This window comes from Periplaneta americana, chromosome 13 (assembly GCF_040183065.1).
Source record: "Periplaneta americana isolate PAMFEO1 chromosome 13, P.americana_PAMFEO1_priV1, whole genome shotgun sequence".
Taxonomy (NCBI): Eukaryota; Metazoa; Arthropoda; class Insecta; order Blattodea; family Blattidae; genus Periplaneta; species Periplaneta americana.
The window spans coordinates 8655911-8727259 of NC_091129.1; the positions used below are offsets into that span (position 1 = coordinate 8655911).

At 35.3% G+C, this 71349-nt stretch overlaps 1 protein-coding gene across 2 annotated transcripts; it reads right to left on the minus strand.

Annotated features, from left to right (window-relative positions):
• Positions 1-15728: 15728 nt before the first annotated feature.
• Positions 15729-46029, minus strand: LOC138711728 (glucose dehydrogenase [FAD, quinone]-like). 2 transcript variants are annotated; one of them, XM_069842885.1, is made up of 2 exons: positions 45904-46029; positions 15729-21938 (listed from the first exon to the last, which is right to left on the minus strand). In XM_069842885.1, the coding sequence occupies exon 2, from the start codon at positions 21930-21932 to the stop codon at positions 20058-20060; it is 1875 nt and encodes a 624-aa protein (XP_069698986.1). In that variant the 5' UTR covers positions 21933-21938; positions 45904-46029; the 3' UTR covers positions 15729-20057. The 2 variants fall into 2 exon arrangements, with proteins under 2 accessions (XP_069698986.1, XP_069698987.1); XM_069842886.1 differs by lacking the exon at positions 45904-46029 and adding an exon at positions 30276-30598.
• Positions 46030-71349: the final 25320 nt, after the last annotated feature.

The window sequence follows — 71349 nt, forward strand, 5'->3', positions numbered from 1 at the left end:
ATGCTGTACGTTCTCGGTATGATCGCAATATTTGGACAATAAAATGATCATATTTTGAGTTACCTGAAACTTGTTTAAACGAACATTTTCAGTTATGTGTGTGTGTATGTATGTATGTATGTATGTATGTATGTATGTATGTATGTATGTATGTATTTTTAGTAGTTATTTTACGACGCTGTATCAACATCTCAAGTTATTTAGCATGTGAATGAGATGAAGGTGATAATGCCGGTGAAATTAATCCGGGGTCCAGTACCGATAGTTACTCAGCATTTGCTCATATTGGGTTGAGGGAAAACCCCGTAAAAACCTCAACCAGGTAACTTGCCCCGACCTGGGATCGAACCCGAGCCACCTAGTTTCGCGGCCAGACGCGCTAACCTTTACTCCAATGTATGTATGTATGTATGTATGTATGTATGTATGTATGTATGTATGTATGTATGTATTTTAGTAGTTATTTTACGATGCTGTATCAACATATCTGGTTATTTAGCGTCTGAACGAGATGGTGATAATGCTGGTGAAATGAGTCCGTTGTCCAGCACCGTTAGTTATCCAGCATTTGCTCATATTGGGTTGAGGGAAAACACCGGGAAAAACCTCAACCAGTTAACTTGCCCCGACCGGGGATCGAACTCGAGCCACCTGGTTTCGCGGCCAGAAGCGCTAACCATTACTCCAATGTATGTATGTGCTGTACATACCAGTGGCGTACTCAGAATTTTGTCAAGGGAGATTATTATTAAAATTGTTTACAATTTATGTTATCAGTATTTTAAATGTTGTGTATTATTATTATTATTATTATTATTATTATTATTGTTATTATTATTATTAGTTAACTTTGCTCTAGAGTATGTCATTAGGAAAGTCCAGGATAACAGAGAGGGTTTGGAACTGAACGGGTTACATCAGCTGCTTGTCTATACGGATGACGTGAATATGTTAGGAGAAAATCCACAAAAGATTAGGGAAAACACGGGAATTTTACTGGAAGCAAGTAAAGAGATAGGTTTGGAAGTAAATCCCGAAAAGACAAAGTATATGATTATGTCTCGTGACGGGAATATTGTACGAAATGGAAATATAAAAATTGGAAATTTATCTTTTGAAGAGGTGGAGAAGTTCAAATATCTTGGAGCAACAGTAACAAATATAAATGATACTCGGGAGGAAATTAAACACAGAATAAATATGGGAATTGCCTGTTATTATTCGGTTGAGAAGCTTTTATCATCTAGTCTGCTGTCAAAAAATCTGAAAGTTAGAATTTATAAAACAGTTATATTACCGGTTGTTCTTTATGGTTGTGAAACTTGGACGTTGAGAGAGGAACATAGATTAAGGGTGTTTGAGAATAAGGTGCTTAGGAAAATATTTGGGTCTAAGAGGGATGAAGTTAGAGGAGAATGGAGAAAGTTACACAACGCAGAACTGCACGCATTGTATTCTTCACCTGACATAATTAGGAACATTAAATCCAGACGTTTGAGATGGGCAGGGCATGTAGCACGTATGGGGAATCCAGAAATGCATATAGAGTGTTATTTGGGAGGCCGGAGGGAAATAGACCTTTAGGGAGGCCGAGACGTAGATGGGAGAATAATATTAAAATGGATCTGAGGGAGGTGGGATATGATGATAGAGACTGGATTAATCTTGCTCAGGATAGGGACCAATGACGGGCTTATGTGAGGGCGACAATGAACCTCCGGGTTCCTTAAAAGCCAGTAAGTATTATTATTAGCTGAAATTTCAGAAGGAAATGTGATACTAGTTCCGGGAAGAACGTTCGCGACATCTTCACGCTGTAGCTGCGAAGACACATTTTCAATGTGAGAACCACTATACGACTTTTTGCTAAAAAATTGTAAAATTGAGCATTGCGGTCGCTTAGAACCCGGAAAGATATTGTGCCGTTTATATTAAAAATATGGACTGTCAAATGCACAAAACGTTAAACGAACGTTTCACAACGAAGTCAGAACTCAAACTGACGAACGGGTGAATACCGCTCTTATAATGAGTTTAAAATCGACAATGCACAATATTTAACATATGCTTGCAATAATGTCAAAACAATCTTTTCAATAAGTTTTTACAAGTTAAATTTCTTATTGTGTCAGCTTCATTTTATTACAAGGTCGGTACTGGGCGGTAGGTCTCTCTACAATAAAGGTAGCATTGTTATAATTTGAACGTACTGCAGCACCAAGCACAGGAATTATATTGAAAGATGAATAGGAGGACTTTGCTTTGTGTCGATGCAGATTTTGTTACTCTTATAGTGAACAATTAGAGAAGGGAAAACAATTATGGATAAAAAATACTCAAATCTGATTCATTCATTCATTCATTGTTCTGCCCAAGAGCAAGTCTTCCACTGCAAACCCAGCATTCTCCAGTCTTTCTTATTTTTTGTCTTCTTCTTTGTCTCCGCGTATCACCCATATATCTTAATGTCGTCTATCATCTGATTTCTTCTGCCCCGAACTCTTCTCCCGTTCACCATTCCTTCCAGTGCATCCTTCAGTTGGCAGTTTCTCCTCAGCCAATAACCCAACCAGTTCGTTTTTCTTTTCCTGATCAGTCAAATCTAAATACTGTATGCCATTTTTTTTTTTCAAAAAGTTCAGGGGGGGGGTTAAAGCCGGTAACCCCTCCCCCTTGCGTACACCCCTAGTACATACGTACGTATGTATGTACTGAATATTAAAGCGTTTCAACTAAGTTTGAAGAATTTTAATTGCTACATACCCCACCATGATCGTAATACAATTTAATTTGAGCAGAACGCATCGCATTACTGAAGTTTTACGTTCACCAACACTGTGACTTCAAAATATAAATACAAATGATACTGTCTTAAATTAAATTGACAAATCTGAAATACAATTGATGTTTTCTGAAATACAATTGATACTATCTAAAATTGAATTGACTAACCTGAAATACAAATGACAAATCTGAAATACAATTGATATTTTCTTAAACACAACTGGAAAAGGAAATATTGAACAAATATCTGAATTTAATTACCTCGACCATCTAATATATGATGTACACAAAAAATTATAGAAGTACCGTACAAACAAATAAACGGAATTATTAAGCAGAATTTTTCAAAACAGATGTCCATAAACAAAATTATGATTATATAACTTGACTGTAGATTACCAAACAAAACAAAAGATGTGAAACATATGAATGAGCTGTAGGGGAGAAGTGGGTACAGTGAGACAGGCAGAACAGTGAGACATTTCTTATTAGATGGTAAATTTTGATGTTGAAATGTTTGTAACAGTGGGGTTGTATGTTGCATGACTAAAGTAACAGTATTTTCATACTCGATTTGATTCTAGTTATAAAGGTGAGTGATGAAAAAATAATTCGTAATTTTTCATTCTAGAAGGTTATATTGGATATACAAATTAAATAGAAATATTAATGTTTTGTTACCTAATACTATGGTATTTGACGTTATGTTTTGCAAAGTTTCGTCTTTCTTGTTTTGATTTTGAAGTGATGGCGCCATTTTTAAACGAACTATGCGTAAAGGGTACAGTGAGACGTCTCACTGTTTCCATTTACCAATGATTTGCAAAAATAAACTGTAATTATATTACATTTACCAGTAACTAACATTAAAAATTAATATACTAGTAACCAATTTAGGAACCATAGCTTAAAATAATGGATACATTATATTTTAATGGTTTCTTAAATAAAAAATTATTCACAAAATTTAAGAAAATATTTAAAAAATAATAAAGAATTAAATTAAATTCTTATAATTATATGCTTTGTTGTCGCCAAAAATTCATTTTATTTTTTAGCAAAAGTTTGAAAAGTCATGGAAAATTCACTTTTCCAAATGTTCCAGATGTTTCAATGGTTTCGAAGTCAGACATCAAAATGATTCTAAATAAGTCTACAGAACATGGCAAGATAAAGAGACAGCAAGCTTTCTTTTCTTTTGAAATAAATGTAAATCATTTCAATGTTCGTTAAGAGACACTGTGGTGTCTCACTGTACCTTCCTGAATGGGAACAGTGAGACATTTGCATTTTTTTGACAAACACGCATTGTATATTATGTCCTTTATCTATTAACATTTCTGTTCATGTATTATTGTACTCCATGTTTTAATGTATATTTCTGTTGCACTTGATTTTAAAAATACTTGAAATTTCACTTGCATACATATGACTTAATATTTTGTGTCTCACTGTACCCACTACTCCCCTATAAACAATTGAATTCTCTTTTAAATTTCAGTATCACAATATAGGGGTGCTATTTGAAATTTCAAAGAGGTTGTGGTGAATGTGAGGAGGTGAAGCGTGAAATGTAATTGACACTTCCAAATTGGCGTGTTATTTTCTTTAAATTAAATTAAATTGAAATAAATATTTATTTAGACTGGGAAGTTTTGAAATGAAAGCCGCGCGTGATGTGTCTGTTTTTTTTTTTGTACTTCATTGTTGGTGCGTAGGATGAATGACCTACTTTTTTTTTAATACTCTTAGATTCCTTTCGAGTTTTTAACTGAAGTGTGCTGAGGTATTTTAGCATTTCCAGTTGGCTAGGTCTAGAACTGGTTCTACAAAAATCTTTCCAGTGACGCTTAGTGAAGGACCAAGGTATTCTACATTGTGTTTGTGTATCGTATTTTGTTAGACGTTTCCTTTAATCCTTATTTCGGTGGTTATCTTCATGGTGTATAATTTATTTTTTCTTTAGACGTGCAATAAAAGCAAATATTCATACACTGAAGCACGTATTTTGCCCCAGGATATTGCTTTTTTTTTTTTTACAAATGATGTTTTTGTAGCATGAATAACAGAATAATGTGCAATTAGGGATTACCCTGCTGCGTGTTCTCAGAAAACAAGCTAGTCTAAACTGTGTGGCGTCAGTGACTCCGGATCTTTCTTAAGCTGTGTTATTTCCGATTATTGTGGTGTATGCGTACTTGTGATTACGCCACATCTTCCATAAGACCCGGATTTATCTCCGTATCGCTATCATCTGTTTCTATCGCTGTATAAAAGCTTAGAAGGTAAAAACATTTACAATTAATGATCTGGTGATTAAGTGCGGAAATGTTCGCGCATCTAACGAAAAAGTTCTTTCGAGAAGGTGTAATAAACAAGCCCCGAATTTTTAAGTTTTAAAAAACTAAAATTACTTTTTCTAAACCCGTGTTTTATAATTCTTTATGCTCGACCATGCCGAAATGTAGTAATTATACACCCGGTAGCAGACCTTTAATGCATGTCATTAAAGTACACCTACTCATTAAAGGTCAGGTCTTTCAGCCAATGACGACTCAGGTTACAACTGTTCAGCCAATGACAGGTCAACTTTCTACCGTTATAAAACCGCAAGTATCGATTATTCTCGGATATGCAATCGAAACAGAATTACCGAAAAGTCACGGAGGCTGGAAATCCAATACTGTCGCAGAAGGTTATCTTCTGTTACTATAATAATTAGCGTTAATTGTAAATAATATTCAAATAAATTCAATTTGTCATCTCGTTCTTCAATGTCTAATTTTATTTCAATGTTATCTCTGTAGGTTCTTATGGCCTAGCAAGGTCAATGACATTATTGTTCCTCGAAAAAAATCTATACTCTCGCGTCTGCGCACATCTCACAACATACGGGACATTGCTTCAGGTCAGATACAATAAAATTAATAATATCAAGTTAGAAATATGGTCGAGCATAAAAAGTGGTATGAAACTCGCCTATAATGGTAATTAAGAAGCTCGTATGAAAATTATGAAACTCGCTTGCGCTCGTTTCATAAATATCCATACTCACTTCTTAATTACCTTCATTATAGGCTCGTTGCATAATGTACTATTAAGATTTAAAAATTTCTGTTTAGGAATTTATAGGTTTTTACGACAAAACAAAAAGTGACATACTATTAATAATGCTAGGGGATTCGATAAGTAATGGCAACTATGCTGTAAATCAGTGACCATTGAAATATTATAGTACGTAGTACAGCAGAAATTATTTCATAAATGTTCAGTGTTTCGAAGTAACCTAATTTTGTAAATACAGTGTTTCTGATTTGTAGCAGATGATACAGCCCTAACAGACGAGAAAAATGGAAAGAATGAAATTATTATTGCACAAATTCCACAATTTGGAACATCTGGCCGAAATCTACGGCTGACCACTAGTATCCAGAATACAAAGCAGAGGTTAATTAAAAATACAATATGATTGCGGAGAGAATACGGAACAATGATAAATTTGAAAATGAAGTACAATTTGATTTCGAAGAAACATGAGATGAAAATACATTGAAGAGTAATGAAATGAAGTAAAAAAAATACATACTATTATACAAGTGATTATGTAAAATGGGTAATGAATCTCTCAATACCATTAGACAAATTTTGTTAATGTCCTCGTTAGAAAATTTAAGAGAAAGGAGAATGGTTTTGGTTAACTTAAATGAAGTTCCCCTAGCGCCAAAAAGAAGTCCTTTCACGTCCCATGTATTAATATTCATTTTGTATCTCTCACTGAAGTGAGGAATACATGGGTTGTAAATAGACTTCTTTTCATCGTTAACGTTACTGGCTTGTTGATCATCCTTCTCAAAACGGACAGCGGGGTCAAGAATGAGGCTTCTTTGATTCCGGCGATCGTTGGCTATAATGTCTGCTCTTCTCGTTGACCCATTCTCAGCCAAGCAGCGCACTTCTTCGTAAACCTCCCACTTTGCCTTCCGAAGAGTGGTTGCGATGGAGCTTCTCACTTTATGGTGGCGATTGTTCCTCAGTAGTTCTCCTTTAGGGCAATAACCCAAAACATGCCCAAGGGTTTCTACTTCGCTGCATCCTGGATGACCACAGTTTTGATCTTGAAAGGAACGATCTGGCACCGATCGTACTGCTGCGATATTTGTGGACATCTTTATGGCACTGGTCCATTCTGAGGATGATATTATTATTATTATTATTATTATTATTATTATTATTATTATTATTATTATTATTTGTATCGGGGGAAGAGAAGGTAACAAGTACCTAATTTCATTTTTCTTAATTTCAAAGTAGGCTATGTCATACTACTGTTTAATCAGCATAGATGTTATTTATTTACTAGGAATATTTTAATTACATTTCAAAACTCACGATTAACTCGAAAATCTTAAGCATTGGAAATATTTTGAACACATATTTGGAATAAGAGCGATGATTTCTATGAGAATCCGCAGTTCTAACAGCTAAAATCTCTTGTGAAACTGTCTGCCTCTTTCCATAAAAAGAAACATTATTCAATCGCTAGTGATGCCCCATTTTGATTACTGCGATTCTCTCTTGACAAATTTAATTGTCAATTTAGTTGAAATACTACAACGTGTTCATAATGTGTGTGTCCGCTTCATCTCGTAACGCCATCTTTTGAAGTTCTTTCCTAAAGGAACGTAGAATAGCACATTCTTTATCTGTTCTGTTTAGAATATTATTCAGTTCTACTCTAAAATATCTCAGAACTCGCTTTGAATATCTTACAACGTTATCAGGCCTTATTATCCATTCTTCGTCGCCGTACCTCTTTCTATTCATCCTCTTTCACCGTGTCAGTTTGTTGCCTATGGAACTCCTTACCTCGTTATGTCAGGGATTGCCGAACAGTTAATCAATTTAAATTAAGAATTCCATACTTTTACATGAAATTGATTTGTGAGTGTTAGCCGATTTTTATAGGTTATTCTGTGTGTATATAATGTCATCTAGGCCTATCATAAAGTAGAATTAGGATATGAATTGTAAATAGCTTAATTATGTCTCATGTTTAGTTAATATCTCATTATAGCCCGTGTAAGCTTCTTAATGTGCATGAAAATGATTTTTATATTTAAGTATGACTTTACTATTTTTGTCATTGTTTCATTATGTATTTCACTTCTGGTAGTGTGGAAGAGAAGACCTCATGGCCTTAACTCTACCAGAATAAATAAATAGACAGACAGACAGAGAGAGATAGATAGATAGATGGATGGATGGATGGATGGATGGATGGATGGATGGATGGATTTATTCGTTCCATAATAGCTCATTTAAAAACTACAGTAGCGTACTTAATATATATACTTCCAAACATACAATTACTTAATAATAAATATAACTGTCAATTTAATTGAAAGACTACAACGTGTTCATAATTTGTGTGTCCGCTTCATCTTCAATACTCGTAAATTTGACCATATAACGCCATCTTTTCAAGTTCTTTCTTGGGTCCGCCTAAAGGAACGTAGAATAGCACATTCTTGATCTGTTCTGTTTAGAATATTGTTCACTTCTACTCCAAAATATCTGAGAACTCGCTTTGAATATCTTACAACGTTACGGAATCAGCATCAGGCCTTATTATCCATTCTTCGTCACCGCACCTCTTTCTATTCATCCTCTTACACCGTGTCAGTTTGTCGCTTATGGAACTCCTTACCTCGTCATGTCAGGGATTGCCGAACGGTTAATCAAATGAAATTGAGAATTAAGAATTACATACTTTTACATGAAATTGATTTCTGAGTGTTAGCCGATTTTTATAGGTTGTTCTGTGCATATAAATTGTCATTTAGGCCTATCTAGTACAGACCCTTGCAATGCCTCACTTTGACTATTGTGATGTATTATATAGTGACCTAAGTGCTGAACTTTGTCAAACACTTCAACGTGTACATAATGTCTGCGTCCGATTTATTTTCAATATCCGCCGACATGATCATATATCGGAATATTTTCTACGACTCTCCTGGCTCCGCTTGCAAGATCGACGATTAGTACATTCTCTTTGCCTGCTATATCGAATTATACATGATTCCACACCCAACTACCTTGCCTCTCGGTTTACTCTCCTAGCTTCACATCATAATCGTAATACACGTTCACAGCACAATCTGTTGCTATCAATACCACGTCATCAGACATCTCTGTACTCAAGTTCTTTCTCAATAGCTCATGGAATTCGCTGCCGCTGGAAATCAGGGGTAGTCTTAGTCCTCAGTTGTTTAAAATTAGGTTGTTTAGAAATATTTTAAATGCACAGAACTAGTTTTTAGGTATAATTTTTATTTATTATTATTATTATTATTATTATTATTATATTATTATTATTACTATTATTATTTTACACAGTCATTACTTTATTTTTCCATTAACACTAATATCTAGGTAATTGTCATTGTCTCAATGTAACACGTGCTGTGCTGATCATACTAATTGTACTATTCCTTTAGTGGTGAGATTATATTCATATGTAGTAATTCTTTTTTTTTTCTTTTAACTTAATACTTGTATACTAGAATGTATTTTTCTGTTTGTGATTATGTATTCAGTCTCTTTTTTTTATTACATATATATATATATATATATATATATATTTGTTATTATTGTTATTTCAAAGTTAATACTGATTGTGTATATGTATTCAATCTCTCTTTTCTACTTAATTATGTTTATTATTATTTTTAAGTTCAAATTTGTATACCGGTATGTATTTTTTCTGTATGTGATTTGATCCTGGTTGAAACTCTGCCAGGGAAAATAAAACTATTATTATTATTATTATTATTATTATTATTATTATTATTATTATTATTATTATCATAAAGTAGAATTAGGATATAAATTGTAAATAACTTAATAATGTATCATGTTGAGTTAATATTTCATTATAGCCCGTGTAAGCTTTTTAATGTGCATGAAAATTATTTTTATATTTATTTTAATTATGACTTTCCTATTTTTGTCATTGTTTCATTATGTATATTTTACTTCTGGTAGTGTGGAAGAGAAGGCCTCATAGCCTTAACTCTACCAGAATAAATAAATAAATAAATAAATAAATAAATAAATAAATAAATAAATAAATAAATAAATAAATAAATAAATAAGTAAATAAGTAACTAAGTAAGTAAATAAATAAATAAATAAGTAAATAAATAAATAAATAAGTAAATAAATAAATAAATAAATAAATAAGTAAATAAATAAATAAATAAGTAAATAAATAAATAAATAAGTAAATAAATAAATAAGTATATATTTAAATAAATAAATATTTAAATAAAAGTTGTCACTCTACATAAGGAAGTTCGCCACGCAAATTCCCGCATTAAACTCGCCGTAACTTGCAAACCGGTAGAGGTTTGGAGTATTAGCCACTTTCAAAAGTAACTTCCATTCTTTCTCTCGCTTTGACCTTCCATCTAACTTGAAAAATAAAAAAGTTATCTTTTATCAACTTTTGAGTGTGTCAATGTTTGTTTTGAAGTGACTGATACCTTTTGAGACTGTGTAGCTACTGTATCCATCCTGTACCTTGTGCGTGTATGGTTTGATTACAACTCCACCTCCCGACAATGTTCAGTTTTGTAAACAAAGAGCATAGGATCTCTTCTAGTACGCAAGAAGTTAACCATACCATGTTACAAACAATGACGTCAGTGGCAGCTTGTAACCATACTTTCGTAATTTTCTCCGTTTGGGGACCCATGTTTACTGGAACTTTTTTGCTTATATTATCGTGTAATTTCTACCGTGTAAGTTTGCACCATCCATTTCTATACATCCTATATACTAGGGCTAGGCACTAAGAGCGAATTCTACTCTCTCACGGGGAGCCATATGACTTCTCTTCATCCCCTTTCTTCCCCGCCGAACACCGCGCAGCGTTGATGCCGTGACGAATGAATATTAAGCGTCCCCGTTTATATATATATATATATATATATATATATATTAGGAAATTGAGAAATGTACGACAATTTTATGCTAAATTACGACAATTTTCATAAGTTGGTACGACGGTTGCGATTCCTTTATCTGACAACCCTGTGTACACCTGTAATTAATACAAAATTAGAAGAATCCGGAACGGATAATAACCATTTTTACGGGATGGAACGGAAGGTTCCTGAAATTCACGAAGCGTTTCTGTTCGCTCTGGTCGATTTCGAGCCCAGCTTCTTAGTAAATTGGGAAACTACAATTACATTGAAACTAATCTTAGTTTTAGGCTATATCTATAGGCTACTCTTACGATTAATAGAGATGAAAACACTGAAGATGGGTACAATTCATGCATGCAAGCTATAAAAAATCCTTACATACTTACTTACTGGCTTTTAAGGAACCCGGAGGTTCATTGTCGCCTTCACATAAGCCCGCCATTGGTCCCTATCCTGAGCAAGATTAATCCAGTCTCTACCATCATATCCCACCTCCCTCAAATCCATTTTAATATTATCTTCCCATCTACGTCTCGGCCTCCCTACAGGTCCTTTTCCCTCCGGCCTCCCAACTGAAACTCTATATGCATTTCTGGATTCGCCTATACGTGCTACATGCCCTCCCATCTCAAACGTCTGGATTTATTGTTCCTAATTATGTCAGGTGAAGAATACAATGCGTGCAGTTCTATGTTTTGTACCTTTCTCCATTCTCCTGTAACTTCATCCCTCTTAGCCTCAAATATTTTCCTAAGCACCTTATTCTCAAACACCCTTAATCTCTGTTCCTCTCTCAAAGTGAGAGTCCAAGTTTCATAACCATAAAGAACAACCGGTAATATAACTGTTTTATAAATTCTAACTTTCAGATTTTTCGACAGCAGACTGGATGATAAAAGCTTCTCAACCGAATAATAACAGGCATTTCCCATATTTATTCTGTGTTTAATTTCCTCCCGAGTATCATTTATATTTGTTACTGTTGCTTCAAGATACTTCTCCACCTCTTCAAAAGATAAATTTCCAATTTTTATATTTCAATTTCGTACAATATTCTCGTCACGAGACATAATCGTATACTTTGTATTTTGGGATTTACTTCCAAACCTATCTCTTTACTTGCTTTAAGTAAAATTCCCGTGTTTTCCCTAATCGTTTGTGGAGTTTCTCCTAACATATTCACGTCGTCCGCATAATAAAAAATCCTACTGTTGAGAAATATGTAATGTAAAGAACGTAAATTCATTTCACGTTGATTAGGAACAGAACAGAAAGGAAGGCCATTTTAAGGTTAAGTGAAGATGAATTATAATTTATGATCAGTTCCATGCGTCACGAATTATGGTTTATTACTACTGATTCTTTTTCTTCTTTTTTGAGGATTAATGACATATTCCAAGACTATTTAGTTTCCCTTTTCCTCCATTAATGTTTGATAAAATGGAGAAAAGAAGACATTTTGCATGAGAAATTGCCGTTTCATCTCTTTTAAGTATTATCATCATATCATGCATGGTAAAGAGCTAAAGCATTAAACAAGGATAAAAACTCTGGAATAATATGCAACTGTACTTACATAAGAGCGTACATGAAATCTCAGTCCCTGATTTTGAAATATAAGAGTGCTAAAGAAAACTTGGTTCGTTATATAATAATACTGATTTGAGTATTTCCTAAAGCCAGTGCAAAAGAATAAAATAAAAAAAGAACAGTGTTATTGCGATATGCTTCATGGGGTATTGGGAGTTACCATGTCATTATAGGTGGTAATTGTATGACAAACGTGAGAATGTTTATGACTCCGAAATACAAACACTTTCTAACAGGTGATGATTATTTCACTTGTTACGACAGAGGTAGTGAGACTTAAACAACACTAGTTGGACTGTATTAAGGGGAGAGGATGGTATTTTTTGGTGAAGAATGAGTAAAATTTCCAAAGGAAAAAAAATCTTTAAAATACTTGTGATATGTGTGGAATGCTTAGCATAACATTTTGTGGGTATTTTGTGCCCTTATCGGATGTTGAGTCGCCATTTTTAAACTTCCTGCGTTATGGATTTTTAAATCACTCGCCCACTTTTATTGTTGTTTCCGGTAAATTAAATTTTCAAAACAAAAATCTTTAAAATACTCTTTGATATGTGTGGAATGCATAGCATAACATTTTGTGGGTATTTTGTGCCCTTATCGGATGTTGAGTCGCCATTTTTAAACTTTCTGCGTTATGGATTTTTAAATCACTCGCCCACTTTTATTGTTGTTTCCGGTCAATTAAATTTTCAAAACAAAAATCTTTAAAATACTCTTTGATATGTGTGGAATGCATAGCATAACATTTTGTGGGTATTTTGTGCCCTTATCGGATGTTGAGTCGCCATTTTTAAACTTCCTGCGTTATGGATTTTTAAATCACTCGCCCACTTTTATTGTTGTTTCCGGTAAATTAAATTTTCAAAACAAAAATCTTTAAAATACTCTTTGATATGTGTGGAATGCATAGCATAACATTTTGTGGGTATTTGTGCCCTTATCGGATGTTGAGTCGCCATTTTTAAACTTCCTGCGTTATGGATTTTTAAATCACTCGCCCACTTTTATTGTTGTTTCCGATAAATTAAATTTTCAAAACAAAAATCTTTAAAATACTCTTTGATATGTGTGGAATGCATAGCATAACATTTTGTGGGTATTTTGTGCCCTTATCGGATGTTGAGTCGCCATTTTTAAACTTTCTGCGTTATGGATTTTTAAATCACTCGCCCACTTTTATTGTTGTTTCCGGTCAATTAAATTTTCAAAACAAAAATCTTTAAAATACTCTTTGATATGTGTGGAATGCATAGCATAACATTTTGTGGGTATTTTGTGCCCTTATCGGATATTGAGTCGCCATTTTTAAACTTCCTGCGTTATGGATTTTTAAATCACTCGCCCACTTTTATTGTTGTTTCCGGTAAATTAAATTTTCAAAACAAAAATCTTTAAAATACTCTTTGATATGTGTGGAATGCATAGCATAACATTTTGTGGGTATTTGTGCCCTTATCGGATGTTGAGTCGCCATTTTTAAACTTCCTGCGTTATGGATTTTTAAATCACTCGCCCACTTTTATTGTTGTTTCCGGTAAATTAAATTTTCAAAACAAAAATCTTTAAAATACTCTTTGATATGTGTGGAATGCATAGCATAACATTTTGTGGGTATTTTGTGCCCTTATCGGATGTTGAGTCGCCATTTTTAAACTTCCTGCGTTATGGATTTTTAAATCACTCGCCCACTTTTATTGTTGTTTCCGGTAAATTAAATTTTCAAAACAAAAATCTTTAAAATACTCTTTGATATGTGTGGAATGCATAGCATAACATTTTGTGGGTATTTTGTGCCCTTATCGGATGTTGAGTCGCCATTTTTAAACTTCCTGCGTTATGGATTTTTAAATCACTCGCCCACTTTTATTGTTGTTTCCGATAAATTAAATTTTCAAAACAAAAATCTTTAAAATACTCTTTGATATGTGTGGAATGCATAGCATAACATTTTGTGGGTATTTTGTGCCCTTATCGGATGTTGAGTCGCCATTTTTAAACTTCCTGCGTTATGGATTTTTAAATCACTCGCCCACTTTTATTGTTGTTTCCGATAAATTAAATTTTCAAAACAAAAATCTTTAAAATACTCTTTGATATGTGTGGAATATATTGCATAACGTTTTGTGGATATTTGTGCCCTTATCGGATGTTGAGACGTCATTTTTTTAAACTTCCTGCGTTATGGATTTTTAAATCACTCGCCCACTTTTATTGTTGTTTCCGGTAAATTAAATTTTCAAAAAAAAAAAAATCTTTAAAATGCACTTTGATATGTGTGGAATGCTTTGCATAACATTTTGTGGATATTTGTGCCCTTATCGGATGTTGAGTCGCCATTTTTAAACTTCCTGCGTTATGGATTTTTAAATCACTCGCCCACTTTTATTGTTGTTTCCGGTAAATTAAATTTTCAAAAAAAAAAAAATCTTTAAAATACACTTTGATATGTGTGGAATGCTTTGCATAACATTTTGTGGATATTTGTGCCCTTATCGGATGTTGAGTCGCCATTTTTAAACTTCCTGCGTTATGGATTTTTAAATCACTCGCCCACTTTTATTGTTGTTTCCGGTAAATTAAATTTTCAAAAAAAAAAAAATCTTTAAAATACACTTTGATGTGTGTGGAATGCATAGCATAACATTTTGTGGGTATTTTGTGCCCTTATCGGATGTTGAGTCGCCATTTTTAAACTTCCTGCGTTATGGATTTTTAAATCACTCGCCCACTTTTATTGTTGTTTCCGGTAAATTAAATTTTCAAAACAAAAATCTTTAAAATACTCTTTGATATGTTTGGAATATATTGCATAACATTTTGTGGATATTTGTGCCCTTATCGGATGTTGAGACGTCATTTTTTAATCTTCCTGCGCTATGGATTTTTAAACCACACGCCCGCTTTTATCGGTTTCCAGTAACTTCATTCTTTTTGCTACATTGCCAGACAAAAATGAATATAATTTCTGAACTATTAAAGATACATGCATGAAATTTAGAACACATTCTTTAGACTATTAAGAAACTTTTTTCTGTAACGGAATTTTGTTAATTAATTTCATTTTAAAAATACGCCCGTTTGTTTGCAAGAAAGGAAATCAGAAAACTGTTATTAAATTTTAATTGTTTATTTTACAAACGTAGGGACTAATATCAAAATTCTGTTACAGACAGTTTGTAGAACATGCTTTTGCAAATACATTGCAAAAAAGTGTTTGAATCTATCTTTAAAAACGGTTTAGATATATCGGTTTAGTACAATCCTGCATTGGGTATATATATATATTTTTTTTTTCAAATTTGGGCCCCCAATTAATTTTTTTTTCTAAAATATTTTTATTTGGTTGAGTTGCCACAGCTATGAGCTCTGTACATAGAAAAAATTAATATTTTATACCAAATAGGAAAAAAGTTTTAAAAAGTACCATCCTCTCCCCTTAAGGGACGTATCTTCTTACGGCGTTGGAAGGAACAAATGAAGAATAGTTATAAATTATAAAATGTCATTTTATTGTAATGAAAATCTTGGCGAAAGTTTCAGTTAACAAGTGTGCAAATGAATCGGTGAGAATTAAAAGACACTAGGTGACATTTTTTTGGTAAAGTGAGTTGTTTCTTATTTTTATATATTTTAAATATAGCCCTATCTATTGGTAATAAAAAGAACTACATACAATAACTGAGTAGGGGGGTACATTACAACCTATTCTTTGGAATATTGTAGATTTGTTAATTTGTCCTACAGAATAATATCTGTGATATTGACAATTAATATTTGAGGAGAAAAATTCGCTCCGGCGCCGTGGATCGTACCCGGTCCTTGGTTCTACGTACCAAGCGCTCTGACCACTAAGCTACGCCGAATTCAATCCACAGCACCGGACCGAACTCTCCTCCTTCAATGTTTCCCTTTGTGGCCTGACTCCAAGTTAGGCATATATGTTGATGTATATGTCCAATGTCAACTGCCATTATACTAGGAGCGCACTCAGCTGAGTGACTTGTTTGGCCGGGATTCCACAGTTACGTGCACAGGAATCTGTACAAATATATGCACTGCAGATAGTATAATGGCAGTTAACATTGGATTTTAATTTTAATTTAATTTGGTTATTTAACGACGCTGTAACAACTGCGAGGTTATTTAGCGTCGATGAGATTGATATCGAAATGGTATTGAGCGAGATGAGGCCGAGGATTCGCCATAGATTACCTGGCATTCACCTTACGTTTGGGGAAAACTTCGGAAAAAAACCCAACTAGGTAATCAGCCCAAGCGAGAATCGAACCCGCGCCCGAGCGCAACTTCAGACCGGTAGGCAAACGCCTTAACCGACTGAGGCACGCCGATGGCTTTGACATTGGACATGTACGTCAACATATATATATATGCGTAACTTGGAGTCAGGCCACAAAGGGAAACATTGAAGGAGGAGGGTTCGGTCCGGTGCTGTGGATTGAATTCGGCGTAGCTCAGTGGTCAGAGCGCTTGGTACGTAGAACCAAGGAGCCAGGTTTGATCCACGGCGCTGGAGCGAATTTTTCTCCTCAAATATTAACTATTCTTTGGCGTTGAAGAAAGAAACTGTTGCACTTAGCTCCGTTCAATTCCAAAAGTTGCGTCACGTGACTTGACGCTGGCTGCATTTATGTGACAAATAAATTAATGTGTATCTGCACGGAGTAGTCCTTTGTAAGTTTAATTTGTTAGTTTTTCATGATTTGTTTGGAATTATTTCGGAAAACAGTAGTTTGGAATTGATTCTGAAGAAGAACAAGATCGGTTAAGACTTTCTTGGTAAAGGTGAGACTCAAACCGCTTAAAATTTTATGTAAAAACTTTCATAAAACTTCTCTTTATACCATAGGAAAGCGTTTTCACTTTTGGTCTCAGGCTGTCTTCCTGGTAGAGGACATTCATTCTTTTATTGCGATAGGAATTTTGGCCTTAAAAAAGTACTGTAATTGTATATTTGCAAGAATAACAATAAAGTAATCTGATGTGCTAATTTATTGTCTGATGCTCAAGTAGGATTGAAAGGAACTAAGTACATTGAATTGGTTTTCTTCTCTGTCTACAGTAAAATACAAAATTAATATTTACATTCATGTTTTAACATCAGTGACCCATTCTGTACCACTCTGAAAAAACAAAATAAACGCAAACATTAAAAACCTAACTTTCCGACACTTTTTCAGTTAACTGAAAACCACAAGTGTAGTTGGTTCCAGTGTTGCCAAGTCAGCGGTTTTGTAGCTAAATCTGCTGTTTTCAGGACTATGGTCAGCTACAGAATTTTACCGAAAGCGGCTGGCTATTTATTTAGCGTTTTTTTTATGATTCCGGCAGAGGGAAATGTTTTTAATTTTTTTTTCTGTAAAGATGTTAAAATTGTTTTTATATGTACTTGCCGACAACAATGTTATTTATCATAAAGTAGGATTTGGTATGGTAGTATCACACTTTTTCATTGTATGAGTATAAAATATCAACGTTTTACGTTAACTCGATTTGGTGCAACCACGTCCCTTTCCTGCCTCATCCATTGCTGTTGTATACAAATAAGGTATAGTCCCGACGCTGTTATTTCCGGCGTGACTCCGCCTCTTTGCTTACGTCTTAGAAAGTGAAGGCTCTATAAAGTCTAGGTAGGTAGTATCATTCGCCATTTTTGTTCTTACGTTGCCGAGCTACCATACGAGGAATCTATTTGCCACACCGTTAAACATTATCATGTCGTAACTCCTATGATAATAAATCAAACGCAATGTAATTCAGCAAATAATTGAGCGGCAAATAACGTCTTCGTGTGCTTTCTGCGAACGCCAACTAAAGAACTAAAATGGCGGGCGATTATATTAAGTATTTATCGAGCCTTAAGAAATGAATCGGCGAATCATAAGCCGCACACGTTTAAATGTAGCCGACCTGCAACGCGATTGGCTGCCGGAAATTAACTCTTAATCTAATGTATGCATTGTTTCTGTAAATGAATTGATGTATTTAATCATAAAGAATCGTTAATGAACTGAATTATTATTATAATTTATGATATATGATATATTATTTAATGTATCATTCCGCATTATAGTTCATGTAACATATACTTAAAACTTAAAACCAGACTCATTGTTGGCAGGCACGTCTCCAGCTCAGTGTGAAATCAGATTTCGAACAGACTGGTGTGATTGTGAATGTGATTATTTCCGAAGTTCCAATATAAAATTCTTGATCTACTTCATTCAATTTTGAAGAAATATGCCGCGTAAAACTCTGCACGAAAATGAAGACGATTTTGCATAGAACATAGAGCCTACAAAGTGACACACACTTTCCATAATTGAATCTATATTTATATAAAATTATCCAGTTCCTAAAACTGTATAGTTTGTATACATTTGGAAGTGATGTGTTAAGAAAAATCTGGAGTTTTGTAACTACAGTTTAGCGGGTTTTTTTAAGCTTGTGCAGCGGTAAATGGAATTCTGAGTTGGCAACACTGGTTGGTTCCTTAAGCTACGGTTTGGCAACGGCAATCATCCCTGGCGATCTTCGCTGAGATTCTGTACCGTTGATTTGAATGTGCATGGTTTCTTTACGGCGATGAACGTCAACGAACGTCGCTGGGCTCGACGAACGTCGTCGGCGTTTGCCTTGGAGGCAAAAACCTGGCGATCATCGCCGAGAAACCAATTGTAAAATTACAGTAGGTGATAAATTAAATCATTTAATGACATGTGATTTATACATCGCACATACCATAATGGCGATAAAACAGAAATCTTTCTGCAATTTCTTCACCAATGAGGACGATATATTAATATGATTAATCACAAATCCCTGTTCGACATGAGCCAAAAAGAAGAACCAATGTAAACAATAACAAATCTATATTTTGCAACAACCAGAACTGTTAATACAATTGAGTAAAGTGATTCATAATTGAAGGACACACACGATGCGGCAGATTTAGCTACTGAAGCAAAAGTTTGAGTGTGAAATAGTAAGTGAAGTGGAATTCCAAGCAAAGGAGAGTAGAGCAACAACCTCCTTCTCGCATTATTTTTTTATTTGTAACGTTATTTCCTAAATAAATGCTCCTAAATGAAAAAAAAAATAACATCGTAAAAAGTAAAAATGAAGTTTTTATATAATTGGTTTTTACCTTAAAGTTATGCTTATCTTTCAGCTGGGCTTATTGGTTTGTGAACAAATTTTGTGGGTAATTTTACAATATCTTTTCAATTGAACTTAAAACAAAATGAAATTGTTCGGGAGAAAATCTGAAATATTCCTTAAAATTGGTGGGTCATTTTCAAGATGTCTTAATATCAATTAATTAAAAGACTCCTCTGTTTATCTATTTCTAAACATGACATTAACTACTTTAAAGATCCGTACTTGTTTTTCAAGGCAAAACTTATGTTATAATGTTATCATATTGTCATCCACTTATCAGCTGATCAGACATGATCAACTATATAAAACAATAAACTATCCACCTACGAAGTAAAGAAATCGCTCTCTGACGAAGACCGCTGGCGATTTCAATCGTCAGCGATGTTCGTTCGACGAAGATCGTCGTAGCGAAACCGTAGCTTTACACGATTCACCAATTCAAGTATTGAACCATTGTTACACATTATTACAAGTTATGGATGGTAGGTACGATTTGAAGTTACAATGTCATTTAACTTTTACTCCCCAGTCTTCTTTTATAAGATCTGCACCTTTTTCAGCTATCATGTACGTTGGTCCATTTGTATGACCCACTGGTATTTGTGGTATAATCGATACGTCTATTACTCTGAGCCTGTTTATCCCGTGTACTCTCAGTCGCGGATCGACTACCGCTGTAGGGTCACCGTTTGGACCCATTTTGCACGTGCCGCATATGTGATATATAGTCAATGTCAGTTGCCTCACCACACATCTCCAGTAATCGTCAGATGAAAATTTGTGCATTTTACAACCAGGCAAAGGGATGTCATGCAGTTTACTTCCCATCCTTTGGAAGGCCTTCGTTTTACCGAGTTCAATACTCTTCTTGATACCACCAACCATAGTCTCTACATCTTCCTCATGGGCATAATAATTGGGGTATATCAATGGTTTATGGAAGGGATTCCTGTCTTTCAACATGACTCTTCCTTTACTTTTCGGCCTCATCAACATTGGTAAGATCATCCACGATTCGGCACCCAGAATGGGTCGATAAACGGCATCGTAGAGTTCGTTGTCTATGCCAAAGTTTTCTTTCAGTGTCTGTTCGGACGCCAGCGAACCGGCTTCAAATAAGAGTTCCATATCGGGGTATCCGTTAGGATTATTGGGGTCTTTGAGGTCGTAGAAGGCGAGGGTTTCGCATCCTCCTGGTATCGATAACGGTCCTGTATGATATGCGAAATAGTTGGCCAAATTGCTGGTGTCACTGAGTATTTTGTCTGTGATCAAAGACATGTTCTTGTCTATAGTGAACACTACACCGCCTGACGCAATGTGGTCCATTAGGTTATACCCCACAGGCAGATCCTGGATTACGGGAATTCCTACACTTTCCAAGTGTTCACGAGGTCCTATACCCGACAGCATTAGCAGTTGTGGTGAATTGATAGCCCCTGCAGACACTATCACTTCCTTCCTCGCACGCACAGTGTAGTACCTTCTGTTATGAACAAACTGGACCCCCTCTGCGACTTTCGTTTGTGGATCTATTATTATTTTAATCACCATACTCATTTTCTTCACGTGTAAGTTCTTCCTCTTACGGATTGGATGTAAGAAAGCTCTCGACGAACTCCATCGCGTTCCGTTTTTCATTGTGTTTTGTAAATAACTGAAACCTGTCATGCTTTGCGCGTTATAATCCACTAGTTTCTGCCCTGTTTCAAGACCAGCCTGTAAGAATGCGTCGGCCAGTGGCGTGTGGTACGGAGCATAGCTGATCGTTAAGTATCCTCCCGTGGAGTGGTATTTAGTATCTCTTGCGAGTTCTGGTATACTCATGTCCTCAGACTTCATGAAATACGGCAGTACATCTTGGTAAGACCAGCCCTTATTCCCGAGAGCAGCCCAGTTGTCATAATCTTTCGGATGCCCACGGGTATATATCATATAATTGAGAACACTGCACCCTCCCATCACCTTCCCACGAGGAAAGTTACACTGTTTGTTTTGATGCCCCAGACACGATGTGTTCGATGGTACTGTTTTATACTTCCAGTTTGCGGTGGTAAATTGTAAGAAGTTCGCCACGATAGGTATATCCATAACGAAGTTCTCTTCTCCGCCGGCCTCTATGAGAAGAACTTTCCACTCGGGAACTTCCGTGAGGCGATTGGCAAGCGTGCTTCCTGCAGTCCCCGCGCCCACTATGATGAAGTCGTATTCGTTTTCTATATTCACTTTGCTCCTAGGCTCCTCTTCGCTTTGTTGTATGAGATCTCCTAGGATCTTGTCCAGGTTTTCGAGGATGCCGGGACCGAGCTGACCGAACTGTGCTCTTCCGTGGTGAAGAAGATACAGTAAAGTCACAGTTAGGAGGCATGTGGACTGGTGCATTTTCGTCTGAAAAAAAAAAACAATCATTCCAGTCAGTATCGCGGCTGAAGGTTAAATATCAATTTACAGCGCAAGAAAGAAAAAATAATTTCGTTCGCAATACATGAGAAAGGTAGGAGTTATGCCCTCGTTTCGCGAATTGATATCAGCCCGGACTTTAGTCGCTACAAAAATAATACTATACCAGTACTTAAGAGAACTTAGCGTAGGCTACATTATTCGTGAGTTGAATACTGAAAACTGTGTTGTATACTGTAGTATAAAATTAGAAGGTATTTTCCTTTCTTTTCATTCTACCTTGCTTACTTACTGGCTTTTAAGGAACCCGGAGGTTCATTGCCGCCCTCTCATAAGCCTGCCATCGGCCCCTATCCTGAGCAAGATTAATCCAGTCTCTATCATCATATCCCACCTCCCTCAAATCCATTTTAATATTATCTTCCTATCTACGTCTCGGCCTCCCTAAAGGTCTTTTTCCCTCCGGCCTCCCAAATAACGCTCTATGTGCATTTCTGGATTCGCCCATACGTGCTACATGCCCAGCCCATCTCAAACGTCTGGATTTAATGTTCCTAGTTATGTCAGGTGAAGAATACAATGCGTGCAGTTCTGTGTTGTGTAACTTTCTCCATTCTCCTGTAACTTCATCCCGCTTAGCCCCAAATATTTTTCTAAGCGCCTTATTCTCAAACACCCTTAATCTCTGTTCCTCTCTCAAAGTGAGAGTCCAAGTTTGACAACCATAAAGAATAACCGGTAATATAACTGTTTTATAAATTCTAACTTTCAGATTTTTCGACAGCAGACTGGATGATAAAAGTTTCTCAACCGAATAATAACAGGCATTTCCCATATTTATTCTGTGTTTAATTTCTTCCCGAGTATCATTTATATTTGTTACTGTTGCTCCCAGATATTTGAACTTCTCCACCTCTTCAAAAGATAAATTTCCAATTTTTATATTTCCATTTCGTACAATATTCTCGTCACGAGACATAATCATATACTTTGTCTTTTCGGGATTTACTTCCAAACCTATGTCTTTACTTGCTTCCAGTAAAATTCCTGTGTTTTCCCTAATCGTTTGTGGATTTTCTCCTAACATATTCACGTCATCCGCATAGACAAGCAGCTGATGTAACCCGTTCAATTCCAAACCCTCTCTGTTATCCTGGACTTTCCTAATGGCATATTCTAGAGCAAAGTTAAAAAGTGAAGGTGATAGTGCATCTCCTTGCTTGACTGAGACACGTTTTAATTAATCGTACTAGTTTCTCGGGAATACTAAATTCAATAAGAATATCATATAAAACTTCTCTCTTAACCGAGTCATATGACTTTTTGAAATCTATGAATAACTGATGCATTGTACCCTTATACTCCCATTTTTCTCCTTTATTTTTTCATCCTACCTAATTAAAATTTAATTTAAAGAGTGATGGTACACTTAATATGCTCGTTATAAAAAGAGCAACATAAATTGTGAAACCTCCTTCCCAATAAAGGACACTCCCAGATACTGGCAGATTGTTACGTTCCTTCGATATCCATAAATATGAGGTTTCACTGTAGCCTATAAACTATTGACTGCAGTATTCACATGTCTGCAGACTAAAGCAGTCCTGTTTCTAAGTATAAATTCAGCGGATTGAGAGCGATTCTCAGCAGGAAACTGCTGTGTAATTTTATCTCCATTGAGACTGGACGTGTTTGTTCGATTCCCTATCAGGTTTTGGTGGCATTTGTTGTGGACAAAACAGACGTTGCGGAGGATTTTTCTCGGGGTGCTCCCGTTTTCCGTCTCATTTCACCAACTCTGTCCACTTCTCCCTTATTTCATCTATCATATGTAATAGTAAAAATACCCTGGGGGGGTAATAGGGGTAAGTAGATTTTAAGTCCTTGAGGTTCTGGGCAATGGAATCTTGAGGCTGGTTCACAATAAACCGGAAACGAGAATCGGAACGAAAACTAAAACTGTAAAATTGTTAAAATGTGTACATTTAAATGTGAGCATTCACAATTAACGAAAAGCTTTCCGGAGCCCGGGATCGGGAACAGAGAGTTGGCCAAGTTTCAACTTTGGCGTTCACGTTTCCGATCACAGCCTACTAGATTCATTTTATTGCCATCTGAAAGCTATTTTGTCGTCGTATATTTTGTAGTAAGAAGACCGTGGCATAACTTATTCATTATTTTGTTCTGTGCTGTGCATCATGGAGCAAGTTTTATTTGATGAGATTCTAATATTGAGTGTTGAGGAAAATCCTCACGTTTACGATAAGCGGCGCGCCTCGTATAAAGATGAGAAAATGAAGGAGAATACGTGGCTTTTAATAGCTGCATCTTTGAACACCGATCGTAATTGAATCATATTTTATTACTATATTGGTTGTATTACACACTACATATTCACACTTCAATTCAATAACTACTGTTGTGTTCATTTTTGTTCTATTACAAATGTTTCTTCTCTAATTATTTTACGTTATGGTAGACTTAAAATAGGTTGTGATAATAAAGATGCATGGGTATATTTATAATACCGTACTTAATGAAATGTTTCAGTTAAAATTTCGAAGTTGGTTAACCTGTGTTTATGTTGGCTGCCTTGTACTCATGAGAGAACGCCATTGGTCAATTATACACAAATAACATCAGAATGCGTAATATCGACTTTACATATCTTATTGACATGCATATCGATATGCATAGTCGTCTACGTTCTCGGTTTATAGTGAATCAAAAATTTTCATATTCACGTCCTCCGCTTCTCGTTTTCATTTCTGGTTCTCGTTCCCGGTTTATTGTGAACCAGCCTTTACCTGCAGGGCCCAAGAAGGATGGCTTACGTGTTAGCTTCGGATTCACGAATGCTAGCAGGCCATATTCCGACGTGGACATTCATCGCACATACGGCACACGCACACGGCCTAAATGCATGGATACGTAGCGGATTCAGCTCTCATGAAATCAGTCAATCTAGTTTGCCTTCAGTGCAGTGGTTTTGTTCTGTGCTGCCTTTCACCGGGAAATTCACTGTCATTATCAAAAATGTTGCTTCATAATTAATAAAGAAAGAAAGAAATAAAGAAAGAAAGACTCAGGGGTCCAATCATTGACTGTAAATGACATTGTTATTATTATTATTATTATTATTATTTTTTATTATTATTATTATTCTTATTATTATTAACTCCATATGTAGATGAAATTATTGGGGATCATCAGTGTGGTTTTAGGCGTAATAGATCGACTATTGATAATTTTTTTTTTATTCGACAGATATTGGAGAAAAAAATAGGAGTATAAGTGTACAGTACATCAGTTATTCATAGATTTAAAAAAGGCGTATGACTCGGTTAAGAGAGAAGTTTTATATAATATTCTTATTGAATTTGGTATTCCCAAGAAACTAATTCGATTAATTAAAATGTGTCTTAGTGAAACTTACAGCAGAGTCCGTATAGGTAAGTTTCTATCTGACGCTTTTCCAATTCACTGTGGGCTAAAGCAGGGAGATGCACTATCACCTTTACTTTTTAACTTCGCTCTAGAATATGCCATTAGGAAAGTTCAGGATAACACAGAGAGATTGGAATTGAACGGGTTACATCAGCTTCTTGTCTATGCGGATGACGTGAATATGTTTGGAGAAAATCCACAAACGATTAGGGAAAACGCGGAAATTCTAGTTGAAGCAAGTAAAGCGGTAGGGTTGGAAGTAAATCCCGAAAAAACTAAGTATATGATTATGTCTCGTGACGAGAATATTGTACGAAATGGAACTATAAAAATTGGAGATTTATCCTTCGAAGAGGTGGAAAAATTCAAGTATCTTAGAGCAACAGTAACAAATATAAATGACACTCGGGAGGAAATTAAACGCAGAATAAATATGGGAAATGCGTGTTATTATTCGGTTGAGAAACTTTTGTCATCTAGTTTTCTGTCAAAAAATCTGAAAGTTAGAATTTATAAAACAGTTATATTACCGGTTGTTCTGTATGGTTGTGAAACTTGGACTCTCACTTTGAGAGAGGAACAGAGATTAAGGGTGTTTGAGAATAAGATTCTTAGGAAAATATTTGGGGCTAAGAGGGATGAAGTTACAGGAGAATGGAGAAAGTTACACAACGCAGAGCTGCACGCATTGTATACTTCACCTGACATAAATAGGAACATAAAAATCCATACGTTTGAGACGGCCAGGACATGTAGCACGTATGGGCGAATCCATAAATGCATATAGAGTGTTAGTTGGGAGGCCTGAGGGAAAAATACCTTTGGGGAGGCCGAGACGTAGATGGGAAGATAGTATTAAAGTGGATTTGAGGGAGGTAGGATATGATGGTAGAGAAACAAATATCAAGAGTCCTTCAATAACTGTCTATTAAAATTACAAAATATTACATAGGTTGCAGGAACATATTCAGAATATGTTCCTGCAACCTATGTAATATTTTGTAATTTAAATGGACAGTTATTGAAGGACTCTTGATATTTGTTTCTTTAAATTTGTTAACTTGTCGGACCAACATGCCTTTCAAATGATGGTAGAGACTGGATTAATCTTGCTCAGGATAGGGACCAATGGCGCGCTTATGCGTGGGGCGGCAATGAACCTCCGGGTTCCTTAAAAGCCAGTAAGTAAGTATTATTATTATACTATTGCAATTGTGTAATCTAATATAATAAAAGTGAATATGGGTAGGCCTATGTATGTATGTATGCCTGCATGCATATATGTATGTTCTGTATACAAATCTACCTACCAATATTTACCGAAGTTTGCACATTAACATTTACTCAGAGCACCCCAACTTAAAAAAACAGTTATTAGGGACATAAAAATGCTTCATATGTCTAGTACAAAGCCTTTATCATTACGTAATGCATCAAGAGGCAAATGTTATTAATTTCGTTAGAAGAAGGTATTGGGTTCCATAAGAAAATTCAAGTAGAAGGAAAAATCAATTTTTAACACTTTTTAAAACCTAGAATCTTATCAGGTATTTTCACCAAGATTTGTTTCAAACTAAACCATTGTGTTATTTTCACAACCACTACCAGCACCACCACCACCACCGTTAGATTATTCACCTTAGAGTCACACATGATTGCCAACTTCACAATTCTCTGTTTAATAGCAGCACGTAGCGGAATTCTACAAACATGTCAAAATTTATGTTGTCAGCGTCTTGAAGCGATTCCAAGGCGAGTACAAGAGTTGCGAAGTCAGGTAAAAACAACAAGGTAAGCGAAGAAAAATGGAACAGATTCAAGGAGCAGTGATGAAGGAATAAAGGTGAATAGTAAAAACATACATTATGATTTATGGAGTTTATGTATTGGGGAAGTAGTGGGAGAAAATACAAGGTAAAAGTAGATTGTAGGGGGGACAAGGATAGCAATAGCGAGTGAAGTGAACTGAGGGAAGGATATACGTAAGTGTGGGGACAGTAGTGGAGTGGGGAAATAATAGATAGGCTGGTGAACGAGAGATGACAAGATACATTTTAAAGGGAACGTGAGTGGAAGAGAGATTGAAGTAAGTTATGATTTGCATAAATTTGCTATGTAATAAGGTGGGCTGGCACTGTATACAGAATTGTGGAGTACCATTCCACCGGAAGCAAGTGCTTAACGACAAATATATATCATATCTAGAGCCCGGATGTTTTGCAAAATGCCTTTTTACTGCGTGCAAGTAAATCATTATTTTCATAGATATAAATATGATTTGGGGTAAATCAAAGTGATAGGGCCAATTTTTATTTTGCCCTTTTAATACTAATTCAATAATAAATGCTGTTTTTGCTCATTTTAAAGCAATATTTCTTGCTTACTTGCAATTTTCTAATTAATTGTAATGTGTATGATATTTAAATATATGAAACAACGACTCACTTTACTAACAATAATAAATAAAAGTAATGTATTTCGGTCCTTAATCTGCTAATAATCGTGTTATATATATATATATATATATATATATATATAATCCAATCTTCCCCAACTTGGTGAGGTTGCCAAAGACAAAGGATGTTAAACAGTAACATTTAAAATTATATTAAAAATGTCTTACAAGAAATTTGTTTACAAGAAACTAAAATTTGCAGCAGATAATATTTCACATAATGAAAATTTATAAAAATACAGTAAGAGTCCAGGGGAAAAAGGGGGGATCTCCACTGATTTCCATTCGCTTATATACTTCATATTATGAAGTGTATTCATTCTACACTTAGAAAAGGGGAAGAAAGTTCACAGTTACCGAATAACTGCTGGTTAAATTATCAGTATTATTTTCGAAATGATAGAGTTACAAATTTTAAAATTGATTTCCTGAGAATTGTTTAAAAGTGGACATCCCCCCCTTTTCCCCTGGACTCTTCGATAAGAAAAATAGACTGAGAGAATTCAACTGTAATTTGAATTGAAATACAAATGTCGCCGTAAAATCTGCAGAGAATCCTTCACAGCTATAATAGAAATTTCCTTAATTGTTGTTGTTGGGACTCCAAATTTATGACAGAATGACACGAATTGTTTTGTTATGGTCCCTCCAGCGCCCACCATTAATCCGATGACTTCTATATCCCTGAGTGTATATGATGTTTTGTAATAAGGGATAGTTGGTTCATAAATTGTCCTTTTCTCTATATTAACTTCCTCAGGTTGATTCTGGTGCGTCTCGAATCTGATGGTCAGATCCAGAATATAACCTTCGTCTCTCCAGGTTTAAATGTTATAATATCAATACGCCGATGACTTCCGGTAGCCGCTATTCCATGGACTTCTTCATAAGTAGTGTAGCCATTGGACTTAAGGCATGTTGCGATTACAGACCTGATCTTGTGATGTCTGCTGTTACGAAAAGTTTCGCCAAATTGGCATGAACCCAAGACATGAGCCAAAGTTTCAACCTATTGGTGTAATATGAGTAATAATAATAATGGACAATCCACTGGTACAAATATGTCACATCTTCACGATTATCAACAATCAGCTTTATAATTTTAAATATTAAGCTCGTTCTCATAGAAGTTGTCACGTAGAATTTTCAGTTGTTCGCTTTCATCTTTTCAAATCTTACTGTCACAATTTTTTGCTTCACGTGTTTATTATTGTAGCAGAAAGAAATTTGAGTAAGGAACAGTCAGTTATTGTAGGGTGACAGAAGGTATAAGATCGGTTAGCTAGAATGCCTAAATTCAGTAAACCGTTGCAAAGTACACTTAATGCTTACGTTAGTGAATTTGGTGCCCATGTGTTTTCAACCGATGGAACAGTTTTGTTGTGTAAGGTTTGTGAAAAGACAGTTAATCACAAAAAAAAAAAAAAAAAAAGTATTTTATAAATCAACATTTGTCAACTACGAAGTAAATATGTGAGTTATGTTGATATAATTTAAATTTATTTCTGAAATATACTATGCCTTTTTTCAAAGATTATTGTTTCTTTTTTTTTATTCAAATTACACCAATAGTATTAAAACACGATTGTTAGGAGATTAAGCACCGAAATTATTTTTATTTACTATTGAATAATTTTGAGGGAAAAATTGTCCCGGGGCCGGGTATCGAACCCGGGACCTTTGGTTAAACGTACCAAAGCTTCACCAACTGAGCTACCCGGGAACTCTACCCGACACCGATCCAACCTTTCCCTCTATATCCACAGACCTCAAAGTGGGCTGACAACCTTCAAGCAACCAACATTGAGTGCACACTAACTCTGTTAGAGAGAAACGTTGGATCGGTGTTGGGTAGAGTTCCTAGGTTGCTCAGTTCGTGAAGCGTTGGTACGTTTAACCAAAGGTCCCGGGTTCGATACCCGGCCCCGGAACAATTTTTCCCCCAAAAGTCTTCAAATCAACTTTACAGGGAGTTATACCTGAAAGCGTGATTTGCTTTATTTACTATTGTTAGTAAAGTTAGTCAGTGTTTCAAATATTTAAATTTCATTTATATTACATTACAATTAATTAGAAAATTGCAAATAAACAAGAAATATTGCTTTAAGTGACAAAAAAGGCATTTCTTAATAAGAAACGCCTTAAAAAGGCAAAATAGGCAACATAAAAATTGGCCCTGTTACTTTTACTCCAAATCACATTTATATCTGTGCAAATAATGATTTACTTCCACCCAGTAAAAAATGCATTTTGCCAAACATACGGGCTTTAATTATCAACTATCTTTAATGGTCAAGTGAAAGCATATATAGAAAGGGAACTGCGTGAAATGTATGTCAGCACGGCTATGTAATGTATTTCTTTAGCTAAACTTCAAGATAGTGCTAATTAAAAACAAAAACAGTTGAACGTAAGGTACCTACATGATTCACGTAAGTGACGCTGGGTACAGATTCATCTTTAGGAACGAGGAAAGCTTAGTAAAGACAATTCGTTTTGGTTTTCTGTAGTTGAGTTGGCGAGATCTCCGAAATCTAGAAGCAAAAAGAAAAACCCGGTGATCGCCGGGTGCTTTGCGTAAAGCTAATATTTCATATAAAGCTACAGTGGTTCTCATAATTGATCGTACAGTTACATTTTTCATGTAAATCGAATTCTATATTGTACTTAGCATTATAATTTACATACAAAACAAATATAAATACAGGGACATCATTTTATTTTTACTAACATTTTTAATATTAACTTGCCTATACCTCTGGATCAACGCCGTTCGCTTCCCTCTTCCACGATGATACTGGCGTAATATACAAACAAATCACTTTACTAGGTATAGGAGGGAAGAAAAGTAGTTCACCCATTTACGTAAACTAGGAAATACTGCGCTTTTGAGTTTGATCATTTTCATTAAGTTTTTGTTTAATCAAAATAGAGTACAGTATTAACAATGAGTGTTTTTACTCACGAACTGAGCTGTCCATGCGGACGTATTCATTATGCAGTGTATATTATACTGCCTACAGCACATTAGCGTACACTATAGAGAATGAAGTTAAATTGAAAATAATCATAATATGGATATTTAAACACATTTTTTAAAATGGTGACCGTTCATTTCGATACAGGCTTCAGTTCTTTTGTGCATATTAACGCACTATAGACTATTGTACCTAATTCCAATTACCAGTTTCTTTCTTCGTACTAGTAACTCTTGTTGAAATAATTCTGTACCTACTCTATAAAAGAGTACCTTACGTACTGTAAATTCAATCTTCACTTCTGCCCGATCCGAAAAGACAAAATTACTCAGACATACTATCTACTGCCGTCCAAGTGGTTATGTCGTAGGGTCGTAGAAAGGGAGAAAATCATGTGACATTTAATTACTTAACGAGGCCCTTTTATTTAAGTTATTTTAAACAGTTGTATAATATTACGTAGACATCCAATTCCTAATAGAAATTAACGTTCTCAGAAAAGAGCTAAGACAGCCCAGCCACTAGCTGGCGGATAAAAGTTGGTGGGGGAAACCGGGATACGACGTAGGCAAATGGATGACAGTATCTGTGAGAAAATGATTCAATATTGAAAACTCTTTCGTCACTGGAAAACGCGAACATATTTTTGGAACGTACTGTTTACTATGACTGTACGGCTACTATGTCTGTATACTGGATCTGTGTGGAGGACGGTTAAACTTCATTAGTGGAAGGGGTGGGAGTGAAGTACATTCAAAAGCTCAGGTACAATAAAAATTGAAGTAAAAATAAAATGATGTCCCTGTATAACGTTTATTATCATTTCTTCAACTAAACATAGTTTGTGCGTAATTTGTCTACAATATTATTGAAATAAAATTCAACATCACATAATTGATGGTACACAGGAAAAAAATAACATTATTTTCAAGAACAATAAACTCAATACTTTGTGGATAGTCCCTGGCTTTAATAACGTCTCTCAGTCGTTTTGTCATTGATTGTACCAATTTTTTTGTGTGGTGGAACTAGAAATATTTGACCATTCTTGAATTAATGCAGCCTTAAGCTGACTTTTACTTGTTACATTGTGTTTTTTTACTCTCCCCCCCCCCCCAATTCCCACCACAAATTCTCAATCGGATTGAGATCTGGGGATTGAGGTGGTGTATTCAAGCGTTTTGGTGTATTACCACAGTCTACTATGTACAGTCACGAAGCTTGGGATGATTTTTTGCATTTCTCGCGATAGTTGCTAGCCGCTTGGAGCGCTGTGAGTACTAGGAACAGTAGACTGTGATCGTGTGCTATCGTGATCTAATACAGGCCGTAAGGCAGACCACGTAACTCGCTTAAAGGCTGGTTCACAATAAACCGGGAAGATAAACGACAACGAGAACGGAAATATTATTAAAATAAATATATTTAAATATGAACATTCACAATGAACTATTGCCCCTTTCTGTCTAATTTTAGAGGTCTCCAATGCCCTGCTATTACATATGTAATGTTATATGGTAATTATAGGTTATGTTTACTATATTTAACTTATATTTCTATATTCGCAATTAAACATTATAATTAAACATAATGTCATGTATGACACCCGTCACATTCTACTGGGTGTTCATTTCAAAGTGTGTCATGACGTCACTGTTGATGAGTCAGCGATTTGAAGCGAGTTTCAGCTTTTATGTCAGAGAAGTTGCCTATTAAAGCGTTCAATCTGATCTTGAGAACGTATACGGAATAACTTGAACGTCGTAGCAACAGATGGCGGTCTGTATGGTCTGTGTGCTACCATAACCTCTTTCGAACTGTTTTGCGAGGCCAAATCGTACGCAGGGTATTTGTTATCATCGTTTGCGCACGGCAACATTCCACAACACAAATCAAATGCTCCGTGTCCATGTTGACCGTCGAAATTAATGTCAACAAATACGTACTGTAAGTAATCGTCTTAACCCTCCCCCCATATCTCGACAGTAAGAAAAAAACTCACCTCAGTACATGTTTCGAAGCAGTTCACACTCCTGCCACTACCGGCGTCACCGTACGTATCGGTAAGTACTCTTCAGAATGAACGCCGTACTTGCTAGGCAACTTCTTTGGCAGATAGATGATACACCTCTGCGGAAGTGTAGGAAGATTGAATTCTCTAGGCTCATCGACTAGCCACATGACGGCATACAGCGAGCCATGACACACTTTGAACTAAACACCCAGTAATTGTCTGTATTTTAATACTACGATTGAGTACTGAATTATTGTATTTATCTACTACCTAAGAGACGAAGTAACACAATCGTACGTTCACTAATTTCATAGAAGTGGTATAATAATAATAATAATAATAATAATAATAATAATAATAATAATAATAATATCTGTTATGCCTGTGTATTCAGCGTAATGCCCTGTAATGTCGCTTCTATATACTACTACTAATTGAACCGTTGAGCAAAGCAACATATTACATTTTCTCCGACAGAATAGCGAATAAATTCCTCTTCCCATTCTGTACAAAACCTTCTGTTCCTGCTAGAGACAGTGGGTTTGTAGAGTGACACGGTACCGACACTGCTTACCTTCAGTACGTGAGCGAGACAGAGCAATGTACAGGAAACTCCCGTTACCAGTATGAATGTCTTTCATTACACGATGTAATCACGATACCCGGTTTGGTCAGCGCTGATTTAAACTAATAAAATTATTATGCAGTGCTTACAGTATCTTCTAACAGAGGTGGAAGGAAGAAATCGTAATTCTGTGTATACACGTACTTTTCTTAGAATAATTAATGTTATTTAAGTAAAATCGTCTCTGCTTGATTAATCTCATAAAATTGTACGCTTAAATGATAGTGTACGATCAATTAGGAGAGCCACTGAATATTAATATGTTTTTTTTGTGCTTAGTTATATAGAACGGGTTACATCAGCTGCTTGTCTATGCGGATGACGTGAATATGTTAGGAGAAAATCCACAAGCGATTAGGGAAAACACGGGAATTTTACTGGAAGCAAGTAAAGAGATAGATTTGGAAGTAAATCCCGAAAAGACAAAGTATATGATTATGTCTCATGACGAGAATATTGTACGAAATGGAAATATAAAAATTGGAAATTTATCTTTTGAAGAGGTGGAGAAGTTCAAATATCTGGAAGCAACAGTAACAAATATAAATGATACTCGGGAGGAAATTAAACACAGAATAAATATGCCTGTTATTATTCGGTTGAGAAACTTTTTATCATCCAGTCTGCTGTGTCGAAAAATCTGACAATTTATAAAACAGTTATATTACCGGTTGTTCTGTATGGTTGTGAAACTTGGACTCTCACTTTGAGAGGGGACCAGAGATTAAGGGTGTTTGAGAATAAGGTGCTTAGGAAAATATTTGGGGCTAAGAGGGATGAAGTTACAGGAGAATGGAGAAAGTTACACAACACAGAACTGCACGCATTGTATTCTTCACCTGACATAATTAGGAACATTAAATCCAGACGTTTGAGATGGGCAGGACATGTAGCACGTATGGGCGAATCCAGAAATGCATATAGAGTGTTAGTTGGGAGGCCGGAGGGAAAAAGACCTTTAGGGACGCCGAGACGTAGATGGGAAGATAGTATTAAAATGGATTTGAGGGAGGTGGGATATGATGATAGAGACTGGATTAATTTTGCTCAGGATGGCGGACTTATGTGAGGGCGGCAATGAACCTCCGGGTTCCTTAAAAGCCAGTAAGTAAGTTATATAGACCTATAATTCTCGTACAACTTTACAGTCTGTTATTGATTTATTTTGTAATGAAGTCCGACACATATGCGAATCATGTGTGTTCTTATGCTGTTTGTTTACCTTGAAATTATGAGTTATATAAACATTTACAACATGCATATATCACAATTGTTGCTTAATACCGTGTGTTATTGCCACAAGTAACTAATAGCCTTTGAGGCGGAAGGGAGAAAAAGAGACATGTTGCAATTCTGCGGAATCATTCGTTGAATGAACATAGGCCTAAGTATAGTTCTTTATATGTCGATATTTGACATTGGTTTTTTAATTACGTACTAGAAGACATCTACGGTTATCAAGACAAAATTTGATGACTGTCTAGTCCAGTGATGTCAACTGATGCCCATAGGAGCAAGCGCTCGCTTTAGAACCCAAGAGAGCCTGAGCGCTTTACAGCGGAAAGGAAAGAGACAGACGAAAGAGGTAGTATATGCCGCTTGGTCGAGCTATATACAGGGATGGCCAGCACTGATTCAATAGATAAAGGGAAGAGAACTTATTACAACTGTATCCATGGTGATTTTTAGATTTGTCTGAGAAGTATAAGTGCATTATAAGAATATAAGTTTTAATTTTAATGTTCATTTTTCTCAAGTTTGTCTTTTTATTCAAAAAGAATATTTTCTCAACATTTTTACAGAAAAGTGAGATTTTCAGATGTTTATTTAGTAGCCTTACAACTACTGAAACAATGTTTTCGTAAATCTAATATATCGTAAATACGTATTACTGAAGATAGTGTATTAAAATGTTTGAAAATATTCGCATGGGAAATGTTTGTAAGCAAATACTGTTACATCAGAAACAAAAGATATGTGCCTATGTGTTTGTAAAACGTCAACTCTATAGTTTCAGCAGATTTCGAGATAATTTAATATTCTGATAACAGAAAGTTGCGCACCAATATCACCTAAAAGCATAATGCGATAAGAGTTTTGTTATGTAATATTAGTTATAGTTAAAACATATACCTAGACAACTTTGCTTGTACTATAATATTGTTCTGATTACTTTTATAAGGCTAAAGATACCATCAGTGTCAATTTCAATGCATCATGTCATATTCAGTATCTTTCTTTGGGATAACACTTTATGAATGTTGTGTTTAATTCACTTATTACAGTATAGTTGTAGTTATTGTGGAATTTGTGTGCATATTTCTTCTTTACTCTTTATTATGTTATTAACGTTTAAAACACAACTGCAATATTAGGCTAAGAAATAGGTGTTAGTACTTCTGTTTTACAGACAACATAGAAAATAACAAACAGAAAGAAGCCATATAAAAATGACATAACATTTCACGTTCCGTTTGAAGTTTGTGCACCACTGTTTTCTTAATGCAACAGGTTGCTTATTCCTCCTAGCATACCTAGCGCTTAATGCCCGCGCACGACGTCAAGGTCAGGAAAATGCGCTTGCTTTGACATTACTGGTCTAGTGTATATTTTCGGAAAAGAGAGGAAATGGAACCATCAGTCCAGATGATGATGATGCTGATGATGATGATGATGATGATGATGATGATAAACGGAGGGTACAGGGAAAGAAACACGTCAGTCCAATTTAGCAAATTGTTCAGGAAAGCAATATAAAGTCTGTCTTTAGCATATTCTTTCCATGTACATCCAATCAAATCTGTCATATCACTTAACACTGTTCACATTATCACAGTGTTTCATTCATAGGATTAAACTACATGGAATCGTACTCCACACAACATGCATAACTCATTTTTGAGAGGGGGAAAAAGTGGACAAAGATCATTCTTCCCCTGTAGTCTTGTGTCACAATAATAGAGAACACATTCTATGCTGTAACGTCATATGTCCATGAAATGGTACATGTAAGCATGCCAGTATAAGATGTGCAATAGATGAACTAAGAAAAACTGCAAACAAAACTGTGTTGCAGTTACTTCGTTTTCATTACGAAGTAGGCTAATTGCAATTAATTTAATATCGGAACCAATTAATAATTGTGTTGCAAATTAAGCTTTCAGGTATAACTCCTGTGAAGTTGATTTGAATAATTTCGAGGAAAAATTTTTCCGGGGCATGGCATCGAACCCGGGACCTTTGGTTAATACGCCTCTGTTCGTTAACAGAAAACCACTATTTAAGTCACACAGAGTTAGTGTGCACTCAGTGTTGGTTGCTTGACAGTTGTCAGCCCACTTTGAGGTCTGTGGATATAGAGGGAAAAATTGGTTCGGTGTCGGGTAGAGTTCCCGGGTAGCTCAGTTGGTAGAGCGTTGGTACGTTTAACCAAAGGTCCCGGGTTCGATGCCCGGCCCCGGAACAATTTTTCCTCGAAATTATTCAATAATTGTGTTGTTACAAAAACTTTAACTTTTAAAGAGACATCCCCAAGATCCTTCTGATGGAAGCAATTAGTTGTGTAAACCATAAAGAGTGAAAAAAGTGTACAAAATGCACCATCGTGGAAAAAGTGAAAAAAAAAAAAATGCAGGAATTGCACAATATAGGTTAACAGGAAAAAAAATGAAGAACTTGTAATAATACACTTCCACGATGAGAGCAGCATTTCGTTTGGAACATCTGACTGAACCCTCAGTTTACATTACATTTCTCAAGTGTTACTGTTGAAACCTCGTGTGTGTACTCAATTATTTAACAACACTGTATCATCCACTTTGTGATAAGTGGTAGGGCCTATTTGACAAGTTAACAAATGTAAATACCTCGGAATAACATTTAGCAGCAATCTCGGCTGGGGGAACACGTTACAGACACAGCGGGAAAAGCATGGAGAGCGTTACACTTTGTGATGAGGGTACTAAGGAAAGGCTCTGATAAATCCAAAGAGATTGCATATAAATCACTAGTACGTCCAGTAATGGAATATGGTGCTGCATGTTGGGATCCTTACAGAATAGAACATATTAAGACACTGGAAAAGATTAAAAAACGGGCTCTCAAGTATTGTCGGAAAAATTCACCATTAAAATGGGACACACTCACGGATATGAGAACACGAATTCGATTATACGTACTGTTCAAAACATACAGAGGTGAGCCTGCCTGGAGAGAAATAAAAAATAGGTTGCAGCCGCCAAATTACTCTTCAAGGAACGACCACTCATATAAATTGAGGGAAAGAAGACTGAGGACGGACACTGGAAAGTTTTCTTTTCTCAATCGTACTATCAGGGACTGGAATGCTTTACCTGCAGACTTACTAAAGGCTTTACCAACAACCAAAAATGTATTTAAAAATAGGCTTAAGGACTTTACTAATAGACGATAATTATACTCAGTATTTAAATGGTGTTATTGATATTTTGTTATTGAAGTGTTCTATCAGTGAAGAATTATGCTGTGTCAGTGAAGTGTTTTGTGTAAGTGAAACGTGTTCCTGTCAGTGAAGCTTTATAGTTTATAGTGGCAGTGCAAAGTATTTGAACAGTGAAATGTTTTTGAAGTGTTAGTGAAATCAGGATAGAATCAGTGAAATTGTGTCGTAGTTCTAGTGCAGTGAGTGAGTTGACAGCGAGATGAGTGTAGTGTTGAAAGGTACTTGTGCAGATATGAACATATCATACTCGTGGGTTTTAGTTCGAACATAGGTTTAAGGTACAAATTAGATTTACTTTAAATGTTATTTTAACTGATCGTGCTTCATTTAATTTAGGATGTTTCCTGTTATTATTATTATTATTGTTATTATTGTTATTATTATTATTATTAATTATTATTATTATTAATTATTGTTAGTATTAATTATTAGTATTATTATGAATTGTATTTTTTATTAATTGTGTTTATTACTGTCATTATTGAGTGTAATTAGTTACCACTGCCACCGGGTAATACCCTTTGCAGTGTGAATACATACATACATACATACATACATACATACATACATACATACATACATACATACATACATACATACATACATACATCCTAACACCCCAAAGACAGAATGTTAATGTACAGTATTTTCGTCATTTTTGGAACATAATCTGAGACCAGCGTTACGAAGAAAACGCCCACACGTTTTGCAGAACCCTCCCATCATTTTGTAGGATAACGCAAGGGCGCAAACAGCGCATCCTATAGCTGATTTGTACCGTCGCTGGGGTGGGAAGTGCTTTTCCGTCCACCACATTCACCGGACTTAAGCCCTGTGATTATGACTTAATCCCAAAGATGAAGGAACTACTTCGTGACGTTCGATGTTAAAAAAAATGTTACATTTTATTTAACGACGCTCGCAACTGCAGAGGTTATATGAGCGTCGCCGGATGTACCGAAATTTTGTCCCGCAGGAGTCCTTTTACATGCCAGTAAATCTGCTGACATGAGCCTGTCGCATTTAAGCACACTTAAATGCCATCGACCTGGCGCGGGATCGAACCCGCAACCTTTGGCATAGAAAGCCAGCGCTATATCAACTCGCCAACTAGGCCGACGTGACTTTCGATTCCGGACTGTTCCCGATATTCTGCAGGCAGTAGGGCGGTCCATCAGAAAATCAACAGAACAGGAGCTGCTACAGGGATACTACGACTTCCACATCGCTGGCAACGAGTTGTAGACAATTCTGGTTACTACATTGAAGGACTGTAGTAGTTTCAGATGTATCATTTGTATAGGCCTGTCTATACTAATAATAAATCTGTAGCCGAAATTTTTCTGGTAATTTTCGATTTTCCAAAAATAATTGGTCCTAACATATACAATTAACCACCCTGAAACCGAAAATCGCTTTTTTGAAATTTTTGTTTGTATGTCTGTCTGTCTGTCTGGATGTTTGTTACCTTTTCACGCGATAATGGCTGAACGGATTTCGATGAAAATTGGAACATAAATTAAGTTCGTTGTAACTTAGATTCTAGGCTATATGGCATTCAAAATACTTTATTTAAAAGGGGGTTATAAGGGGGCCTGAATTAAATAAACCGAAATAACTCGCTTATTATTGGTTTTTTGTGAAAAATGTTACATAACAAAAGTTTCTTTAAAAAAGATTTCCGATAAGTTTTATTCCATGCAAAATTTTGATAGGACTGATATTTAAGTCTGTCTGTCTATCTTGATGTTTGTTACCTTTTCACGCTATAATGGCTGAACGGATTTCGATGAAAATTGGAATATAAATTAAGTTCGTTGTAACTTAGATTTTACGCTATATAACATTCAAAATACTTTATTTAAAAGGGGGGTTATAAGGGGATCTGAATTAAATAAACCGAAATATCTCGCTTATTATTGATTTTTGTGAAAAATGTTACATAACAAAAGTTTCTTTAAAAATGATTTCTGATAAGTTTTATTCCAGGCAAAATTTTGATAGGACTGATATTTAAGGATATACAAGAGTTTTAAAATAATAATACAATACATTTCCACCGCCACTTTAGATTATAGTGTCATTGTTCCGTAACTTCTAGGTGCAAAATATTAAATTTTTTAGTAGGAAGAAAAACAAATTTATTCATTCTATGACAGTAATGCATAGGAGATCGTGAGTTCTTACATTTTCGAAAGAAAGGAATATAATTAAATTATATATAGTAGACTGTATTATTTGCTGCATCATTAAGTTATTTAGTAGAGCAAAAATCTGAAAATCGATATATGACATAGAAGTTAAGGCAGGAACGACGACGATGGCTACAGTGAAATCAAAACAAATGACTAAGTCTGTTTAAGGCGGCCTTGACGTTTATCAATATTAATATACAGAGAATATTTTGTGTGTTTGTATGAAGTAATTTCAGAAGATAATTAACCTTCACAATCAACTCTATTAATTTGGAGTGATTTATTAAAGGATGCATTCAAGACTAATTTATAAAAATGTTAAACGAATTATATTTGAACCAAATGAGTGGCCTCTGGACCAAAGTCATACCATTTTAGTTATTTAAATACAACTTAAATTAAGTACCATATTAAACGATTTATTCTTCTATCAAACACGAATGTTCCCTGGACCCAATGTTCTATTTTATTTATGTAATTACTTTATATTTATTTCTAATAAGTGCAGCGGAGCGCACGGGTACAGCTAGTTCGTAATAAATAAATAGTTACCATTATTAAAGTTACAACCTGTGTATAATTTTTGCTTTCTCATTTCGAAAGTCACTTTGTGCGAGTTTTCTCTCATAATTTCAGGATTGATTCGTATCATGAACCGAGTAAAAGCTTACTGTGTTCAGAACAGAAAGACAGTGGATTTGATTCTGCCCCATAGTATTATAACGAAGATGGAATTCATTAGGCGCTTAATTTGAATGTGTTTTTGTTTAAATTATAAAACATGCAAGATTTCAAACGGAAGAGAAGTGTGCGAAGTTACTGGGTAAGATTATCTCGACGCTTTTCGAAAGCATTTTCGCGTCCTGCAAAACGATTAGAAAGTCTTTCATCTAGGTAAGGCTTGAGTTCATTAGAAAATCGAGGTACCGTATCGTTGTTAAGTAAGGTCTGGAATTTCCTGTGACTAAGACATTAACATGTTTCATTGCACTCAGCGCTAACTCTCTGAATGGCGCTTTATTCCTGTTTTCATGTTTACCGTTACGATTATAGCTTTCCTCCATAAGCAGAATGCTTAGTGGTCTCTGAAGGAGGTAATTCTAAAGCATTTTGAGTTTAATGTTGTGAATTCATATGCTTAACCTCAAAGCTGTGCCTCGAACTTATCTTCCTACAAGAATTTCGTATTTTTGCTAGTTATATCGTTACTTATGATGAATATGGGCGAACTGTTGGTTTCTTTATCGCATACATACACACTTTGTGCCAGATGCTGAACTTGGAACATGGAAATACAGAAGAACCCCGATTATCCGACACACTATTAACCGATTGACGGATTACCCGACTATCTTTCTCTCACTTTTTTTTTTTTGCGACAGAAACATACGAACTACTACTGCAGGCATGTCAATTGATGCCCTCAGGAGCAAGCGCGCGCTTTAGAGCCTAGGACAGCCTGAGCGCTTTACAGCGGAAAGGAAAGAGACAGACGAAAGAGGTAGTATATGCCGCTTGGTCGAGCTATATTCAGGGATGGCCAGCACTGATTCAATAGGTAGAGGGAAGAGAACTTAATAAAACTGTATCCATGTTAATTTTTAGATTTGCCTGAGAAATATAAGTGCATTATAATAATGTAAGTTTTAATTTTAATGCTCATTTGTCACAAGTTTGATTTTTTTTTATTCAAAAGAAATATTTTCTCAACTTATCGTATAGAAAAGTGAAATTTTCAGATATAGGCCTATTTATTTAGTAGCCTTACAGAATGTTTTCGTAAATCTAATATACCGTATATACGTATTACTGAAGATAGTGCAATGAAAATTTTCAAAATATTCGCATGGAAATTGTTTGTAAGGAAATGAATTAACAAAGCAACTACTGTTACATCATAAGCAAAAGATACGTGCCCATGTGTTGTAAAAATGTCAACTCTATAGGTTCAGCAGATTTCGAGAAAATAATTTAATATTCTGATTATAGGAAGTTGCTCACCAATATTACCTTAAAAGCATAATGCGATAAGAGTTTTGTTATGTAATATTAGTTACACTTAAAACAGATACAGCACCTAGGTAACTTTGCTTTGTACTGTAATATTATTTTGATTAGTTTATTGATTACTTTTGTAAGGCTAAAGATACCATCAGTATAAATTCCAACTTATCATGTCATACTCAATCTCTTTCTTTGGAATATCACTTTCTTTTTGAATGATGTGTTTTATCCACTCAATACAGTGTAATATTATACTACTATGGAATTTAAGTGAATATTCCCTCTTAACTCTCTATTATGTTATTAAGATTTAAAACACAAGTGCAATATTAAGAAATCAGTGTTAGTACTTTTGTTTTACAGACAATATAGATAATATTAAACAGAAAGAAGGCATATAAAAATAACGACATAAAATTTCACGTTCCGTTTGAAGTTTGTGCACCACTGTTTTCTTAATCCAACAGGCTGCTTATTCATATACACAACCCTTCCTCTTTCCATACTTAGCGCTTGCTGACCGCGCACGACGTCAGGGTCAGAAAAATGCGCTTGCTTTGACATCACTGTAGTACTATATGTTGTATTAGTACGTATTTTTTCTAGGGAGTGTTATTACAAGCATTAACACTTATCCAGCTTGGTCTACTGTTCAAGTTGCCGTATTGTACAACTTCTATATAAAATGTATTCCACGAGTGTCAAAAGAAAACTTTTTATAAGTATCGAAAAAAATGCAAATAATTGAGTGGTTTGAGGAATGAGAAACTGTGGCTCATTTCCCATCAGAATACGAGAGTGATGTTACAACTGTAAACGATTTAATAAAAATCAAGGATAAAGTGTATAGAATATGTAAATCTACAACATGAGACATCTAGGCCTACTATTCCTATATTTCCGCTGATAGCCATTACAGGAATTTCCTTGGCCCTTAAAAGCACGTCGTTGACAACCGAACTTAAATTTGTGAACTTCTGATCCAATACCTGGCATCTTAAACATAAGATCACGGAGGAAATTACGAAACTTCAGGTCTTATTCACTTAATTTACGAAAATATTTTATGGTACTGATTATCCGATTTTTTTTTCGATTAACCGTCCAGTTCATCTCCCTCATTAGCACGGATATTAGAGGTTCTACTGTATATTATCTAAGTAGCTTAAAACTAAGCGCTCGCCATAAAATATATAGGCCTATAAAGGATGAAGGTTGGTAACATTGTAATACTATAGTCCCGTCGCTCTAATTTCCGGCAGCCAATCGCGTTGCAGGTCGGCTACATTTAAACGTGTGCGTCTTGTGATTCGCTTATGAAGACATTATTCATTTCTTAAGGCTCGATAAATACTTCATGCTCGACCACGCCGAAATGTAGTAATTATACACCTGGTAGCAGCTCTTTTATAGACCTCATTAAGGTACACCTATTCATTAAAGTTCAGGTGTTCCACCAATCATAAAATACCATTGTAGTGATGTGAAAGCGCAAGTATCGATTATTCTCGGATATGCAATTAAAAGGCAACTAGTGCGAGATTAGACAATATTAAACTCAGTCGAAAAAAACAACACACAAATTCACCGTCATCTTCCAGCCTTCCATAAAGCACATTCCCGCAAATTCATTTCACAAATTGCCGGAAAAAATCAATATTGTCGAGCTTAAAAAGTAGTATGAAACTTGACCATAATGGTAATTAAGACGCTCGTATGAAAATTCATACTCGCGTCTTAATTACTACCATTATAGGCTCATTGCATAATGTACTATAATATAATCGCCCGCCATTTTGGCTCTTTCGTTGGCGTTCGCAGAAAGCACACGAAGACGTTATTTGCCGCTCAATTATTTGCTGAATTACAGTGCGTTTGATTTATTATCATAGGAGCTACGACATGATAATGTTTAACAGTATAGCAAATAGATTCCTCGTACGGTAGATCGGCAACGAAAGAACAAAAATGACGAACGATACTACCTACCGTTATACTACTTTTATAGAGCCTTCACTTCCTAAGCAAAGAGGAGGAGTCACGCCGGGAATAACAGCGTCGCGACTATAGTAATATGATAGTACTTTTTGAGAATTTTTTACAATTTTACTGAGCAAGAGGGACCGGTTTTGTGCAGAAACTTGTCCACGAACATTCCCTGAATACGTTAACGCAAAAAAACCGATCTTCCTCTCGCTCAGTAAAATTGTAAAATAATTCTCAAAAAGTACTATCATAATATTATTAAAGTGGAACACAGACTTCTGAAGTGTTCAAGGTCGTACGTAGTTTCGGTCGCTTACCCACCCTCCTCACGAACTTTTCCCTTTGCAAGTTACACTGCAAAAAATAATCTCGTCAGTCTCCTTGTGTTCATCTCGTCCATTCATTCTTGATCGTCTCAGTTCCTTTTAGGCCTATAGGTCGTTTATAATTTACTAGCGAGCGTCTCGTCAATTGTGAAAGAAGGCTTATGAAATAGTGTTGTAGTAACACGAGATAATCAGGAGAAAGTAACTGATAAGACGATCAGGAGTGATTAAATGATTGGGGCGAAAGTGACAAGAGATGATTAAAAAAAAGATTTAAGACAATGGGAAGGAAAATAAAATCCGGAACTATTAGGGTAGAACGACTGACGAGACGGCGTGAAATAACAGATTGCTGAGAACGTTTTAATAGGGACATAGCTGAAAGGACAATCAGAACTGAATTAATTTGATCAGAAAAAAATTACTGAAGAAACAACTGTAAGTGAAATGAAGGGAAGAAAAAAAAGATTGACGAGATTAATAATAGGCCTAGTAAACTGATTGAGGGGACGATCAAGAGGAAAATTAGATGATGGACGAGACTATGAAACGGAAAATGAATCATGAGATGGTTAGGAGAACGGAAAGGTGGGCATGGATCATTTTGTAGGGACTCAATCGCGTCAATACAAACATTTCTTAAAATGTTTAAACTAACGCCAAAAGCTGTTGCCCTCTGAGTTTTATTGGAAGAAATAGCTGATGACTCACTGCTAGAAAGATATTAAAAATATTTGTAAACATAAAACATGATCTATTTAGTCTGGCTATGCATATTTAGACTGTGAAGCATACTCGAACAATAATAGTATTTATTAAACACAAGTTATACAACTTCCAGACTTCTTTTTATTTGTTCTGGACACCTGGCTTAGGATCTCGCAGAGTGACTGTGATTATGGAACATTGGTGGAATGACAATGATGAGGGGAAATGGGAGAACTCCGATAAAAAACCCTCGCGCCCACTTTGTTCACCATCCAGACAGGGATCGAACTCGGGTCGCCACGGTGCAAGGCAGAGAGACTAATCACTCGGCCACAAGTTATTGAATGCTTGAAAAAGTGTCTACATGTATAAAATAGAATAACACAGGTCAAGTTTAGACAACTCTCAGCTATACACATAACACAGAAGAGCACAGACAAGTTTAGACAGGATACTGAATTTCGGTTTTGTCTTTGCAGTGTAGGAAGTTCAGATTTTTACAGTAGAACCGGTCCCCAGCCCATTAGGGTGGTAGGAGGGTGAGTAAGTTTGCAGTAAGAAGAAGGGAAAGTGTGTGACCTTGGCAACCATAAATGCTTGTGGACGACTATAGTATCACAATATTATCAACCTTATCCTATATAAAATTTGATGTGCGATTATTTTTCACAGTAATGCACTTAATATAGAGCATTCCGTAGGTAAAATATAACACTAATATAGTAATGTCCTTACCTCTAGCGTGTATTTCAAATGAAATTATCCAGAGACAGTGTATGACAGTGATTAAACAGTGAATGTTAGACGAGATGTTCTCTCGCACAACCAACGCAATAAACGATACATTTGTGTCGAGTGAAGCATGAAGCCTTCTGCTATATAGACTACGTATACCAGGTGTAGCTCCCGACCTTGCATTTCGTATGCCGCTGCTTTCTCATTGGTTGAGAATATCGCAATTAAGATGTGATTGGTGTGCAGAATGATGATTACGCACTCGGAGTAAGAGAAGGGAAATGGAGGGGTGAGTGTTTCAGGTGTAACTTTATTTTTATATAATTTTTTTTTTACCGAAATTTCAATTTATGTATTATATAAGCATCATCTAAAGATGGTAGTCTGAAGGAATGTTTTGTGTTGACATGTAGTTTAGACTTTTTTTTTGAGAAGGAAAACACCAGCACGAGATTAATACCAAAGGAAATTTTATTGCCATGTTTTCTTCTTGGTATCGTACAAATTTTCCATAACAAATATTTATCATACTTGCTAATATCGGTGTTTTACTGAGATTTTATTTGGTGTAGAAATTTCAGTTATTTAAGTTTATTTAATCTTTAAAGTTACTATCAATATTTCACTTGAAGAAGAAGTGACAGGATTTGAAATTCCTATGATTACGTCTAATGTTTGTACAGTGATTAGGGTTATGGAATTATGATAAATGAATACAATTTGCTACCGCGTTATTACTTTTGTGCGAGATCGTGCATATTTGCTTGTTTTCCGCACAGAACCAATACACGGTAAGTGTGAAATACCACATTCAATATTCCCAACGTAACACACATAACAATTTCCCTCTTCTTACCGCTTAAGCGCGACATTCATTTTACTGCTTTAGGCTTTTAACATATTATTTTTAGAGACGTTTAACATAGTAATAATTATAAATTGGAAACTTACCACTGCAATTTCACCTAAATTGCAATGTTAATTATTGTTTTTAAATATTTGCAAAAATTAAGTAAACTCTACTACTCCACGAAACTTATTGCATTCCTGATACAAGTAACATTAAGGAAGCCGTGAAAAAATCAAAAAGATTCCAAATGCGGATGTTATTACTGCAATATGTTATATAAATAATATTGTTAAAATATTAAAATGAAAAATAAATCATTACATAACCTTACCGTTTGTTCTAAGTTCGTATTTATAGACTGGGGTGAAAAAAAAAAGACAGACGTATATCACGGCCTGCTGGAGTATAGATATTTTTGTTTTCTAAAGTTGCCGTCATTAAACAGAAACCAAGATGGAGATTTCATTGCAACTAATTAGAAATTCGTCTTTCAGGTATGTAATAAACGATCTTCGCACAAAATAATGTACGATACACGAGCGGTATGTTTGTTTTCATGTTCTCGGAAATTAAAAAAGCTCAACTACGTTTCGCTTTTTCAATCTTTTCCTCGACCATGAAATCGTCAACATACCGCTCTTGTAACGTATATTAATATTTTATATTAGTTTTTATTTTACTTCTAGAAATATATTTGCTTGCCGATGTCTATAAATCGCTTCGTCTGTATGCCTTCATTTCCAATTTCTTGTCTTTTACGCTTTCTACAGTTACATATTACTCTACATCTCGCAGCACAACTGAAGAAAATTGTTATTTTTTAATTGTACTGCAATCCCCAATGGTTATAATAACTCTTCCAAATAGACTCCCCTTGTATCTAAGAATAGAGTTGTTCAATTGCCATTTTATCGGATATGAAGTAAGCATTTCCATAGCAACCGAAGTGGAATTTCCGTTTCACAATATTATTGTGACTGCCTCTGTTGGTCAGCATGCTGGCTTCCAGATCAGAAGGTCCCGGGTTCGATTCCCAGGCTCGGCTCTCGGTGAATTTTTCTTGAAGAAGAAGAATTCCCTTGGTGTCTAGAGTCTGGAAATTTGTATGAATGTGAGTGTGATTGTGAGTGTGCCGGGTTAATATTAATTGACCAATCATCAAAAATATAAAAATACATCAGGACTGTCGCTGGGCAGTAACCTGAACCCACGTTTCAGCAAAAGGCAAATGCCGGGGAATATTTTGGCGAATCTTCGGATTTCACCTCATCTCACTACATCTCGCCAAAATATTGTAAAAAATTGCACAAATTTGTAAAAATTGTAGAAAATTACTAATTGTAAAACTATAAAAAATTGTAAAAATTGTAATTGTAATATTGTAAATTATTTGACTTGTCCCACATCTTAAAGCTTCATTGCTCACGTAAGATCTATGGAATAAAATCAATGAATGAATGACTGAATGAATGAATGAATGAATGAATGACTGAATGAACAACCATAAAGCATCTAATAGATGCTATAGAGTTACCAACAACGAAAAAAAAAAATAATATTGTATATCTAATATTGACGTTAAACGTAAAACAAAAACCACGATTACACCAAATGAAATATCAAACTGCATATTTAATGAAGTTTTTCTTTAATTTTAAGCATTTTTGACACCACATGGATACACCATTTTATTGAGACTCGTTGAAATTTCTGCGATTCCAAATTAGTAGAAGAGTTTGGACGAGATTTAGTGCGGATTTACGCGATATAGTCTTGTTTTACCTTCCGTAATCTCACTGTTTCTCAGTTTCTCATCAACCTGGTGTATTGTAGACTTCACATCGCATGGTGCACCACGACCAACGTTTAAAATGACAGCGCGTTACATTGTGTGTGTGTGTGTATGTATGTATGTATGTATGTATGTATGTATGTATGTATGTATGTATGTATGTATGTATGTATGTATGTATGTATGTATGCATGTATGCGGAGGCTGAGTGGTCAGACCTTCAGCCCTCACGCAGGCGGTCTGGGTTCGAGTCCCGATCAGACCTATTATTTTTAATTTAAAAATCCATAGCGATACTTTTGGCTGGCGGACAAGGTCGCAGGTAGAGATTTTCTCGGGGTTCTTCCGTTTCCCCATATTAGACATTACATATTTCATCAATAATTATCTCCATGTCGTCATCATTCCATAGCATTCCTAGAACGCCGACTGGTCTAAGGACGAGTAGGGTTGCCACTCGAAACCTGGGTACACAGCGAACCTTAGTGTAGTCAGCCAGAGGCAGAGTAACTGTCTCAGTGATGTCAAAGCAAGCGCATTTTTCTGACCTTGACGTCGTGCGCGGACAGCAAGCGCTAAGTATGAAAAGAGGAAGGGTTGTGTATATGAATAAGCAGCCTGTTGGATTAAGAAAACAGTGGTGCACAAACTTCAAACGGAACGTAAAATTTTATGTCCTTATTTTTATATGGCTTCTTTCTGTTTAATATAATCTATATTGTCTGTAAAACAAAAGTACTAATACTGATTTCTTAATATTGCACTTGTGTTTTAAATCTTAATAACATAATAGAGAGTTAAGAAGGAATATTCACTTAAATTCCATAGTAGTATAATAGTATACTGTATTAAGTGGATGAAACACATCATTCATAAAGAAAGTGATATTCCAAAGAAAGAGATTGAGTATGACATGATAAGTTGGAATTTATATTGTTGGTATCTTTAGCCTTACAAAAGTAATCAATAAACTAATCAAAACAATATTACAGTACAAAGCAAAGTTACCTAGGTACTGTGTCTGTTTTAAGTGTAACTAATATTCCATAACAAAACTCTTATCGCATTATGCTTTTAAGGTGATATTTGTGAGCAACTTCCTATCACCAGAATATTAAATTATTTTCTCGAAATCTGCTGAAGCTATAGAACTGACATTTTTACAACACATGGGCACGTATCTTTTGCTTATTATGTAACAGTAGTTGAGTTGTTAATTCATTTCCTTACAAACAATTTCCATGCGAATATTTTCAAAATTTTCAATACACTATCTTCAGTAATACGTATATACGGTATATTAGATTTACGAAAACATTCTGTAAGGCTACTAAATAAATAGGCCTTTACCTGAAAATTTCACTTTTCTATACGGAAAGTTGAGAAAATATTTCTTTTGAATAAAAAAAAATCAAACTTGTGAAAAATGAGCATTAAAATTAAAACTTACATTCTTATAATGCACTTATACTTCTCAGGCAAATCTAAAAATTAACATGGGTACAGTTTTAATAAGTTCTCTTCCCTTTATCTATTGAATCAGTGCTGGCCATCCCTGAATATAGCTCGACCAAGCGGCATACACCACCTCTTTCGTGTGTCTCTTTCCTTTCCGCTGTAAAACGCTCAGGCTCTTCTGGGCTCTAAAGCGCGCGCTTGCTCCTGTGGGCATCAATTGACATGCCTGAACTATCTCATGCCCCCATGTTTACGTTGCTACCTATGCACTTCATTAGAACCAGGTACCAGCTTCGAAGCCGTTAGCCCTGTGAACTTACAGTATATTTATTTTCCCCTATTATCATATTATAGGATTATCTAAGAAATTAGCAAGTTCTTTGTGATAGTAGAAGAGAAAGAGTGGGGGAGGGAAGTGGTCCGTGGCCCATTTCAAAAGTGTTTTTGAGACAGTTTAAATATAAAAACGCTGTGTGATAAAGTTAATACAAATTTAAAGGTAGGCTACTCTTAATAAATCGCCGCTGTGAAGAAAATAAATACTAATTAAACGTTGTAATTAATTATAAATAAAAATAAATACTTTTGTTAAGCATATGAATATTAAATTATTACTTTAGACAATCATTCCTGAAAGAAGATTTTTACCACTAGTCCAAGAAGTATTTTAACACCGACATTCAAGTGTTTGCGCCGATTATGAATTGTTCTCCGCCAGATGACTCACGACAGCAGTCTCAACCGGTCAGTAAAGTGGTTGAAACAATTACAAATGGCTGTTGTTTCCTGAGAAACATACACAAATTATAATTAATTTGATTGATAACTGTGAAACAATGAAGAATTAAATGCAACAATAAAAAATAGATGTATCCGAGTTTGAACTGGGAACTCCTGTTCTGCAGTTGAATTTCTACCAGATAATACAATATAATATTTGTTTTATTCAGTCTTATGACAAATAAATTATTAAAACAATGACATATATTTCATAACATGTAGTCATTGAGTTTTATACAAAGTAAATTTCAGATACAATTCATCATTTTAATGGAATTACAAAACAAAATCTACACTGAGTATTATGAAGTTTAAAATGTAAAACACTACGTGTTCACAATTTTCTGACCTTGTAATATGATTACTAGAGCAGTGCAAAGGGAGCAGTTTTTCGACACAACGGCAACAGGGCAAGGGTTGTGTACCCGCAGAGGTCTGACTCTGCGGTACACAGGATAGCTGCAAGCAGTAGGTACAGCTTAGTAAAGCAAACGTCAATACTGAAGGAACATGAGAACAGTTCGGTTCTAGTATTACGATGCCTAAGGGGGAGAAAATTCATTCGGCGAAGTTTAAGAGACTTATTTCCGAATATGGTGATTTTTTTTGTTGCAACGAAGATAAAATATTCTGCAAATTGTGTAAAATATCAGTTTCAGTAACTAGAACATGTAATATTCTAAGACATGTAAATAGGGATGTACACAAACGTGTCCTCATGAAGTTGAAAAAAAAAAGGCGAAAAATGTGAGCAGGGTCATAGTTCATCCGTGTTCCATGAAGAAATGTGTGATGCGTTTTGTTAAGCATTCAAGAAGATATGTCCTGGTGTATCTCTTCCTCCTTCTCCTATACTTACTCGATGGGGTTCCTGATTGAAGGCCTGCATTTATTACTGTAAATATTTCGACCAGGTCCAGAATGTTTTTCAATCATTTGATGTGAAAGATGCATTTGCAATACCACTAGCCCAACGTCTGTTGGTTGATTCAAGCATAAAACAACAATTGGAATACATTGAATCGAATTACGGGTTTATTCGTGATTGCATAACAGCTTTAGAAAAGTCTGGTACAAAACTGGTTGATCGATTTTTCCTATTGCGAAATATCTGGAAGAAAGTGACTCAAGTAGACGATAAAATTGCTAAAATAATATCTGCGAAAATAACAAATATGTTGAGAAAAATGGTGGATGTTATAAACTTTGCAAGATTAGTGACAGTATTTCTGGAGATAAGGATTCCTTTGAAGAACTAACAGAAGTTGAAAAAAATGTTGTACAGGATGTTACGTATGCCCCAGTTGTTTCAACAGACGTAGAAAGGAGCTTCTCCACATATAAGGCCATGTTATCAGATAGTCGATAATCGTTGTCTGTTAATAACTTACAAATGTCATTTGTTGTGCACTGTAACAATATTTGGAAGAAAAGTGATAACGTATAGCATGAGCATTAATAACTCACACTCATTGTAAGGAAAAGAAAAAGACAAAAAACAATAGTTCAAGTGCTTTTGCGAATAGAATATCATGAGCCCGTTACAAATAAACAGTGATTTTGTTTGCGTTCTGTGTGAAATCATACATGTAAAGTATATATTATTTGTTTAGGATGAAATGGTTAATTAGTTTGCAATTTTGATATCTTATTAAAGTATCTGTAGAAAATTAATTGCAGAAACGTTAGGGAACTGTGTCATTTCTATTGTGTCGTCTGTACGTCAACACATCGTGTACTTGACCGTCGCTTGTACACAGGGAACACGCCGAGTAACGTCGGAACCCTTGCTATGATGCCATTCTGTCTGTCATGTGCTCCGTCTGCACCGCTCTAATGATTACATTTTAATTATGCATATGTTTGTACATTTTATATATATCATGATCAATTTTAAACAGTCCATCTCATCGACTATGATTGTAATTATCATACAGATTAATAATGAGATATTGTATACAGAACCTGAAGATGCCTGAATGGGCGAAAACGTTCGTAACTTACTTTGTATAAAACTCAATGACTACATGTTATGAAATATATGTCATTGTTCTAATAATTGATTTGTTATAAGACTGAATAAAACAAATATTATATTGTATTATCTGTATTAACATTGACAAACTGAATATTTACAACATGCTTTCTAAGTTTGAATTTCTACCACTAAGCTATACCGCCAAGTGGTTTTGATGTAATAAAGTTTCACTGTCTGAACACTAAAAATTCCATGTGGCCCGTGAAGGAAAGAAGTTGAAAATCACAGGAACAGCCTTCGCAAACGTTAATTACAGTAGTCGTGCTGTTGAGACTTAGAGGTCGAAACGAATTGCTTCACCTTCAAATCTTCAATTTTCTTAACTCCTCCCTCACGCCTGCATGCCTTTTAGGAAACAACGCTTTGCATCTAACAAAATATAAATTTTATAGGTAAAAGGTAAAGCCATCCCCACCACAGGTCATGGAGGCCCGCACGGTGACGTGTAGTTAAGCTTCTACCTGTACAGACATTCGGCACAATGACGTCATTCCTACGTGCCCGCGCCTTTACAGGTGAGCTCTATACTAAACTGGAGGCAGCACCGCAATGCTCTTTCCTGTCTCAAAGCGTGACCCTGATCACAGTCTAGTATATACAGTCAAGAAGCTCAATACGTAGTAAATATGCATCCGTACATAGTTGCTAACTACTAGGATCGCTAATATCGCCTCATTACAGACAATGCGACATAGTACCGGCAGAGTCTATTGTTCCTTACAACTCGATCTTCGTGACTGTAGACGCCATGTTGTATTGTATTGTTTTTATTAACATTCCATACATTGCTTTACAACTAGAATATGAAACAAGTAAAAAAACTTAATACTATTATAAAGTCTTAATTTATAGTCACAGTCTAGATGAAATATATACAGAAGAGATTTTATTCTACTAGTACAACACAGAGTTTTAGTATCAATTTCATGAAGCGTTATTGACTGTCATGAATTCACCTACAGAATAGAAGGCGTGAGAAGTTAGGTACTTCTTTATTTTGGTCCTAAATAATTATATGTTTTGAGTTTCATTTTTTATATCGATAGGAAGACTATTAAAAATTTTTACTACCATATAACGCACTCCTTTTTGATAGCATGATAGACTTGCGAATGGAGTATCAAAGTCATTTTTGATGCGTATTTATGCTATGAACTGTTGAATTTGTTACATAGTTTTCACGATTACATACGAGGAAGATTATTAATGAAAAGATATACTGACAAGCCATGGGCATTATTTGTAGTTTTTTTTAAATAGTTCTACACGATACCCTAGATTTGGCACCTACTATTATTCTAATTACTCTTTTCTGTAATAGGAATATACTATCTGTGGAATTTCCCAAGAATATTATTCCAAAACTCATTACCGAGTGGAAGTATGCAAAGTATATTGTTTTTAAGGTATTGATATTTACTATCTTTTGCATAGATCTAATAGCAAAACAAGCTGAATTTAGTTTGGGGGTAATTTCTTTAATATTATTTTTCCAATTTAACACATTATCGATTTTTAAGCCAACAAATTTGGTTGTTGTTGTTGTTTCTAATAGGTGTCTATTGTTAATTATTGCGCTAGAAATTTGCGAGGTTGAATTTGGACAGGATTTAAATTGAATTATGTTAGTTTTGTTACAATTTAAGACCAATTTATTGACTGAGAACCATTCACATATTTTGAAGAGAATTTCCTCTGTTCAAGATTGGAATGTGTTGGAGTTATTGGCTATAATTACTACACTTTGTCATCTGCAAATAATGTGAGGTGGCCTACATATTTTATTAGGGGGGGGCAAGATCATTTATGAACACTAGAAAAAGTAGGGGACCTAATATTGATCCTTGAGGAATTCCATGTTGGAGAGGGTATTGCTCTCTCTTTCTAACTAATGTGTTTCAATCAGTCTTTCGTGAGGCTCGTGTTGCATATGAGCAGTAAGCAATAAAATTACTGATATTGTGTACGATAGCATTCACTGCAAGTGAGTGAAGGACAACAGTATGCTAGAAAGAGATAGCAATACGCTCTGGCGCTCAGCATTGAGTTGTATTTCCAGTATAGTATAGAGCTCACTGGCCTTTACCGCCAAGATGTCCCTGGTAACATTTCTATTAGTGGGCTGAGTAAACCAGAGGGCCATAAGATGGCCGGGAGGATTAGATCAGGAATGCAGAACTGTGGAAGAGAGGGGTGGAAGCATGGGGAAAGAGTTTGTTTCCCGTCCACAATCCTCCGGACTTGAATTACGAATCTGCATGGATAAATATATAATAGGATGCGAAACTTAACGAGTTTCCTGTAACACATACTAGAGGCGCTGTTGTAGAAATTGATCTTGCTGCCACCTATTTTTGGAAGAGGCGTTATTACAAATAGCAGCGCACCAAGTAGCGAAAAGAGTAATTACTCCATCCATTTAGCAGCGCACCTGGTGACGAAAATGTTAAACTGTGCAGAAAGTATTCCCTCCCGCCCTCATCGATATTCAAAACTAACCCAATTTAAAATAAAACATTTACGGTTTTATTCCTCACAGCATTATTCTACTGAAAATTCTTACCGGAGCCAACAGGAAGATAAAAGAGACGATGTGTTTTACACTACCCGATTAAAATATAACCAGACAGAGACAAAAAATAAAGCAAAAGGCTAGATAATTGGGATTGTACCTATTCTTTGGTTATGGAAAAGTCTGGAAGAACTACGTAGATAGTTCAATTTATTATATTACTATTACTTTACAATACATTCAACACTACTGGGTGTTCAGTTCAAAATGTGTCTTGGCTCGCTGTGTGCCGTCATGTGGCTAGCTGATGAGCCTAGAGAATTCAATCTTCCTACACTTCCGCAGCTCAGGTGTATAACCTAAGAGGCAGAGAAGTTGGCTAGCAAGTACGGCGTTCATTCTGAAGAGTACGTGCCGATACGTACGGTAACGCCGGTAGTGGCAGGAATGTGAACTGTTTGGAAATACGTACTGTCGGGATATGGGGAGAGGGTTAAGACGATTACTTACGTATTTGTTGACATTAACTTCGACGGTCAACATGGACACGGAGCATTTGATTTGTGTTGTGGAATGTTACCGTTCGCAACCGATGATAACAAATACCCTGCGTACGACTTGCCGGCGCAAAACACAGTTCGAAGGAGGTTATGGTAGCACACAGACCGTACAGACCGCCATCTGTTGCTACGACGTTCAAGTTATACCGTACACGTTCTCAAGTTCAGATTGAAGAACGCCTTAAATAATAGGCAACTTCTTTAACATATATGAAACTCGCTTTAAATCGGTGACCCAACAACAGTGACGTCATGACACACTTTGAAATGAACACCCAGTATTTTTACAACGTCCATAAACATCACTGTTCAACATACACTGCTTATACACATACGTATCACTTTATGTTCATTTATTAGTAAGTTTCAGTCCGCCATCTTCTCTCCTCGACTCTCCCATACAATATCTCGAACGGATAAATAGAGAACTCTCAGTAATGTACCCAACACGTAGTTCTAATGTTCACTACCTACGACGTCGGGCGCTGATCACCTTATTTCAGAGCACCACATCTAGATGGTGCTGACCGCAGTTTCGCATCCTATTATATATTTATCCATGGTATCTGTGTCGTCAGCAAGTACACTGAATACATATTTCCTCTTCCCCTACTATAGCCAATGACGTCTGGGGATGAAAGGAAGGGATGAGTCACGTGTTCCGACTTGTGACGTGTGACACAATTGTAACATAGTTTTGCATACCTGGATTAGATCAACGGACAAAATCCATGACCCCATCGAGAATCAAATTCGGGACCTTCGACTAGCAGGGTACGCGCACCCCAAAATTAGATAAAAGAAAAGATATTAAAAATCAGTAAAGAATTTCAACAGTAAAATATATCGTCAACTGAATGCAAGACCTAGGTACAGTCTGTGCGATTTTTTTCTGTGCTATAACAGAGATAACTAAAAAATGCAAATTTCGAGTTACCTAGTTCTTGCTTTCACATGACGATATTATATTCATTTTCATATTTTCTACCTTAGTTTCGTGATGTTATATATTATATTTTTTATACAGAAACTTCCCGCCGTGCTGTTGAGTTTAAACGTTAGGGTAAACTTAATCAGTCAGTAACAAGCAAGAGGGGTTGGGGATGTGCTACTTGCAACCGCATAGGCCTACTTGTTTGACAAAATGTTTCGTTCCTACAACATGTTGATGTTGTTGTTATGTTTTATTTAACGACGCTCGCAACTGCAGTGTTATATCAGCGTCGCCGGATGTGCCGGAATTTTGTCCCGCAGGAGTTCTTTTACATGCCAGTAAACCTACTGACATGATCCTGTCGCATTTAAGCACACTTAAATGCCATCGACCTGGCCCGGGATCGAACCCGCAACCTTGGGTATAGAAGGCCAGCGCTGTAACAACTCGCCACCCAGGTCGACCAACATGTTGACGTTCTTTGTTATCCTTCCTCAGTTTAGGGCTGCTTGTAACCTGGTTAAGTTCAGTTTTTAAACACAATTACAATTATTTTTCATTCAGGTTGATGGACATCGTGATTGGTGTGCTGGTATGCTTAGTAATTACTTTTATTTAATATGTGGTAGAGGAAATTACATAGTCTGATACCAAGGAAATCATGTATGGTTTTTTTCCTGTGTTTCCAGAGCAAATATGACAATGCAAGGAATGTAAGGCAATTTTGGTTAGTTGTGTTTTGGAGAGAACATTTAAAACGACGGATTTGTCTAAAAATGCTGTTATATACAGACGTGGACAAATTATTAGCAAAATTGAAGATTTTTATTATATATTTTTACAAAATATGATTCTTCAATTTAGACTACAGTAGACATTTTTGCGTATTTCCAAATTATTAGCAAAATTGAAGATTTGTATTGTATATTTTTAGAAAATTTAACTCTTCAATTTGGACTACATTTGATATTTTGGCATATTTACTAATTATTATCAAAACTGAAGATTTTTGTTATATATTTTTACAAAATTCGATTCTTCAATTTGGAATACAGTTGACATTTTGGATATTTTCAAATTATTAGCAAAGCTGAAGATTTTTATTTTATAGTTTTACAAAATTTGACTCTTCAATTTAGACTGCAGTTGACATTTTTGCTAATTTACAAATTATTAACAAAATTGAAGATTTTTATTATATATTTTTACAAAATTTAACTCTTCAATTTAAACTACAGTTGACATTTTTGCATATTTCTGACTATTGTAATGATAGAAATATGCAAAATTGTCAACTGTAGTCTAAATTGAAAAATCAAGTTTTGTAAACAGATTTATCATAAAAATCGTCAATTTTGTTAATAATTTGTCCACGTCTGTACTTACATGAAAGAAGAATAATCATTGATTCTGGTTCACGTTAACACTGTTTAAAAAAACTTAAAATTGTTAAACGACACGTCTTAGACAGACGGCCCGTTTCGACGCCGATTTTGCGTCATCTTCAGTGTCTTACGAACTACTGTGAACAGTAGTAGTAGTTCACTTTGAACATTTGGAAAAGCGGAAGATATGTGCCGCGCATGCTGACAGACGAGCAGAAGCAAACTCTGATGGAAGCGTCTGGAGATTTCATCGATATGTCTGACCGGAATCCCGAGTTTTTGGAAACCATCATTACAGGAGATGAGAGTTGGTGCTACCATTACGATCCGGAGACCAAGCGACAGTCAATGGCACGGTGTTCATTGTCTTCCCAGCCTTTAAAAAAAAGTCGGCTGACAAAATCCAAGATTAAGACGATGTTGATCGCCTTTTTCGACTGCAAGGTCTTGATCCTTCAGCGATTTGTACTCGAAGATCAAACTGTCAACGCGGAAGTTTGCGAGGGAGTTTTGAAACGGGTCATGTAGAGCAGTGATGTCAACTGATGCCCACAGGAGCAAGCGCGCGCTTTAGAGCCCAGGAGAGCCTGAGCGCTTTACAGCGGAAAGGAAAGAGACAGACGAAAGATGTAGTAGGTATATGCCGCTTGGTCGAGCTATATACTGGCCTACTGAGAAGGCCTACTGGCCTTAGCTCTGCCAGATTAAATAAATAAATTATTATTAAATTATTATAAAGGGATGGCCAGCACTGATTCAATAGATAAAGGGAAGATAACTTATTAAAACTGTATTCATGGTAATTTTTAGATTTGCCTGAGAAGTATAAGTGCACTATAAGAATGTAAGTTTTAATTTTAATGCTCATTTTTCACAAGTTCGATTTTTTTATTCAAAAGAAATATTTTCTCAACTTTTCGTATAGAAAAGTGAAATTTTCAGATATAGGCGTATTTATTTAGTAGCCTTACAGAATGTTTTCGTAAATCTAATATACCGTATATACGTATTACTGAAGATAGTGTATTGAAAATTTTGAAAATATTCGCATGGAAATTGTTTGTAAGGAAATTAATTAACAAAGCAACTACTGTTGCATCGTAAGCAAAAGATACGTGCCCATGTGTTGTAAAAATGTCAGCTCTATAGCTTCAGCAGATTTCGAGAAAATAATTTAATATTCTGATGATAGGAAGTTGCTCTCAGATACCACCTTAAAAGCATAATGCGATAAGAGTTTTGTTATGTAATATAAGTTACACTTAAAACAGATACAGTACCTAGGTAACTTAGCTTTGTACTGTAATATTGTTTTGATTTGTTTATTGATTAGTTTTGTAAGGCTGAAGATACCATCAATATAATTTCCAACTTATCATGTCATACGCAATCTGTTTCTTTGGAATATCACTTTCTTTATGAATGATGTGTTTCATCCACTCAATACAGTATAATATTATACTACTATGGAATTTAAGTGAATATTCCTTCTTAACTCTCTATTATGTTATTAAGATTTAAAACACAAGTGCAATATTAATTAATCACTGTTAGTAGTTTTGTTTTACAGACAATATAAATAATATCAAACAGAAAGAAGCCATATAAAAATAACGACATAAAATTTTATGTTCCGTTTGAAGTTGTGCATCACTGTTTTCTTAATCCAACAGGTTGCTTATTCATATAACAGCCCTTTCTCTTTCCATACCTAGCGCTTGCTGCCCGCACACGACGTCAAAGTCAGAAAAATGCGCTTGCTTTGACATGACTGCAGTGAAGAGCATGCGGTGGATTCGGCCAGAACTGTACCGGAGTGGACAGTGGAATTTCCTGCACGACAATGCCCGTCCGCACACTGCGATCGGTTGTAAACCTGTTGGAAACTGTCAGCAAACGCTTCTTGTGGAATCGCTCGCAGCACCATGGTTACCGTGGACGTGATATCCGCAACGTCTGCGAAGCGTAAGCCTTATAGGGCTAACTTAAGGCGGGGAAACAAAAGAAGTCTGCCGGCGCCAAATCTGGAGAATAAAGAAGGTGTCGAAGAGCAGTGACCTTGCGTTGAGCGAGAAAGTTGAGCACGCGAACTGGTGTAATTTACACAGTTCTGGCGAAAATCCTATTTCAGATTTTAAGGAATTTTATAATTTGAACTAGCTTTTACCTAGTTTCTTTTCTTACTGTAGATATCAAAGCATAATATGGCAAAGTAAATTCTGTAAGAAATATTTGTTATTTTGTTCTTTATTTTTTCAAAGTGAACAGAATTTTGTTATTCGAAATTTTGGCAAAGGATCAGATCCCAAAGCAGATCATATATAATATTTATAACCTTTGTAAATCAAACCTTATTGCAGTAAAAATAAAAGAAAAAATAACTCATTGGACGGAAATAAACTCAGGAGTCAGAGAAGGTTGTGGCCTCTCTCCTTTGCTTTTTAACGTTTATATGAATGCCATCGTGAAAGATTTAGAGAAACAAACCACGGATATATCAATATTAACAGAAATTTAAAATTAGATGTAATAACGTTTGCAGATCATCTTGTTTTACTAGCAACATCTGAAGATGATTTGCAATGGTCAGTACATAATTTAAAATTAATAGCTCAAAAATATTCAATGGAAACATCCATTAACAAAACAAAAATAATGACCTTTTGTGGTAAATACCCAATACCAAGCAAAATTTGTTTAAATAACACAATTTTCGAAAGAGTTAATGAGTTTAATTATTTAGGATATAAACTTTCTTTTGTTGAAAATTTGGATTTATCAGAGAAAATTGTAAAATTCAACAAATCAATGGGGATCATTAATAGAGTTTTAAAACCTTCATTAATACAAAAATCAACTCGTACTCGTCTTTATCATATAATAGCTCGACCAGTCCTATGTTATGGGAGTTAAGCGTGGACTATAAGGACAAAAGATGAAAGCAGACTAACAGCTTGCGAGATGAGATTCATGCGCCGAACAGCTGGCCACACTAAATGGGATCGAAAGAAAAACGAAGATATCCTTCAAGAACTTAATGTGTCATCAATACCGGACTATGTCTCCAGATATCAGTTAACCTGGAAGGAACACGTCTCAAGAATGGTTTCATCCAGGATCCCTAAGGCATTAATGAAGTATCGTCCAAATGGGAAACGGTCACTTGGTCGACGTATGAAAAGATGGCAAGAAAATCGCTTTTTCAGGCCTAACAGTTCTTTTGGGACTTGTACTTGTATGTATGTATTTATTCACACTGCAAATGAGTATATACCCGGTGGCAGTGGTAACTAATTACACTCAATAATGACAATTAATAAAAAACAACAACAATAATAATAATAATAATAATAATAATAACAACAACAAGGAGCATCCTAATTAAAATAAAGCATGGTCACTTAAAATAACATTTAAATTAAATCTAATTTGCTAATAAGCTCGAACTAAGACCCACGAGTCTGACAGGTTCATATCTGCACAACTACCTTTCGGCACTACACTTATTTCGCTGTCAACTCACTCACTGCACTGATTCTACCTGATTTCACTAACACTTCTAACCATTTCAATGTTCAAATACTTCGCACAGCCACTTCACTGGCACCAACACACTTCACTTACACAATAGACTTCACTGACACTACACACTTCACTGACACAACACACTTCCTCACTGGTAGAACACTTCAAATAAGATATCAATTACACCCTTTAAGTAGTGTGTATAATATACTACCGTCTATTAGTAAAGTCCATTAAGCCTATTTTTAAATACATTTTTCTTTATTGGTAAAGCCTTTAGTAAGTCTGCAGGTAAAGCATTCCAGTCCTTGATAGTACGATTGAGGAAAGAAAACTTTCCAGTGTCCGTCCTTTGTCTTCTTTCCCTCAATTTATATGAGTGGTCGTTCCTTGAAGAGTAATTTTTCGGCTTCAACCTATTTTTTATTTCTGTCCAGGCAGGCTCACCTCTGTATGTTTTGAACATTGCGCATAATCGAATTCGCGTTCTCCGGTCCGTGAGTGTGTCCCATTTTAATGGTGAATTATTACAACACTTGAGAGCCCGCTTTTGAATCATTTCCAGTGTCTTAATATGTTCTAATCTGTAAGGATCCCAACATGCAGCACAACATGACAGGATGATGATGATGATGATGATGATTGTTTCATTATTCCAGTTAAAACTTGGATGCAGAGTTTAGGATATAAGACCATACATTAATCACATCTTTTATCCTATACTGGGTGTTCATTTCAAAGTGTGTCATGACGTCACTGTTGTGAGTCAGCGATTTGAAGCGAGTTTCAGCTTTGATGTCAGAGAAGTTGCCTATTAATCGAGGCTTTTAATCTGAACTTGAGAACGTGTACGGTATAACTTTAATGTCGTAGCAACAGATGGCGGTCTGTAAAGTCTGTGTGCTACCATAACCTCTTTCGAACTGTGTTTTGCGCGGGCAAGTCGTACGCAGGGTATTTGTTATCATCGGTTGTGTACGGCAACATTCCACAACACAAATCAAAATGCTCCGTGTCCATGTTGACCGTCCAAGTTAATGTCAACAAATACGTAAGTAATCGTCTTAACCCTCTCCACATATCCCGACAGTAAGAAAAAAAAACTCACTTCAGTACGTGTTTCCAAACAGTTCACATTCTTGCCACTACTGGCGTTACCGTACGTATCGGTAAGTAATCTTCACAATCAACGCCGTACTTGCTAGGCAACTTGTCTCGCATTTAGGTAATACGCCTCTGCGGAAGTGTAGGAAGATTGAATTCTCTATGCTCATCGGCTAGCCACATGACGACATACAGCGAGCCATGACATATTTTGAACTGAACACACAGTATTACTGGATAGGGAAAGCTTAAAAAAACAAACTCTCTAATTGTAGTCCATATAATTATTTATCTTCACTTGCGTGAAGTAATATTTTATAGTTCTTACGCTGCCAGACGTGCACAGTTGTTATCTTTCAACTGTGTACACTTTTGTCAGCTTCTCTGAAGAAATCTTTGACTGAGGATACACATGCTACTCAAATAACCCTCTTAAATAAAGACGTTCTTCTTAGTTTCTCCTTTTTCGAAACGCATCGATAAGAGTTACGTGATATTTCCAACCATTACCTTGAACTCTACTGCGGCATTGCCTGTACTGCGGTTACGTAAAATTGCAGCAACATTTTCTTGATAAAAAATAATTAGCGAAATTCTTACACCCGCTCTCTCTCTCTCTCTCTCTCTCTCTCTTTTTTCTGTTAAGTGAAATCAGACTTTCCTCACTGATGCCTGCTGCTTGAGATGTCAAGAATGTTAGCGCATCAAAATCTATACTAATAATAAATCTGTAGCCGAACTTTTTCTGGTAATTTTTGTTTTTCCAAAAATAATTGGTCCTAACACATATAATTAACCACCCTGAAACCGAAAATCGCTTTTTTTTTTTTAATTTTTCTTTATATGTCTGTCTGTCTGTATGTTTGTTACCTTTTCACGCGATAATGCCTGAACGGATTTCAATGTAAATTGGAATATAAATTAAGTTCGTTGTAACTTAGATTTTAGGCTATATGGCATTCAAAATACATTATTTAAAAGGGAGGTTATAAGGGGGCCTGAATTAAATAAATCGAAATATCTCGCTTATTATTGATTTGTGTGAAAAATGTTACATAACAAACGTTTCTTTGAAAATAATTTGCGATAAGTTTTATTCCTTGAAAAATTTGATAGGACAGATATTCCATGAGATAAATGAGTTTTAAAATTAAAATAACTGCTATCTGAGGCCGTGTTATGAATTAAAAAACAAATGACTTCGTCTATAAGGAGCCTTGGAAGCAACAATCGAACGCTATGAAAGATAGCCTACAGAGAATGTTTCTGTGTTTGTATGAAGTAATATCGGAAGCTAAATTAACCGATTTATATAATCGTTTACTTCTGGACAAATTATTTGATATAGGAGTCAGGGGTATTGCGCATAAGTTATTTCAATCATACTTAAACAAAAGAACTCAGGTAACCAAAATTGATGATAATATCAGTGAAAATGTAAATATTGATATAGGTGTCCCTCAGGGAACAATTTTAGGTCCTATTCTATTTTTAATATATATTAATGATTTATTAAACATTGATTTGAAAGTACATAATGGCTCCTGTTATTCTTACGCTGATGATACGGTGGTGATTTTCAGTGGTTTAACTTGGGAGGACACTTATAAACATGCCAATGTAGGTATAAATTTTATCAAAAACTGGCTTGATGCAAATTTGCTATCTCTAAATATAACTAAAACTACTTTGGTGCCATTTTCTTTAACAGTCTCTGGATTGAACAAATTGAAATCACTTTCTCATTTAAAATTAATAATCCACAACTCATTTTGTAAACTCTCTACAACCTGTAAATGCCCTTGCCTGAAAGAATCTGTAGATGTGAAATACCTGGGAATTATTGTTGATCAGCACTTGAAATGGGATAGACAAATCACCTTTTTATGTAACAGAATACGTAAAACAATTTACAAATTTGTAAACCTTCGCCATTACTTGCCTACTCACGTATTACGTTTGGTTTATTTGGCTCTAGTTGAATCTGTTATCCAATATGGTATAATTGGATGGGGAGGCATTACAAAAACTGCTCTTTTTCCTCTAATTATGTTGCAAAAACGTATAATCAAAATTTGTTTGAAAAGGCGACTGGATTATCCAACAAATTTGATCCATTCTGAATTGAATGTTTTTAGAATTGACCAAATTTATGAATACTCTTTAATGAAATTCTATCATAAAAATAGAACGAAATTTGTAGCTCAGCCACATGCTCATAATACGAGACGAAATGAAATTCTTAAATTAGTTGAACCTAAATGTTTCACATCTGCTGCTTTACTACACAGTACAAATTATGGTCCACGGCTATATAATTCGATAATAAAATTTCATCCAGAATTGACTACTTTAAGCAATGAAATTTTCAGATCCAGAATTAAAAAATTTATATGACAGACTTCCCTGTATATATATTATGTACCATGTATTGTAAAACAAGTTTATTTCTATCCTAAGTGTATTTTTCTATTTTATCTTGGTTACTATGTCAACATGACCTGCACTAATTATACTACTAATAATAATTTAATATTAATCCATCAATCTAAACATCGTCTCTTTTTTCACTCAGTTATTATTAGTATTATTATTTACTAATTTTATTACAATCTTTATGTGAGCTTTTTTCTTAAGTATTTTGTCTACAAAGTATGTGTATCTATGTAACGGAACTGTCCCCGAACACGAGCTTTGCTCTTTCGGGGTATTTTAATGTAACGTTTTTATGTATATGTTATTATTAAATAAATAAATAAATAAATAAAAATAATTATTATTTCACCATTGGAAAGTATAGTTTCTCTATATGGACATAATGCTATAATGTTATTACAGTAACTTCTGATATAATATAATATAATATAATATAATATAATATAATATAATATAATATAATATAATATAATATAATATAATATAATATAATATAATATAATATAATATAATATAATATGTAATATTATATAATATAATTAAAGTTATTTGAAGGGTTCAGAACCATAGTGGGCCAAGCGCCATTTACTGAATACGTAGAAAACAAGGGTTAAAATTAAGTTATTACCATAATTCAATGGAAACCTATAACAAGTAAAATAAAATACACACATTAAATCTAAATGATGTCAATCTTCATTAAACTATGGTTGCATGTAATAAAAATTAAGAAACGTGTTAAAGGAATTGTCATTGCACCAAATGAGTGTCTCTGGACCAAAATGATCGCATTTTAATTATTTGGATGCAATTTAAATTAAGTAACATATTAAACGATTTATCCTTCTATCAAACACGAATGTTCCCTGGATCAAATGTCCTATTTTAATTATGTAATTACTTTATATTTATTTCTAACGGGTGCTGCGGAGCGCACGGGTACGGCTAGTACCAAATAATCATTGGAGGGGGGGGACAGTTGTCATGGTGAGCAGTTGCTGAAAATTTTTAGAGGACAGACGAATAAAGATTAACTCCATATGTAGATGAAATTATTGGGGATCATCAGTGTGGTTTTAGGCGTAATACATCAACTATTGACCAGATATTTTGTATTCGACAGATAATGGAGAAAAAATGGAAGTATAAAGGTACAGTACATCAGTTATTCATAGATTTCAAAACGGCATATGTCTCGGTTAAGAGAGAAGTTTTATATGATATTCTTATTGAATTTGGTATTCCCAAGAAACTAGTTCGATTAATTAAAATGTGTCTCAGTGAAACGTACAGCAGAGTTTGCATAGGTCAGTTTCTGTCAGATGCGTTTGCATTTCACTGTGGGCTAAAGCAAGGAGATGCACTATCACCTTTACCTTTTAACTTTTCTCTAGAGTATGCCATTAGGAAAGTCCAGGATAACAGAGAGGGTTTGGAATTGAACGGGTTACATCAGCTGCTTGTCTATGTAGATGACGTGAATATGTTAGCAGAAAGTCCACAAACGATTAGGGAAAACGCGGGAATTTTACTGGAAGCAAGTAAAGAGATAGGTTTGGAAGTAAATCCCGAAAAGACAAAGTACATGATTATGTCTCGTGACGAGAATATTGTACGAAATGGAAATTTATCTTTTGAAGAGGTGGAGAAGTTCAAATATCTTGGAGCAACAGTAACAAATATAAATGATACTCGGGAGGAAATTAAACACAGAATAAATATGGGAAATGCCTGTTATTATTCGGTTGAGAAGCTCTTATCATCCAGTCTGCTGTCAAAAAATCTGCAAGTTAGAATTTATAAAACAGTTAAGGTTGTGGAACTTGGACTCTCACTTTGAGAGAGGAACATAGGTTAAGGGTGTTTGAGAATAAGGTGCTTAGGAAGATATTTGGGGCTAAGAGGGATGAAGTTACAGGAGAATGGAGAAAGTTACACAACACAGAACTGCACGCATTGTATTCTTCACCTGACATAATTAGGAACATGAAATCCAGACGTTTGAGATGGGCAGGGCATGTAGCACGTATGGGCGAATCCAGAAATGCATATAGAGTGTTAGTTGGGAGGCCGGAGGGAAAAAGAATTTAGGGAGGCCGAGACGTAGATGGGAAGATGATATTAAAATGGATTTGAGGGAGGTGGGATTTGATGATAGAGAATGGATTAATATAGCTCAGGATAGTGACCAATGCCGGGTTTATGTGAGGGCGGCAATGAACATCCGGGGTTCCTTAAAAGCCAGCAAGTAAGTAAGACGAACGAAAAAGGAGGAAATTTTATTGACAATGGAGGACAATGGTGAACTCCAAGATAACTTCATGTAGTGATGCTATTTTATACACTTGAATGTTTTGTAGAGTCTATCTTTACTTTTATGTTCTTGATCTAACCACAGTACAAGAACATGCACTAGAAACAGCTGTTGTTGGTAGTAAATCCAGCTCAGAATTGCGTTTAATTCTGAATGAATCCAACTATAGTCAAGTCCGAATATAGTGTACCTCTGCGAACTTACATATATCGTTCACTATATCCGAGGTTCACTAAATCCAAAGTGTCTCTCTAACTTTAAATAACAGGAATGAATGAAATTGTGAACAAGAAAATAAATTACTATATAGGAATTAAGCTATATTGCTAGGATAGACGGAACTAATAGCTGTTTAGACATGTTAAACTTTTAAATAAAAGTTTATCTGTTAACTGTAATACTCCTTTGTGCAAATATATGAAATTCCAGTGTTCATAATACACCATCAGGTCGTCTGTGATGATGGTTGACTTCGCACTGCGCTCCTCGTCATGCACATTTTGACGTCCTGCTGATAATTGTCTACAGCAGCAACGCACCATCTGCTTGCCCATAGACCTGGCACAGCTGACGATCAATTTCAATCGGCTCTATGCCCTGTGCATTCAAAAACGTTATCACTGATCGCACTTCACACGCGGCGGAAGCTGGAATAGGAGCGTCCATCTTCAACCAATGCAACGAAGCTACTGAGAGCACTCGGGAAGTTCCGTTAGCCCATGCGCAATGCCAGGACATTATTCATTACAGCGATGTCAAGGTCAAGAACAAGTAAACGTTTCTGCGTGTGATCAAGTGCTCACTGCTTTGCAGTGAATCTATTCTGCAGGTAGCAGCAGAGAATAAGAAGGGGTGAGCAAAGTGAGCTCTATAGGCCTATCACTGCAAGATGAATTAAATTATTTTTAAATAATAGATAACGTGTTACATTCATGCGAGACAACAAGAAATCAGAACATGTTTTGTAGAGTGTACTTCTCTAATGAATGCGATGAATTATAAAATAAAGGGTGCGGCAAAACATCCTCCCTAATTTAAAGTTTAAATACAGAACAGATGGCTTAAAATAAGGAGACTGTATTAATATCAACTGTATCTAAACAGTGGGAAATTTAGGTTTACATGCGTTGCCATAGCGATATCAAATGACTTGCGCAATATAACAAGAATTGAATAGGACATTGAATACACGGAATTGACGTTCAATTAGTGCAAATTGTAATCTGTAACGAATTCCAATTATGCCGTGGACGGGTTAAGAAGGTGCCTACGCTGTGGTATCGTTTCTGGTAAGTGGTAATTCCTTTGTCGCTGCTCAGATGTTTCCCGGACGCTTAATTTCTTCACGTGGCCACGTTCCCTGGCCAGCACGATCACCAGACCTTGCACCCTGCGATTTTTTTTATGGGGCACCTTAAGGCTGAGGTGTTCAAACATCGGCCGAGGACTTTGCCAGACCTAAGAAATGGATCTTATTGCTCAAGAAATGCTAGTTGAAGTGATGCAGAATTTCAGAAGTCGCATTCAACAATGCATTGATAGTGAAGGACACCACTTGAGGGACACGTTATTCAAAAAATGAAAAATTCCCACTGTTAAGATACCATTCATATTAATAAAGTTTCCTTATTTTGAGCCACCTGTTTTTTATTTAAACTTTAAATTAGGGAGGTTGTTTTGCCGCACCCTTTAGTAGGCTACAATAAATAATAAATAGCTTCTCCTTAACTTAAATAGTTTGAGATAATAGCTAGAATATAATTAATTTTTATATAATTATGTAGTAATCCAACTAGTATAAAAACACTGTTTTCCTGTTTTAAACTTACCAATACAAAAGTGAAAGGCCATTGTGCATACGGAAAAATGAAATCATAGGATTGCAACAAATAATAAACATAGAATATTTTTTATCTTAGAGGTTTTAGTTAATGAGGCCTACCTAATTAATTGCTATGCAACTGTTACACACTTAATGATGTACTTATTATATGAATAGCACATTTCTAGAAACAAATTCAAATTCCTGACCTCTCGTCTATTACAGGAGTGCTTTTTCTTGTTTTTCCCGACACCAACCTTCTTTTGTCCGCCGAAATTATGTTTCTGCAGCATGATGTAGCATAGTACGCTTATTATCTTCTGATAACCTTGGTATTAATCTTGGTTTTGTGAGGTTCATAAGTGAGAAAAATTGCTTACATACGTGCTTACTGCCAAATATAGAAATAATTTGCGCCGCAAATACACCCTGGGTGTATTACCAGGCAAAGCAAACTTCTAACTTGAATCTGTTCACGCAATTCAAAGAACCTGGAGAGAACCTTTCCTCGGCTTAACCAAAGGACATCACAATAGTAAGGAACAATGTCAAACTGAAAATCTATGAACGACATATATTCATAGTTTTTAGACAGAATTCATAAGGAATCTACGCTATTAGCATCCATACTTTTTGAACTTTATTCTGTAATCTTAAATGCAGTGCAGCGAGGAAGAATCTCTACAGTACATCTAAACATATATTTATGCTCGACCATGCCGAAATGTAGTAATTATACACCTGGTAGCAGACCTTTAATGGACCTCATTAAAGTACACCTACTCATTAAACGTCAGGTCTTTCAGCCAATGACGACTCAGGTTACAACTGTTCAGCCAATGACAGGTCAGCTTTGTACCATTATAAAACCGCAAGTATCGATTATTCTCGGATATGCAATCGAAAGAGAATTAGCGAAAAGTCACGGAGGCTGCAAATCCAACTGTCGCAGAAGGTTATGTTCTGTTACTATAATATTTAGCGTTAATTGTAAATAATATTCAAATAAATTCAATTTGTCATCTCGGTTTTCAATGTCTAATTTAATTTCAATGTTATCTCTGTAGGTTCTTATGGCCTAGCAAGGTCAATGTGGACATCTGTTCCTCGGAAAAAATCAATACTTTCGCGTCTGCGTACATCTCACAACATACGGGACATTGGCCAAGGTCAGATACAAAGAAAATTAATAATATCAAGTTAGAAATATGGTCGAGCATAAAAAGTCGTATGAAACTCGACTATAATGGTAATTAAGAAGCTCGTATGAAAATTATGAAACGAGCGCAAGCGAGTTTCATAAATATCCATACTCGCTTCTTAATTACCTTCATTATAGGCTCGTTGCATAATGTACTATTATTACTATTTAATGTTAATAAAACAAAATTTCAATACATAATTATGTTAATCAATTAATAATTTGAGGCGTTTCACATCGCTCCTCTTCGTAACTAAATGCTTTCCATATATCAGACAAAGAACATTTTCGCCTCTTTCGCTCATAAAAGTCAGGAGTCCAGTCAGCCTAAAACTTACTGAACGACTTGTGGAAGGCGATCAGAATCAAAGGGGTGTAAGTGCACTATAGATTTCGTATACATAAACGAGACTTTGGAAATACAAAGTAAAGCTACTCATATCCCTTGGCGTATTGTTAGAAATGCGCAAAACTCTATTGAGTTTTATAGGGAGTCAAGATACAGGTTTGTTAAACAGACATCATGTTTCAAGATGAATTAAATAATAATTATTTATTTATTTATTTATTTATTTATTTATTTATTTATTTATTTATTTATTTATTTATTTATTTATTTATTTATTTAATGTGCTGCACAACAGCCAGTGGCCAATTACAGTTCAGCACAAATATAACAAAAACATAAAACAAAAATAATTATTACACATAAATACAATTACAATTAATTATAAT

Coding starts and splice junctions, on each gene's coding strand:
- LOC138711728 (XM_069842885.1), bottom strand. CDS start 21,932: ATGCACCAGTCCACATGCCTCCTAACTGTGACTTTACTGTATCTTCTT.